Genomic DNA, 71480 nt, shown 5'->3' with positions numbered 1-71480 from the left:
CAAAAAATGACAAAGGCGGGGGTTGAGGTTGAGGTTGAGGAGCCTGTGGAGCCTAAGGAACCTGGGGAGGAGGCAGAGCAGTCGCGGCTTGGCGACCATCTGTTGTGGTAGCAGGAGAACGGCCCGGGTTTCGCCCCCTGCCAGCACCATATCTCCCTCCTCCTCTATTGCCTGAATCTCTACCACCTCCCGCCATGAGATTGACCACATAAGCGTAAGGGATCTTAACCGTCTTCCTCGACCAGTGATCGTGGGAGAAACTAAAGAACTTGGGGATGGGCAGGTGCTTGGAATCACGCACAACCACAGGGAAGCAGTCCGTAGCCGAAAAATCTCCTGAGGCAAACTTGTCTTTCCTAATCCAAACTAGGTTGGATCTGGGATTTCTCAGACGAACCCTAGCTGGATCTCTCTTTGTTACCCCAACCCGCAGGTCAGGGCGAGCACTGAGAGGTGGATTTTGAGAAGGCGCCACCACTTTAGTAGAGTAGCAGTCTTCTCCCCATCTGGACCGACCAACTGTCTCGGTTCTATCCTTTTCACCTAGGCCATGACCTGTGGGGCTTTCTGATCCGCAATCCTCCAGGGGCCTGAGTCCACACTCTCCCTCAAGCCGAAGTTCGCCGGCGGTGGCGAGGTTGATCTCCTCGAGCTCAAGCTGTTGCTCCTACTGGAACCAGAACTCGCCGAAGCTGACGAAGAGAATCCACCCTCAGAACTCGAGAATTGAGCAGATACCTGACGACCCCTCCTCAAACTCGGCTGGTCGCCGGCAGCAAGGACGAGAGCTGCAATGATGCACCCGACGGCAACACCCCCAGCATGCACTCCCACCTTAGCGCCCTCCGGGGATCCTCTGATTTTGCCTTTGCCCTCGCCCACAGCACGAATGCGGCCGACGCTGAGTGGGGAAAGGCGGGCATCCTTGCCCTTTCCTCCATCGTGGCCTCGTCGAATATCTTCCTCGCCAGGATCTTATGTTCCAAATCCGCCCTCCTTTGGCAAGTCCTCGCATATTTCAACGTCGCGGATCTCGTGCTCGGGTCTATCGCTGCCACCACCACCTGATCCGCCGCCTTCCATTCCATTCCCACACGCGCCGGATCCATGCCGCGGATCCTGGTCGCCCGCTCCACCCAACCCCGAGCCCCGGTCACCATGAGTCCCCCCTGCGGAACTGGTGAGATCAGTCTCACCATCTCCGGGAAGGCTTCGTAGATGGGGGGGGGGGAGGGGGGAGGGGGAGGGGGTGCGGGTGCGGTCGCGATCGGCGTGCGGGAGCTGTGGAGTCGCCGTGGCTGGGAGCGGGGAGCGGGGCTGACAAGTAAGTTTTGTGTTTTATCGACGTCAAATTAACGATGTAACAATGTAATTTTTTCTTATTTTTGAAATGCTTTGTACTTTTGATGAACTTTTTACCGTAGATCTGATCCTTTCCAGAAAAAAAAAGGACCTGCAAGGACAGCTGAAATAAAATCCAGAATTTGTTATCTTTCGCATCGAGTCTGGACTTGTCGTCTTTCGGAGTGAGGCGAGGAGACCCTGGTAGGACCCACGGCGCAGTGAGACAAAACTCCCAAAAGGCCTCCTCCTATGACAACAACAGCCGAACCCCACGGCCCAAACGATCCCATCGCCGCGACCGAGAAGATATGGCGGACGAGGGCCCAGCCCCAGCCCCCGCGGCGGCGGCGGCCGCCGCCGTCCCCGTCGGCGGAGCATCCGCCACCATACTCGACACTCTCGGCGAGGACATCACCCGCATCGTCGGCCCGGTCTCCGCCTGCATGCTCATCGTCGTCCTCCTCGTCTCCCTGCTCTCCTCCCCTTCGTCCCCGTCCCCGCTCACCGCCTCCATCGCCGCCGCCGGCGGCCCCGGCGGGGGCGGGGGCGACGACCTCGCGAGCGCCCTCGTCACCGCCGTCGTCTTCGTCGTCTTCGTCACGGCCGCCACCTTCCTCATGGCGCTGCTCTTCTACTTCCGCTGCACGCCTTGCCTCCGCGCCTACCTCGGCCTCTCCGCGATCTGGGTCCTCCTGCTCCTCGGCGGCCAGATGTGCCTCCTCCTCCTCTCCCGCCTCCGCCTCCCGCTCGACGTCGTCTCCTGCGCGCTGCTCCTCCCCAACGCAGCCGCGGCGCTCGCCGTCGCCGCGATCTCGCCGGCCTCCGTCCCCATCGCGCTCCACCAGGCCGCGCTCCTCGCCATCGCCGTGCTCACCGCCTTCTGGTTCACGCTGCTCCCCGAGTGGACCACCTGGGCGCTGCTCGTCGCCATGGCCGTCTACGACCTCGGCGCCGTCCTCATCCCCGGTGGCCCCCTGAGGGTTCTTCTCGAGCTGGCCATTGAGAGGAACGAGGAGATACCGGCGCTGGTCTACGGGGCAAGGCCGGTGGATCCCAGGCACGGCCAGAATTGGCGGCTTTGGAGGGAGAGGGCGCGGCAGCCCGCCGGGGATTTGGACCCCAGCTCCACAGTTGAGGTGATTGGTGAGGTGCTGGGGAGAAATCCTCTTCTCAATTCAGGTGGCAGTTCACCCAATTCGACGGCCCAAGCCGGGGAGCAGACGAACTTGACTGGTGCTGTTAGCAATTCAAGGCTCAGGGAGTCACCGGTGCCAGATTTGAGCTCTGGTTCTGCCAATGCACAAGCCAGAGAGGCGCTTGCATTGCCGGAGACTAGACTGGATATTGCTGAACTGAGGGTACCGTTGATCCAGCCACAGCCAGATAGAACCAGTGACGATGACGACGACGATGATGAAGATGGCATCGGGTTGGGCTCATCAGGGGCGATCAAGCTTGGGCTGGGGGACTTCATATTCTACAGCGTGCTCGTCGGGAGGGCGGCTATGTACGATTACATGACGGTCTACGCGTGCTACCTTGCCATCATTGCGGGGCTCGGCATCACCCTGCTATTGCTGGCATTCTACCGCAAGGCATTGCCCGCCCTACCGGTGTCCATCACCCTCGGCGTCCTGTTTTACGTGCTCACAAGAACATTGCTCGAGGCATTTGTTATGCAGTGCTCCACAAACATTCTGATGTTTTAGCATCCATGTTTGTATGTCATTATTATAGTTCACAATCAAGGCCTTCTCCAGTTGGTTAGGTTGTATTTTGGGAATTGTTCATCCTTGTCAGGCCATGTTTGTGAAACTGTTAATCTGATGGCTTACGTGACATGTTGATATACGGACCGGCTGTTTGCCATTACTGTCAAAAAAATTATGGTATTGATTCCTATGTTTGGAAGAAGTTGCTTTTGACATGAACCTGTCATTGCACAATCTGCAGTCTCGAATGCTTGCTTTGATTTCTCTGATATCGTATGGTATGCTCTTAAGTTCTCAGCCCGGAAAAACATACCAGACCGCAATAGAGAAGAATTAGTCTCGAAATTCCTTGGATTTTGAGGTTCGTCTGCCCTTTCGAAGGCGCTACGCTGAGTCCCTCGACAGGGAAGAACTTGTAAGATGATAGCACTTGATATTTTGTTGCTCAGGGCCACTCACTGTTAGAAAGTAAATTATGCTGTTCACCTTAATTTCCATATTATGATTTTCTTCAGGATTTAAAGAAAGGAAAGCAACTCTCACAGAACCCTAACCTTTGGAGCACTCGTAAAACAAAGCCATACTTTTTGCACACAACCACAACTACTGGAGCAACTGAATCGACTACATTCGCTCTCTCAACATCTGGACAACACCTAATGACCTCCAGAGTTGAAGAAATAGGAGCCTTCATCAGAAAAAATATATATATCAAGGGCTTAGGTAGGCCACTTTGAAACATGAGACTGCTCTAATGCTGATACGATATCGGAAAGCATTATCTGCATGATCCATTGACCATATTTGTTCATCAGAAAGGCGCTGCTGGATATAAGGAACAGACTACAAATCATTTGAACAGAAAGGTGCTGACTGGTATAAAGAGCAGACTACAAATCATTGATTGCATGAACTGGTTTTATCTGCAACAATGCATGCATGAAATTTCTGCAATTTGGTTTCAGTCCTGTGGAAACTATCAGTCTGACATGAAGAGAACACACAAGAAAGATCAAAACACATTCTGAATACCAGGAAACTGAAGCACTGAATCTTCACAGCCACATATGATACTACATACTGATCAAAGCTAAAACGGAGCGATAAGCTGCTTTGAAACACGATCAGGTGAACCAATTTGGAAGCCATATCAGGCCGAGCCAAAGCAAAAGTAGGAAATTACAATGAGCTGAACAAATTTGGAGATCATAAAAGTTGCCCGAGTCTAGGGGACAAAAAATAAAAATGAAATTGAATTGCTGCAACCTGGACGACACTGCTCTCTAATAGGGAATAGCCAATTTAGAACTAATGCCCTGCTTGTTAATGGGTACATTTCAATGTTTGGGAACCTAAAAAGGCAGTGCAACATGTAAGAACACTGCCAAATCCAAAAGACAGAGTTGTCGATAACGATTGTACAGAGTCTAGGGGACAAAAAATAAAAATGAAATTGAATTGCTGCAACCTGGACGACACTGCTCTCTAATAGGGAATAGCCAATCTAGAACTAATGCCCTGCTTGTTAATGGGTACATTTCAATGTTTGGGAACCTAAAAAGGCAGTGCAACATGTAAGAACACTGCCAAATCCAAAAGACAGAGTTGTCGATAACGATTGTACAGACTACAGAGATCATTCCTGGTATCATACTCTTTGGCTATCGACTGCTAGCAAAAAATGTGGATTAGCTACAAGATCTATGAAGAAACTGTAACCACTTTCAGATAACGCCCAGCATTCGTTCATCCCAAAGGCTGCTTGCGGCCAACAGTGGATTCGGTTCAGGCTTTGGTCTTGTGCTGCTGCAGTTCCATATGCTGGGAGCTGGTATGCTGAGAGCAAGCAACCGGCGATCCGGTGGAAGCAGCTCTTCACAAGGCTGAGTCGCTTCAGATTTGGGAACAGTTGGAACTCTACCATGATCAGCAAAACTGTGACGCTTTCTGTGGCCTCCCAATCCCTGACCAGACGCGAAGACCTGTCCACAAAGCTTGCACTCATAGGTAGCTGTTGCCCTCAACACCTTTGAAAGGCTGACAAACTTCCCTTCCTCATAAGAGCTACTAGAAGGCTCTGGCTCCATCAACTCATTATCTCCAACTCTGTCATCTCCATGATGATCAGAAGAACTCAGCCCCATCTCTGTCATGAGCGTGTCGAACGCCAATGCCGCGTTGACGTCCATCACACCACCTTCACCACAATCAACAGAAGCTGAGCACATGCCATTATCTCCTGAAAGCGACACAAGAATCCGTGCGGCATCGACCTCCTCCATCCCATATGACTTCATCACCGTGGAAGGAACAGTGTCCATAACCATCCTCCTCGACCTCTTCCTCTTCATCACCGGAGCAGCAGAGAGAGGAACATTGTGGTCACCATCGCCTACCGATGCCTGGTGCTCCACAGCCATCTTCCTGCGGCGCTTGTGCATCCTCATGTGCATCGACAGGGCATCAGGGGAGGCAAAGGACCTGAAGCACAACTGGCATTCAGTCTTGGGGAACAACGCCCACCGATCGTCGTCACTGGAAGCGGAATCCAGCAGCCACGACGTCTTCTGGCACCTCTCCCGGAGGCCGTACCTCTCGCCGGCGATGCTCGGGGCGCCGCTCGGTTGTTTCTTGCGCCGGCTCCTGTGGACCGCCATGTGGCCTCCGAGTGAGGCCCCGGAAGGGAAGCTCCTCTTGCAGTGCTTGCACCAGTGCTTCCTCCCCCTCGGCGGCATGTCTGGACACATAGCAGCAGTGGTTTAGTACCAAGGATTGACAGAAAAAGTTGATAGCAACAAGAAATCAGATGGCGGCTTGTAAAAGGGGGTTCTTTTATGGCGGCGGAAACAGAAGTTGGGACTTGGGAAAAACCCTTTCCTTTCCGTCCTGAAACTCAATTCGACCTTATCTTGCGGAATGGGCGGAAAAGATTGCCAGAAACCCCGGTTCCTCTGTTCCGCTGAGAACTGAAAAAAATGTTCGGATTCTTGAGGGGAAGACGATAATTAACTTGCCGCGTGGGAAAAATCAAGAACGCCAAATGGAGCGGTTTGGGAGGGGCGGAGTGCCGAATCATTCGTGAGAGCCTAAGAATTCAAACTTGATCCAAGAAGGCGGCTAGGGTTCCGCCAGATTCTTGACGGAAGCCAACAACTTTTACACGGAGCGGACGAATCAAGAACTCAAAAATCTACCAACTGATTCAAAAAAAAAAAGGAAGAAAGAAAGAAACCCACCTCTGGTATCCTGGATTGCAGGTTCTTGGGCGGTGGGGGAGGAAGATGAGGTTCTTGCTTGGCACGTTGGTGGGGGGGAAAGGGGGGGCAGCTTGCTGTCTGTGCGTGTAATGCGCCGCGGCGGTGTTCTTCCTGACGAGTTTTGCCGGTTTTGGGAGGGAGGAGAGGCGTGGGCCGAGGAGCCTGCCGCCGGGGCCTACGTTTTCTTTGCTTGTTTTGTTTGAGATGGGTGGGAGGAGGGAGGGGGCGATGGTGCTTTTCCTCTTTTCCTTTTCTTTTCCAGCTGGTAGAGCAGTCCTCGGGCAGGACCAAGTAGGCTTCACTGGTTGGACGTTTTATTGTTTCACATTTTGCTATTTTTCAGCGGTTTTGCTAAATCTCATGTGCCTGAATTATTTTTTTCTCGCGTCGGTAAATTTCTGCTTTGCACGAGGCCAAAGGCGGGGACGAGTGTCCACCACGCCGTGGCCGAGGCCAAGCCAGGACCTTGCCGGAGCCGGGGACAACTGCGAGCGGCAGTGAGCTGCGGTGTCCCCGGTGGAGGCGAGGAAGAAACTTCACTGGGGGAAGGGTGGTGGGGGGGGGGGGGGGGGGGGGGGGCGTTGCCAGGGTTCCTGTGGATTTGAGGGGTTTAGAGGGATGGCTGAGGGCACGCAGTGCGTGGGGTAGGCTGGGGGCATGCGTGGAAGAAAGAGGGGAAGAAGATGAACTGTGTTGATCTGTTTTGGGCCGTTGGATGAAGATGTGACGGTCCTGATGAAAAATGACCGATGCGGAACTTTTATTTTAGGTGCCGGACTAATATATTCTCCTATTTTTCAAATGCTTGACAAAACAAACAAATGAAACAAAACACTTGACAAAACAAACAAACGAAACAAAATGCTAAATCTACTGTTGTGTGAAAGTTTGCTTAACATAGTTGTAGAAAATGTGCAACCTGGGAAAGCTGCAAATTTTTGTGCCTAAAGTTGTGTGTAATCCGATAGTGTAGTGCCTAAACCACACAAGTGATGGGCTGTAAACGGCCCCGTCACTGGTTCCTTTGGGCCGTCCGTCCGGGCGGGCTGTACAACGGGTGACTGGAAACTGCCTATCAGTGGGTGATACTCCATCCGTCCGAATAAGCTTGTGTCAAGCTTATTCTTCAAATGAATGTATCTAGCACTAACTTAGTACTAGATGGATGAGGGACAAGCTTTTTCGGACAGAGAAAACAGATGTCAACGGTATTTCAGGCGACCAAACATTTCAACAAATCTAGTGTTTTGGCAGCAATTCATATCTAGGGTTTCAAATTTTGAAAACATTCAACATCCATATATTTGGAACATCACATCTGGAATATGAAATGCACAAAGGATGTATATATGTACTCTGTATTTCGGTAATAAATAACAAGTTGCAAGACTATAGCACAAAGCTTAGAAAACACAAGTGCACACGCTGAACGCCTCGATGGTTTGGTCGGCCATTGTGAGGCTCAGAGTTCCTCTGAACTAGTACGAACTACTCCCTCCGTCCCATAATATAAGACGTTTTTACAATTCAATTTGACTGTAAAAAGGTCTTATATTATAAAACAAAGGTAGTAATTCGCAATAAAAAGGGTACGAACTGGAAATGGTGTTTTCGACTAGAAAGTACAATTTCTTTAACACATAGTACTCCCTCCGTAAACTAATATAAGAATGTTTAGATCATTAAAATAGTGATCTAAACGCTTTTATATTAGTTTACAGAGGGAGTAATTTCTAGTGTTCTAAGCCACTTACAGGGGCACATAAGGGAGAGATGGAGCTACCTGCCCCGAATCCATGGCCTTATAACCATTACAGATTAAAAGACAAGCGAAAAAAGCATAAATTAAACAGTGCACTTTGTCGGAATTCAAACAGCGTTACAGCGGCCCATGAGCTAGTGAGGAGCGCTCGCTCTGAAATCGACGTCAAATACATCATCTGTACCAAGCAGTGTAGACGGTTGGATGCAAGATCGACGGCTGAGCTTGATTACAACAAGGCCAAACAATATCCTGTCAGTTGAAGAAATCGACACGTGCAGGAACTGAAGTTCAGAGATCCTGACAGGCAGCAACACCCCTGGGAACTGATTCTGATCTGTAACGGGCCCCTAATTCTGCTCAGGTGGTACACTGCGTCTGCATGCAGATGTGTTGATTGCTGCTAGCTAAGTAGCTATTGGTTTCGACTGAGGACTGAACCTCTTCTCCTTTGATGCAACACACCATGGAATGGAGAGCACCTCAAAAGCGCATCAATCTTTGGCCGGTAGCGTCGAGGACGACTTTGAGCTGCTGAGCTGCACTAATTATCCTTCATCTCCAAAGATGGCCAATACGGGCCATTGTATACTGTACCCCCACAGGAAAGAGCACCTCAAAAGCGCATCAATTCTGAGATGTGAAGCAACGAGGACAACATAATCAGTAAAACAATGGACTGTTACATGTTTATCCATAGCATATCTGCAGGAAAGAATTACCCCAGCCCATTTGACAGCAATCAGTGCATCAGATTTGCGACCCTCTGATTCAAAGATTCCTTTGAAATGATCTTACCTAAAATGAAGAAAGAATGGATCATAACGTATATTCATAGTCTGTCAAATAAGTAAACTGATAAGTAATACCAATTTGGGCGAGTAGTAACCAACACCCTTTTGGGTGAGGAACATGCAATTTTTAAAAACATCATTTCTCCTTGTAGATAAGAAGACCAATAGACCTCTATGGTAGCTTGAGAATTAAGGGGCAGTGAAATGGAATTTTGGTGCATAGTTAAAAATGAAGACTAATCATCAGATAGAAATTGCAGGCAACAAAAAAGCTGAAAGAGTGGCATTTCTTTTTTTTTTCCTGATCCAATTGCAGGCAACACATGAAACTGAAAGAGTGAAGTGCACTGTAGGTCCCTAAACTATTCGAGGGGTGTCAACCAGGTCCTCGAACTATGAAAATCGACATGTGGGTCCTCGAACTATTGTAAGTGTCTCAGTCACGTCCAAAACCTGCCCGACCCAGTCTGACCTACCGTTGACTGTTGCCACGTCGGACAGGGGTAACGGAGGTGGATGGATATTTACAAAAAACACCCCGAATCGTTTCAAATCTCCATTCCCCAGTCCTTGCCTCTTCGTCTCCTTCTCTCCCGATCTCTCTCACGGCGATTTGGGGGCGGCGGCGCCTTGGCGATTTGGTGTGGCCGCACGGAGACGGCGGCGCCTGCCTAGGCGTCGATGGCTCCGGTACGGCGGCTCCCTGGAGATCCTCCTCCACAGTACGGTATGTTCCTCTCTGTCCCCCAATCGATTTGTGACTAGGGTTAGGATTTGATCCGAATTGGTTAGGGTTAGGTTTGTGCGCAGCTTCCTGATGCTCGATTCCCTCTCTTTGCACGTAGGACCGAACGACGACCTCTTTTCAGTAGAGATTCATCACAGTGGGTTCTTTTGTGGTGACGGCCCAAACAAGACATATGTAGATGAGCGTATTGACACATTTGATTGTTGTGAAGTGGACACATGGTCTCTGCTTTGGATAGAAGATTTTGTTAGGCAGTGTGGCTATGCAGATGTCACAAGGTTGGAAGTGTATTGGTTGCTGCCAGGGAAATCATTGTTTGGTGGTCTGCGAGTGCTCGGGTGTGATGCTGACACAAATTATATGATGTCTGTGGTCAGCAAGATCAAAACTTTTGAGCTATATGTGAATGATAAAGATCTGGAGAGATCAATCTTCAGTGATAATGACATTCCAATGACTGGAGGCCCTGAGCTGCCTAAGGTTTTTACTCCTACAAAGAGAAAGCCACTGGATATTCCACCCTTCTATGATAATGTCATCAGCCCCAAACAGAGAGCAAACTTCAGAGAAATTTTGTCAGGAGAGAGGCTGAGGCATGGAATAGTAATGCAGGGCATCAGTTCACATATGAGAGGAGAAGCAATAGGAGGAGGGCTCAGTTTGAACCAGAAGTTGAAGAGGACAGTTCTGGGGGTGAAGACAGTAGTAGTGGATCAGAGTTTGTGGGCAATAGCAAGAAGCAACAATATGGCTACATGGAAAAAGAACATGGACAAGATGAAGGAGATGAATCTAGAAGCATGGGCATATTTGGATGGCCTTTCCCCTAACACATGGTGTAGGGCATTTTTTGAAGAATTACCTAAATGTGATCTACTCCTCAACAACAGTTGTGAGGTCTTCAACAAATGGATACTTGATGCAAGGGAGTTACCAATTCTGAGCATGTTGAGGAAGATCAAGGCGCAGTTGATGACAAGATGGTATACAAATAGAAAGCAATGTGAGGATGACTGGTCTCAACTACCATTATGCCCAAAGATCAAGAAAAAACTTGACAAAAACATTGAATGGGCAAAAATTTGCCATGAACGTCCTACTGGCAAAGGCGTGTTCAAGGTAATGAGCCGTGAAAATGAATATGTTGTTGATATTCTCAAGAACAAATGTAGTTGCAGAAGGTGGCAGCTGACAGGGATTCCTTGTAGCCATAGTATTGCTTGTTTGAGGTTTGAGAGAATTAAACCAGAGGACAAAGTGGCTGCTTGCTATAGTATTGAGGCATATAGGTTGGCATATGGACATGTCATCATGCCTTGCAGAGATCCAGCTGAGTGGCAGAAAACAAATGGTCCTCCGGTAGAACCTCCAAAGTATGAGAAGAAGGCAGGCAGGAAAAAGAAGAAGAGAATAGTTCACCCTTCAGAGAAGGATGAAGGCACTAGGTTTAGCAAGCATGGAGTAATAATGCATTGCAGTGTCTGCAACTCCACAGAACACAATAGAAGAAAATGCACTGTACTACATCCATCTGATAGAGTGCCTGCACTAGAAAAACTACCTGTGAGAAGAAATTTGCTTCAAGCACCTACTGCACAGGACTCCCAATGCACTGAGATGACCATCACACAGGTACTGAACTAACCATGCTTGAATGCCTACTTGTATTGTATCCAAATGCAATGAATTGACATGGTTTTACATTTGAAATTAGATACCTGGTGAGGATAGTTCACACACATGTTCGGTGCTGTCAACATTATTCCAAGAGGTTAGCATTTGTTCCAAGGAAATGTTGTTTACATATTTATCTGTCCGGAAATACTTGTCGCTCAAACGGATGTATCCGTGGTGTCAATTGTGTAGGTTGAAGCACCTCAAGTAACACCTGATGCACCACCAGGACCACTTCCTGAGTGCTCTTTCATTGCATCGAGGAGAGATGAGCTGCCAGTGCCCAGGGCTACAACCAGTGCACAATTTCTGAAGAAAAAGCTACAAACTAAGAAGAAAAAGACAACTCCTAAAGCGGCTGTTAGGCAAGCCTTTGTGCCTCCTAGAGCAGCCACTCAAGCCTCCCAAACAGATGCTGCTGTTGGTGTAACTGAAGCAGCAAAACAGGCCAGAAGAACAAAGGCAAAGAAAGTGCATAAAGATTAATGCATAGAGAGAAAAGCTCCTTGAGGTGTTGAAGGAAACCTGAGCTCATGCCCATGTCTTGGCTGTAGGTTTTGATCCACACCTTGTAATAGCGTATGGAGTGCATATGTGTCCTTTGTGAACAACCTGCTATGATAGATGCTACTGTCCCTCTCTTTTGGATGCACTCCTCTTTTGTGACAAAACTTGTTATGCATTCAGCTAATCAATGATGATTGATTTCATGCCAATTATGTATGTCTTTTGTGAACAACCTGTTATGATAGTGCTTGTTAAAAATGTGATGAAATGCTTGCCAAAATTTGTCATGCTTACACATTCTGGGAATATTGCAAAGCACATTCTGGAAATATTTCATAATGTCATCGCTACATGCACCATACATTGTTCACTGCCAATGTTTCTTGCACATTTGGCAACTAAAAACACATTTCAGCTCCTACTTCATTACAACAGCATACAAGTTCACGGCAAGAATCATGGTACAAACAAGCAGAATCTTCCAACCTATGCCTACAACAAGATCCAACTGAAGCTTGATATCTTCAGCAATCTGGCTCATCTGATTTCCAGGAATGTTGCTAATCTTCTTGACCACACTTTCTACCCTGCTATCTTTCTCTATGAAACTAGCACGAATGTTTGGCTTCGTTCCTTTGGTTGTCATCTCCCTGTCCAGATAGGGCTTGGAAATCATTGCAATGTACTCCACCTCCTCTTCAGGAATATTATAACCATGGCACAAAACAAGATCCAAATATTCATCTATCCAGTGATAGCAGTCACAAGATCCATGTGACCCTCTCTGCCAAAATAAAAAAAACAAAAAAAAACAAGCAAACAAAGAGCAGAAAATTTGAGAAATCTTATTGATTCGAAAGTGAAGACTAACTCAAACAACGAAAGTGACCTTGTGATTAGGGCATTTGAAGAAAACCCGTCCTGGATTCCTGTCAGATTTGGAAACCAGACGAATCACTTGCCTCCAGCCGCACGTGCAGCACTTAAGTAGAGGGAGAGATGCACCAGCCTCAGGGTCAGAGGAAGGCGGCCAGGAAGAGCTCGCTGACGCGCTCCAGCTCCGAACCATGGCGCCGCCGCCCCCAAATCGCCGTGAGAGAGATCGGGAGAGAAGGAGAAGAAGAGGCAAGGACTGGGGAATGGAGATCTGAAACGATTCGGGGTGTTTTTTTGTAAATATCCATCCACCTCCGTTACCCCTGTCCGACGTGGCAACAGTCAACGGTAGGTCAGACTAGGTCGGGCAGGTTTTGGACGTGACTGAGACACTTACAATAGTTCGAGGACCCACATGTCGATTTTCATAGTTCGAGGACCTGGTTGACACCCCTCGAATAGTTTAGGGACCTACAATGCACTTCACTCAAACTGAAAAGGCGGACAAAAATGCAAGTATTGAGATTTTTTTTCCTGATTCACCATTTCTGCAAAAAACATCACAAAGTGACAAAGTATTCTAATCTCTCTAAACACCATACAGAGATTCTTCCTGTCAAACTTAGCAAAGTTTGTCCAAGAGTACTTGCACATCCTGAGCAGATTCCCATGAACGGGATTGCAGAGAATGATGTCGTTTCAGGAACCATAGCAGCAGCTTGTGCCCTCTTAGCGACACTATGATGGATTGATTCCTTCTCCAACCACACAAGTCTTTTCGACAGTTGCGACCCTTGCATGTCTGAACACACAAAAGAAAGGTGTTTTCATGTCGAACAAATACAAAATTTACAAATATGTTTCTCAGTCACTACAATCAGAAATCCTAAACGATGAGCGCATGTGAATCAAAAAATGGTAAGATCAATGCACTAAGGATATAATTTCCAGTTCAGCTCCCAGGAGGCAAGATCTTTTTTTTGGCGAAAAAAGAGTTGAAAAGTGATTTCTTTGATTGATAACTGTTGTACAGATTACAAGAATATATAGAAGGGTGAGGAGAAGGAACCGCACGTCCTGCACTTGGGCACGCAGGACAGACGTGGTCCTGATCCTATAAACCCGGAACTACGGTACAATGTACGTAATATTACAAATGTAATCTAGCACCCCCCCCTAGCCGGAACACCGTTCGGTAGGATGTTCAAGCTAGATCAGAAATCGTTGAACACTGGAGACGGCAAGCCCTTGGTGAAAACATCGGCAAACTGAGAGCTGGAAGGAACATGGAAGACGCGGACCTCGCCAAGAGCCACCTTGTCCCGGACGAAGTGGAGGTCTATCTCAATGTGCTTAGTGCGCTGATGTTGTACTGGATTGCACGCAAGATACGAGGCGCTGGCGTTGTCACAGTACACAATGATGGCCCATGTGTGTGGGGGGGGGGGAAGCTTCAGCTCGAACAGAAGTTGTCTCAGCCAACATGATTCGGCCACACAGTTGGCTATGCCGCGGTATTCAGCTTCTGCACTTGGACATGAAATGGTTGGCTGCCTCTTTGATGACCAAGAAACAAGGTTGGAGCCAAGAAACACACAAAATCCCGAAGTAGATCTGCGTGTATCCGGGCACCCGTCCCAATCTGTATTGGTATATGCAATGAGATCCATAGAGGTGGACTTGTAGAGCTGAAGTCTATAGTGTGAGGTGCCTTGCAAGTACCGGAGAATCCGTTTAACAAGCTGCATGTGAGTGTCCCGAGGAGCATGCATGAACAAGCAAACCTGTTGAACGACATAGGCAATGTCGGGCCGAGTGAGGGTGAGATATTGAAGAGCGCTGGCCAAGCTGCGATAGTGGGTGGGATTGGAGAGGAGTTGGCCATCCTTAGAGGAGGACTTGGAGCTGGTGTCAATGGGAGTGGAGACCGGCTTACAATTAAGCATCTTGGCACTTGAGAACCTCAAGTGTGTATTGCTGTTGGCAAAGAAATATACCGGAGGAGTTTGTGGTGACGTTGATGCCCAAGAAATGATGAAGGGGGCCGAGATCAGTCATAGAGAACTCGGACTTGAGCGAGTGGATGATGGAGTTGAGGGTGGTGGTGGAGCTTGCCGTGACAATGATATCATCCACATAAACCAATAAGTAGGCGATGGAGGGACCGTGACGTAGAATGAACAAAGAGGAATCACTCTTGGATGCCCAAAATCCCAGTGACAAGAGGAATGCCTGAAACCGGAGAAACCAAGTCTTGGGGGCTTGCTTGATGCCATATAAAGACTTGCAAAGAAGGCAGACATGATCCGACCGGGAGGGATTGACAAAACCAGCCGGCTGGGAGCAATACACTGTCTCATTGAGATCTCCATGAAGAAATGCATTCTTGACATCAAGCTGGTGAATCGGCCATGACTGAGAGGTAGCAATGTCGAGCACCACACGAATAGTAGCCGGCTTCACAACGGGACTGAATGTTTCATCATAATCACCCGGGCTTGTTGAGTGACCCCCCGCACAACCCAGCGAGCTTTATAGCGTGCCAGGGAGCCATCCGTGTTGAACTTGTGACGAAATATCCACTTGCCCGTGACAATGTTGACACCTGCAGGCTTAGGCACCAAAGACCACGTGAAGTTATCCATTAAAGCATGATATTCATCTAACATAGCCTTGAGCCAATGAGGGTCTTTGAGAGCAGATTTGTAGGTGGGTGGAATGGGAGATATAGTATGAGAGTTGGCCTCCGCGAGGAATAAACGTTTGGGCATGAGATAACCAGTTTTGGCACATGTTGACATTTTGTGTGCATTTTGGGGTGGCTGTACTGGGATTGCATGGCGTGGAAGAGGTGGCGCGGGCGGAGTGGAGGGCGCGGAAGGCGAGGAGGATCCGGTGGGGCTTGCTGGGTCGCTGGCAGGGTGATCGGGCGTGGGATTCGAGGAGGATGCATCGCGGGCAGAGCGAACGGGAGGGGGATCCGAGAATGATGCGTCTGAGGTAGGTGTGGTAGTGGGCCGCGAGGTGGTTGGCTGGTAGTGGGGACAGATGGGGCCGGGGTGTGGATCGAGGAGGGGGTGGCGGGCGAGGCGGACGAGCCAGCTGGGGAGCGGCACGCATCCGCGCGAGATGGGGAGGAGGTTGGAGAGGTGGGTGGACGCGGCGAATCTGGTGAGGATGGGTGGGGCCCATACGAGGTAGGCAACGGTGTGGGATCCGAGAGATCCGGTCGGGGGAGGGAGGCTGCATGGGGATCTATTGTGGACGTGGGAGTGGTGTGGCCCGGGGTGGGTGGCTGATAAGGAAAAATTGTTTCGTCGAAAACAACGTGTTGGGAAACGATAATGCGACGTGTGGAAGGATCGCAGCACCTATATACTTTGTGTTCGAGGGGATAGCTGAGGAAAACACAAGGAGAGGAGCGAGGGGAGAGCTTGTGATCCATGGTGGCGTAGAGATTTGGATAGCAAAGACAACCAAACACCTGAAGGTGAGTGTAGTCGGGTTGAACATCGTGGAGAAGAAAGTATGGTGTGTGAGGCGTGATGGCATGTGAGGGACACCTGTTGAGGAGGTACGTGGCGGTATGGAGAGCTTCAACTCAAAATGGAGGTGTTAACTTGGCTTGGATGAGGAGAGTGCGCACTATGTCATTAGTGGTGCGAATGAGTCGTTCCGCCTTGCCATTCTGAGGGGATGTGTGGGGACATGAAAACCGATAATCAATGCCATTGGAAGAAAAGAAGGAGCGAAGGGAAGAGTTAATGAACTCGTCACCATTATCACATTGCATGCTTTTGATGATCACGTGGAATTGGGTGTGAACAAAAGTAAAAAAGCGTTGTAAGACAGTGGAAGTCTCAGACTTTTGGCGCAAGGGGAAGGTCCAGGAGTAGTGAGTGTAGTCATCCAATATAACTAAATAGTATTGAAAACCAGAAAAGCTTACAACAGGGTATGTCCACATATCACAATGGATTAAATCAAAGGGAGCATATGTTTTTCTAGAGGAAGAGGAAAAGGGGAGGCGTGGCTGATGCCCTAGTTGGCAAGCACTACATGGTACACACTACTAGGAAAACAATTTTTAACGACGACAAATGTGGTCGTGAAAGATTGAATTGTGGTTGTTAAAGGTCATTAACGACCACAATCTGCCGGTCGTTGTAGGCTCCCTCGTTAAAAGTATAACGACCACATACCTTTTGTGGTCGTTATTCTTCTGACGACGGAATGGTGTGTGGTCGTCAATCCCAAGGTAATAACGACCATAATTGTAGTATTAACAACCACTTTTGTCATCGTTAATAATGCTATTACCAACCACGCTCTCTTCACAATTTGATATTCTTCAGAACAACCTACATATAGTATAACTTTTCGTTCAACAATCACTTTATGTAGCATCCAACTTTTGAATATTAACATCCACATTAATATAGAAACAAAAGAACCTGAATTGAAAAGATCATAGCCACTTTTATTAATAGACATACCAATATTCCGACATACAATTCTGGAATTAAAATATCATTTAAGAAATGGAGTCAAAATCATTCCTTATATAACCAATGTACTTGATAATATCTATCTGGAAAATGAGACAACTAGAAAAGAAAAAAATATTAATCTTCACTTGAGGAACACCACCATTGTTTGAATGGATATCATTCTTCATCAGCTATCCCTCCTGTTGCTTCTACATATTATGGTGGACCATCAGTCCTACAAAATGTTGAGTAGTTTATGAAAGTCAGTCTTCTAAATAAATTGACACAAAGTATAATAGTATAATGAATGTATGAACTTCATCATATCATTTCCCATGTCATCGTCATTGCTGGCATCAACTTCATCATTCATAGTTGCAATATGTTATGAGTGACTAGAAGACAATAAAGCGTAGAAACAATTATTGGTAAAATACATAATTCTTAGAAACGCACTTTTGGAATCATCTGCATCCCATTTTGTACTAAACAAGATTGGTGTATTTGTTGGCGCATCATTTCCATCTATGAAAAAAAGCAACCACATTATATCATCCCGTAGAAGATACTTGAATAATATTTTTATGTTTGTGTAGTACCTTTTGTAGCTAACTTGTACTTCTTCCCGGGTTCCTCATATTGCTTATGAGGCCTGTGAGTAACCCTTTTCCTGTTGAAATCTGCTAATTTACTTGATTGCTCTGGCAAGGTCCACCTAGCAATACCTTGTATCAGTGCAGACTTGTTCAACTGTGAGTAGAAGGCATCTTTCCGGAGCTAATGCTGTCAAGTTTCCATACCTGTGATGACTCATCGTGATAACCTATACAGATATAGTTAGAAGTGTGCACAAAGGCTATACAAAGTACAATTAAATTAACTAAGTGAATGTTGATGTACTGAAAGTGAATAACTGAATGCTAAATCAAATAAAGTACGTACAGAAGTACTTGTGTCACTGTTTATTGATAAGGTAAAAACTAAAACATGAAGCAAATCGATTACTACAGATTAAGACTTGCATTAACTAGTGGCATCATGTTGTTAGTACGATGAGTCAGTCCTTCTTGTGAATTACAACAACCAAAAATTGTTGGCACCTATGTATATATGGCCAAAAAAAGGGTGCAGCACTGTTAATGTATTCCTTCTAATGAGCCACTTGATCAGGTGCTGTTAGCTCATACCCTCGTAGAGCTCAGGTTATATGCTTCCCGTAATCTTGCATGTGACCCTGTTGCATGCAGAACCAAATTAATGTATTAAGCAAACAGAACAAGTATGCTTCCCGTAATCAGCTCAGGTTGTTCTGAATATTTTATTGCCACAATTTAGCAATATGACATCTCACAGTTAACTTCTATTTATCGCTGCACATGATGAATCATTCAGATTGACAAAGCAGATAGCATTAGTAGTCATCAAAATGCAAGCATCTACAGTTTTTCAGACTGACTAAACACACAACAACACTGCAGCTTGCTGCTGCAACCTTTTGATATATTCCTTGATAGTCTCCCTAACATAGTAATAATTAAAGTCATTAGCAGATGGACTTATGAAGTTTCAGATTACGCGGCTGCACTCAAGGTATTATCTTCTTAATAATCTCTTGTGACGACTGTACGCTTACCTCTGAAAGAAAAAAGAAAAGAAAAAATAGACTCGCTAATGTCTCAGATCTCAAGCTAACCTCACCTGCGCCACCATCGATTTGCCGCCCTCCCATGTGCGCCCGTCGATTCATGGTCTCGCCCGCGCCTCCATCGCCCCTCACCATCGGTGTCTCTGGTTCTTTGAAAGGAAGATGCAGGTTGGCGGCTCAGAGGTAAGTAGAAATCTGCTAATTTTACTGGCCTGCGATGAAGGGGATGAACACAAGAGCACCAAGATGTCGAACCTGGTCGATTCCATTGCAGTAAGTTGGATGGATCTAATTTCTTTGGTCCGTTGCGGCTGTTGGCCTGTTGTGGCTGCCTCGTCGACCCGAGCCGCAAGTGCAGGCTTGAAGGCGCCTTCCACGCCGCCAATACGGCGATGAATGCCATGTATCCTCGGCCACAAGACAGGCAACTTCCAGATGTGAGGTCGATGCAGAGGAAAATCAAAATAAACAGAAAATTTGGGATAAACCTTCTATGAACTTAGGGAGAGGATCTTGTATATTGCTACGATGTTCCTCTGCTAGGCTGCCTCCAAGGCGAGATCAGGGTCACACTCCATGCCTACGATCTATGGGATGGGGTTGCGCCGCCTTGGTTCTCATGGACACGAGTCCTGGATAAGGAATAAACCTAACTTGTAGATTGACATATATCCTTCTTTCCCGAGATAAAAGATATAATCGTTAATTACTCCAAAAATAAGGTTACTAATCAACAACGACCACTGGGATACGTTAAAAATAACAACGGGCAGATCGCTGGTCGTCGTGAAGGTTGAGCAGACCAAAGTTGGACGTGTGGCTAGCCCATTGTACTGCTAACGACCAAGCATTATCTTTTGATGGTCGTTGATCGCCTAATTTTTAGTAGTGACATGAGGAGCCTTATTACAATTGCTAAGAAAATCACGAGAAATAGTGGAAAGAGTGTGAGCACCGGGGTGCCTGAGACGATGATGCCATAGATCCGAAGTGGTGGTGAGGAGTGTAGACGCCTTGGTTGAATTATTGCCATAGAAGGGGTAGAGGTCGCCGGTGCTAGCGGAGATCATGAGAACTTTCCGAGTGCGAAGATCCTTCACAAAAAACCACACAGATAAAATTCAACAGAACACGAGTTATCTTTGTTAAATTTGCGAACGGAAATGAGACTAGTAACAACATGTGGAGAGACAAGAATATCCGTGAGGCGAAAATCGTGAGGATGGAGTGTAGTGGAGCCAATGGCCGTGACAGGAATATGATGCCCATTGCCAACAAGTATGCTAGAAGGAACATGTTGTAATGAATTACTAGACAAGGTTAAGATACCTTGGGTGCCAGTGATGTGCGAAAAGGCGCCACTGTCCAAGTACCACTCAGGAGCGGGCTGGTTGGGGAGGCCGGAGTTGCTGTAGGCGGCGTGAAGCATAGCCAGGTGCTTCCAGGATGGCGGCGGGGGGGGGGGGGGGGGGGTAGTAAGGCGCCGGCGCCGGCGTGGCAATACATGGGGTATGCCTGCACATGGGCACAAGGGTGTGGACCGAGCACGCCGACGGCGTTAGGAGGAACCCAGCCGGGGCGCGGGGAGGGAACGCCATGCCGTACGGCGCAAAGTAGCTGGTGAACGGGGCGGGCAGGGGCTGGCCACGACCAGCGGAGTCGCCGCGCCCACGCCCACGTCCGCGGCCACGCCAACGACCGCGGTCACCATTGGCGGAGCGGTCACCGCGACCACGTCCAAAGGGATGCTGGTGTTGATGTGGAGAGCCCTGGGCGTGGTCGGAGGAGGAGCCACTGCTTTGGCCACGATCACCAGAGCCACGGGCGCCCGCCCCGGAGTTGCTGCCTTGGCTGCGGTCACCACCAGGGAAGGCAAACGCCGAGGCACTCTCCTCGGCGGCGCGTTGCGCCTGTGACTCCTCAGCCAGGACAACCTGGGAGAGAACCGTGTCGAAGGGGAGCCCTTGATCACCGAGAATGACGCGAATGGTGTCGAGACGCTTGTTAAGGCCATGAAGGAATTGGGTGGTGAGATCAGTCTCGGTGACGACATGTACGATGTCAGGGAGTGATAACCCACAAGTATAGGGGATCGCAACAGTTTTTGAGGGTAGAATATTCAACCCAAATTTATTGATTCGACACAAGGGGAGCCAAAGAATATTTTCAAGCATTAGCAGCTGAGTTGTCAATTCAACCACACCTGAAAACTTAATATCTGCAGCAAGGTATTTAGTAGCAAAGTAATATGATAGTAGTAATAACGGTAGTAAAAGGTAACAGTAGCAAAAGTAATTTTTTTGGTGATTTGCAGTGATGATAACAATAGCAACGAAAAAGTAAATAAGCGAAGAACAATATATGGAAAGCTCGTAGGCAATGGATCGGTGATAGAGAATTATGCCGGATGCGGTTCATCATGTAACAGTCATAACATAGGGTGATACAGAACTAGCTCCAATTCATCAATGTAATGTAGGCATGTATTCTGAATATAGTCATACATGCTTATGGAAAAGAACTTGCATGACATCTTTTGTCCTACCCTCCTGTAGCAGCGGGGTCCTATTGTAAACTAAGGGATATTAAGGCCTCCTTTTAATAGAGTACCGGAGCAAAGCATTAACACATAGTGAATACATGAACTCCTCAAACTACGATCATCATCGAGAGTGGTCCTAATTATTGTCACTTCGGGGTTGCCGGATCATAACACATAGTAGGTGACTATAGACTTGCAAGATAGGATCAAGAACTCTCATATATTGATGAAAACATAATAGGTTCAGATCTTGGCACTCGGGCCCTAGTGACAAGCATTAAGCATAGCAAAGTCATAGCAACATCTGTGACGCCCGGATAATTAAGCTACAGTAACCTCTGCTAATGATGCCATGTCACCTCGATTACTGTTGCTAAGTTCGTGTTAGTTCGAAACTGATTCAAATTCAAAATTTAAAATAGAGGCTAACATCAAAAGTTTCCAAATATTAAAACAAAAATGTTCAAAGTGTCGCAAACAATCCTTGAATAATTATCATAGTGGACCAACATTTTTATAAGGTGTTTAATTGCCCCAATGTAATAAACCAATGTCTATCATAATAATTTAAAATGCCTTTTTAAAACTGTATAAATTACAATCTATTTTAATTGGATGCCAACTTAATGTGGCAGTAGCTTGATTTATAATTCAATCTTAGTTGTAAGTTTCTTATTTTATGAAACTATTTTTGCCTTAGAAAAATAAAACAAAACTGAAACTAAATAAAAAGAAAAAGAAAGTAGAACTGTAAACGGAAAAAAGCCCCCCCCCCCCCCCCCCCCCCGCGCTGGGCCTCAGCCCAGCTGACCATCCAACCAGGCCGGCCCACCTAACCCCTCCATAACCCCCACCGACGGAAACCACAAACCCCCCATGCACCCACTCCCCCCCACGTCGCCCGCTCCTCTCCCCCCGATCTGGATCGAGATCGGGGGCAGGGACCAGCCGCGCTCGCCGTCGCCGCCGCCCATGACGCCACCGCCCGGAAACCCCCACCTCTTTGGACCTCCCCGACCGCCTCCGCCCCGCACCTCTACCTCGCCTCGCCCCTGCGCCCCGGCGCATGTCGCCGACCACCACTGCCCGAGGTCCTCGCCGGATCGCCCCACCGTCTTCGCCGTCGTCCATGTCCTCCCCCTCGACGGACTTCCCCGCGCCTCGTCGGCGAACCCCTACATCGGGGGTATGGAACCCATCTCCCACTGTTTCCTTTGTCCGTGTCGTGCACCGCCGGCCCCACCCCGCGCCTGCTCGCTCTGCCGCGCGCACCTCGGCCTGCCTTTGGTGGCGCCCGAGCCCGCACTGGCCAGCGCTCGCGCAATCCCGCGCGTGACCTCGCCACGACCCGCCGATGCCCTGCTCTGCACGCCGCCCACTCCGCCCACTCCTCCCACTCCCCGCCGCGGCCTCATCCCCTCACCGCTGGCCTGCGCCCCCTCTCGCGCCCGTCCCCTGCTGCGATGCCTCGCCGCTGGCCCCGTGCCTCCCCCACCCGGTGTTGGTCTGCTGCGGTGGATGATGCTGCGGCCGTTGCCGCCACCGTCCGCCCGTGCCCTCCATGGCCCACGGCCACTCCCGCCCCGCACTGGTCGCACCCATGTCACCCCACCTGTGCCTGGCCGCTCCTCCTATGCCTCCCCGTCTCAGGCCCACGCGGCCGCCGGCGCCCTGCTGGGCTATGGCCTCTGCAGGTCAACGGGCACCCGCACCTGCTAACCACCGCTCCATTAGCCCCCCTGTGATTCTGATAGTGGGGCCCAGCCCCAGGAACGAAATAACAAAAAGAAAAGAAAAGAGAAAATGTAAAAAAAGAATTTAAAATAATTAATTAATTAATCAATTAACTAATTAATTAATTAAGTTAAATAGATCTGTGTACTAAACTAATTACATTAGTTAACCTAATTAGGTAATTAAACTAATTAGCTAGGTTAAATAAAACTGTGGCAATGACAAATGGGTCCCACCTGCAGGGTTGACCTAGTCAACTTTTGGCCCTGCTGACATCATGCTGACATCATAATTGAATTTCTTTAATTAAACTAATCTATTAATTCTTGAAATGATTTAAATCTTTTAAAATCAATATAAAATAAATCGTTGCACGGATGGAAAAACTTTGGACATGAAAGTTGCTCAGAACAACGAGACGAACCCGGATACGCAGCCCGTTCGTCCGCCACGCATCCCTAGCATAGTGAACACGCAACTTTCCCCCTCCGGTTTGTCTGTCCGAAAACGCGAAACACGGGGGATAATTTCCTGGATGTTTCCCCCTTTCACCGGTATCACCTCGTACCGCGTCAGGTCACCCCTAGCACATAATGCCGCATCTTGCTTTTGTTACATTGATTGCTCTGTTATTTATTGTGTTCCCCCTTCGTTACTTCTTTCCGGTAGACCCCGAGACTGCCGGAGACCCCTACGACTACGGTGTTGACGACCCCTCTCTCTTGCTAGAGCAACCAGGCAAGCCCCCCCCCTTGATCACCAGATATCGCCTACTCTCCTGTATACTGCTTGCATTAGAGTAGTGTAGCATGTTACTGCTTTCCGTTAATCCTATTCTGATGCATAGCCTGTCATTGTTGCTCCAGCATCCTATATGATTAGTATAGGATGCTAGTTTACCATCAGTGGCCCTACATTTTTGTCTATCTGCCATGCTATACTATCGGGCCGTGATCACTCGGGAGTTGATCACGGGTATATACATATACATAATATATGATACTTGTGGTGACTAAAGACGGGTCGGCTCGTAGGAGTACCCGCGAGTGATTCACGGATTGGGTCCGAAAGGATGTTTGTCCCGACGGCCCTCTGAGTGGATCTTTGTGGCGAAGCGACAGGGTAGGTTGAGACCACCTAGGAGAGAGGTGGGCCTGACCCTGGTCGGCATTCGCGGTTATTTCAAGATAACACGTTTAACGAGATCTTGGTATTTGATCTGAGTCTGGCTACTGGCCTATACGCACTAACCATTTACGCGGGGACAGTTATGGGCACTCGACGTCGTGGTATCAGCCGAAGCCTTCGTGACGTCAGCGACTGAGCGGCGCGCGCCGGATTGGACTGGAACGCCTGCTAGGCTAGGTCTGCTTCCGGCCGCGTTCGCAACGTGCAGGTGTGCAAAGGGCGATGGGCCCAGACCCCTGCGCCATAGGATTTAGACCGGCGTGCTGACCTCTCTGTTGTGCCTAGGTAGGGCTGCGACGTGTTGATCTTCCGAGGCCGGGCATGACCCAGGAAAGTGTGTCCGGCCAAATGGGATTGAGCGTGTTGGGTTATGTGGTGAACCCCTGCAGGGAAGTTAATCTATTCGAATAGCCATGATCTTCGGTAACAGGACGACTTAGAGTTGTACCTTGACCTTATGACAACTAGAACCGGATACTTAATAAAACACACCCTTCCAAGTGCCAGATACAACCGGTGGTCGCTCTCTCACAGGGCGACGAGGGAAGGATCATCGGCTAGGATTATGCTATGCGATGCTACTTGGTGAACTTACCATCTACTCTCTTCTTCTGCTGCAAGATGGAGGTTACCAGAAGCGTAGTCTTGGAAAGGACTAGCTATCCCCCTTTTATTCTGGCATTCTGCAGTTCAGTCCACATATGATAGCCTTATTCCAGTTGATACCAATGCATACATATGTAGTGTAGCTCCTGGCTTGCGAGTACTTTGGATGAGTACTCACGGTTGCTTTTCTCCCCCTTTTCCCCTTTCCTATACCCGATTGCTGCGACCAGATGTTGGAGTCCAGGAGCCAGACGCCACTGTCGATGACGACTACTACTACTCGGGAGGTGCCTACTACTACGTGCAGCCCGCTGACGACGACCAGGAGTAGTTTAGGAGGATCCCAGGCAGGAGGCCTGCGCCTCTTTCGATCTGTATCCCAGTTTATGCTAGCCTTCTTAAGGCAAACTTGTTTAACTTATGTCTGTACTTAGATATTGTTGCTTCCGCTGACTCGTCTATGATCGAGTTCTTGTATTCGAGCCTTCGAGGCCCCTGGCTTGTAATATGATGCTTGTATGACTTATTTTATTTGTAGAGTTGTCTTGTGATATCTTCACGTGAGTCCCTGATCTTGATCGTACACGTTTGCGTGTATGATTAGTGTACGGTCAAATCGGGGGCGTCACAAGTTGGTATCAGAGCCGACTGCCTGTAGGAATCCCCCTTCCATGCTCCTTGGCCGAAGTTGAGTCTAGACATTACAAAAAACTTTTACTAACATGGCTGTGTGCCTTACGGGCCCACGTCGCCATCTGGGTGGTATTAGGATCTTTTACTCCTCGATCCTTACCCTGGGACTCTGATCTCTTTTCTATTCGGGTTAAATGATTTTGCTAAAATCTAACTCTAGGTTCTCGTTACCACTTCCTGCCGGAGAACCCTTTCATTACGGATAGTCGACTGCTTCAACAGAAGAGTCTGACAATACTCTCTGATATTTTCTTGAGACCTTGTGCCTGTTGCTTTTGCAATTCCCTACCACCGAAAAATCCCTATGGATAAATACTTACACCTGTTGTTCTTACTTTTATCCCAGTTGGTCTTGTTATTACAAGATACCCCGTAATACTCGTCGTTGTTTCGATAATCCTTTGGGCTTACTGCCTTGTTGTTCTTTGTCACCTGAATACCCCTACGGATAATTCTCGCACTTATCGAGTATCCGCTCATCCCCCAGTGGTTCATGTGTTTCACAATGGTCACCGAAATACCATTCGATCCTCCAAAATCCTTAGTACCTTATTGCTCTGCAATACTTGTCTGCTTGCATGGTGGATGCTTTCCATATGTCTGGCAATATTCGTTAGTATCCTTAAGCACCGTCATTTTTGATCCCTTTGATTCAACATGAGTGCGAATGCACGCAATCATCAGTTGATCCTTTTAAATTATCTTTCCGGCTCAGACTGAGCTGGTCCTCAACCAATCCAATTGCCGTCGATTGTACCCCTAAGGCTATTCAACTTATCCATCCCTAATCAGAACATTGCTTCTGATCCCTTGATTTGAAAATCACAATTCCTTTGCATTGAGCTTTGAATTAGTCAGTTGTTTCTATAATAAGATCTCCTTGCATTCTTTCTCCTTCTAGTTGAGTACCGATGCTCACATCAGATCCTTTATGGACCATCAGAACCTTGTTGGATTTTATCCGACAACGTCCTTCATATTCAATCACTTTGGAAGTTCTTTCCCTGATACATAATGCCTTTGGTAAATCATATTCCTTGATTTGGCCAACCATGCTCTGCTTTCGAGCTGGTGATATTTTCTATTAAAGCTTGTGGTATATGTTTCCACGATCCCCCGATGGGTTGAACCAACGCCTTCCCTAATCGATGTGAACCCGAAAGATTTCACGGGTCATACTTATCTGGTATTGCACCAGGTAAAACTTCCAACAACTAATGTCATTTTAGAAATACGAGGAGGTGAATGGAAGGTCATGCATTGAGGAAGTGGGAGTCGACCTTGAACCTTTGTGTTCATGCCCATGGACAGGATGTAGATCATATCATGGAAGCTTCTTGTAATAATAACTATTTCCTTGATATAATATCCTTGGTATCAGTGAATTGATCCTTTGCAATCGTGGTTCCGACCATATGTTCTTCTTTGATCCCATTTCTCGGGCAAGTTTAAGGACTTGTCTTCTGTGGATCAATATACCTGTCCAACCTTTACTTTGATCTTTCGTCGAGTATTACGCCCTGGTATCTTGAGATCATCACGGGATTGCATAACTTTTTATGAGTTCTTCATCAAGTACTACATTCTCACCGATTCCAATTTCCACGGGCTCTGAGTTATTAAACACTCAAAGACACCGATAACTAAACCGAGTCTGCACTACGGTTCAACAACTCTTAGTAATCTTCTTTATGTACGAGTTTGTACCCGATCATCCCTTCCTAGCCTGATCGGCTATATCATTATCGTGCAACTTTAACTATGCTATCTGGTCCTTCTTTCCGAAGCACAATTTTCGACGATGAGCTAAGCTTACGTCGACTTTCCTCGTCATATCATTTCGCCTTGAACAACAAGCTTGATTCCGAGTTTGTATCGTATCCGTGGTTTCAATAACTTCTCGCTTCATCATTCCGTTAACTTGATGTCATCGCCGATCGGTTACATCTTCCAGAAACCTCTCGACAAATGTGTTGTGATCATCATCAACATTTTGACCCCTTCCAAGATATCAATTGAATTCATGATGAGAAGTATCCTCCTTGCCCTTGATGATTTGTGTTATCATTGACCACTTTTGCCTTCCGTTCAACACAAACTTGTTCGTGTTTCTAGCAACCCTATTGCTTTCAAGTTAATGGTCGATAATTCATTCTTAGACTATTGCTTGTTGAATCACATTTCTAACATTGATCATGCTGCCTAAGACCATATTTTGGGTCCACTTTTCAACCAATGCTTAATTGTGTATGTTTACCTCGAGCATACATCCTTATATCATTTGATCTGACAAATGTTATCTCCTTGTTCACATAAGTGTGGAAATCCATCTTTTGAAAATCTCTATGAGTTGTCGCCAACTCCATCAGCCACCTCTTCATCCTCTCCTTGGTTAAATGATGAACTCTTGTTTTGGAACTCGCTTCCTGTAAGGGCATATTTATCCCTAAGTGTTTGGTGATTGATGACAATACTCGTGCAGACTAATCGTGTGCCTTGAGTCCCACAGATACTTCTTCATTAGGCACAAGATGATTCGGTGCCCCTCGAAGACTAGTGAAGCCGTCGTTGTTCTACGTTTCTCTTTGGTGGAGTTGAGTCGTAGGAGAGCCGTACTATTAAGAGGGGGTCCGCGTCGGAAAGGTAGGGTGGAATCACACGTACACTTGCCCCTCCTTTCCTTGCACTTTGGAGCTACCCATCGTTATCATTGTTGTGCGAAAAACTGACGACTACTGCTGTACTTGCGGTAGTACCGCAAGTACACGCGGTAGTACCACGACAGGTCACGGTAGTACCGCCCTCTGGCGCGGTAGTACCGCGGTACCTTGGCCTAGTGCCGCTCCAGTGCGGTAGTAGGGGCGGATGTAATTTTTTACATCCGCGCCCCTCACGGTAGTACCGCTCCTCTGGTGCGGTAGTACCGCCGCACTCTGGCCTAGTGCCGCTCCGGTGCGGTAGTAGGGGCGGATGTAATTTTTACATCCGCGCCACCCACGGTAGTACCGCTCGTCCTGCGCGGTAGTACCGCGGGCGCTCACGGTAGTACCGCTCCTTTGGAGTTGTAGTACCGTGGCCCTTCTGCCTAGTACCGTTGCGTCGCGGTAGTAGGCGCGGATGTAATTTTTTACATCCGTGCCTACCACGGTAGTACCGCGCCTTACAGGCGGTAGTACCGCGTCGGGTTTTTGCACCACCCTAGTTTCTGTGGAAGTTGACACGGATGAAATTTATTTCGTCCGCGCCCTTCCCAGGCCGTGACCCTCCTGCCTTGCGGTAGTACCGCAAGGGGGAGCGGTAGTACCGCACCAGCGGTAGTACTGCTTCTAGCTCAGGCTTGTTCCGGCCTGTGCAGCTGCCACGGTAGTACCGTGATCACCCACGGTAGTACCCGCGCGTCGTCGCGGTAGTACCGCTCCCTTAGAGCGGTAGTACCGTGAGTCGCGGGCAGAACTAGTGGATAACGGTTGGATCTTTTCCCCGACTATATAAGGGTTGTCTTCTACCTCTAGTGGTCCACCTCTTCCACCTCTAAGCTCCATTGTTGCTCCAAGCTCCATTTTCGCTCGATCTCTCTCCCTAGCCAATCAAACTTGTTGATTTGCTCGGGATTGGGTGACAAGGGCCCGATCTACACTTCCACCAAAGGATATTTGATTCCCCCACTTATCCCTTGCGGATCTTGTTACTCTTGGGTGTTGAGCACCCTAGACGGTTGAGGTCACCTCGAAGCCATACTCCATTGTGGTGAAGCTTCGTGGTGGTGTTGTTGTTGGGAGCCTCCGATTGTTGTGGAGATTGCCCCAACCTTGCTTGTAAAGGTTCGGTCGCCGCCTGTAGCAGCGGGGTCCTATTGTAAACTAAGGGATATTAAGGCCTCCTTTTAATAGAGTACCGGAGCAAAGCATTAACACATAGTGAATACATGAACTCCTCAAACTACGATCATCATCGAGAGTGGTCCCGATTATTGTCACTTCAGGGTTGCCGGATCATAACACATAGTAGGTGACTATAGACTTGCAAGATAGGATCAAGAACTCTCATATATTGATGAAAACATAATAGGTTCAGATCTTGGCACTCGGGCCCTAGTGACAAGCATTAAGCATAGCAAAGTCATAGCAACATCTGTGACGCCCGGATAATTAAGCTACAGTAACCTCTGCTAATGATGCCATGTCACCTCGATTACTGTTGCTAAGTTCGTGTTAGTTCGAAACTGATTCAAATTCAAAATTTAAAATAGAGGCTAACATCAAAAGTTTCCAAATATTAAAACAAAAATGTTCAAAGTGTCGCAAACAATCCTTGAATAATTATCATAGTGGACCAACATTTTTATAAGGTGTTTAATTGCCCCAATGTAATAAACCAATGTCTATCATAATAATTTAAAATGCCTTTTTAAAACTGTATAAATTACAATCTATTTTAATTGGATGCCAACTTAATGTGGCAGTAGCTTGATTTATAATTCAATCTTAGTTGTAAGTTTCTTATTTTATGAAACTATTTTTGCCTTAGAAAAATAAAACAAAACTGAAACTAAATAAAAAGAAAAAGAAAGTAGAACTGTAAACGGAAAAAAGCCCCCCCCCCCCCCGCGCTGGGCCTCAGCCCAGCTGACCATCCAACCAGGCCGGCCCACCTAACCCCTCCATAACCCCACCGACGGAAACCACAAACCCCCATGCACCCACTCCCCCCACGTCGCCCGCTCCTCTCCCCCCGATCTGGATCGAGATCGGGGGCAGGGACCAGCCGCGCTCGCCGTCGCCGCCGCCCATGACGCCACCGCCCGGAAACCCCCACCTCTTTGGACCTCCCCGACCGCCTCCGCCCCGCACCTCTACCTCGCCTCGCCCCTGCGCCCCGGCGCATGTCGCCGACCACCACTGCCCGAGGTCCTCGCCGGATCGCCCCACCGTCTTCGCCGTCGTCCATGTCCTCCCCCTCGACGGACTTCCCCGCGCCTCGTCGGCGAACCCCTACATCGGGGGTATGGAACCCCATCTCCCACTGTTTCCTTTGTCCGTGTCGTGCACCGCCGGCCCCACCCCGCGCCTGCTCGCTTTGCCGCGCGCACCTCGGCCTGCCTTTGGTGGCGCCCGAGCCCGCACTGGCCAGCGCTCGCGCAATCCCGCGCGTGACCTCGCCACGACCCGCCGATGCCCTGCTCTGCATGCCGCCCACTCCGCCCACTCCTCCCACTCCCCAGCGCGGCCTCATCCCCTCACCGCTGGCCTGCGCCCCCTCTCGCGCCCGTCCCCTGCTGCGATGCCTCGCCGCTGGCCCCGTGCCTCCCCCACCCGGTGTTGGTCTGCTGCGGTGGATGATGCTGCGGCCGTTGCCGCCACCGTCCGCCCGTGCCCTCCATGGCCCACGGCCACTCCCGCCCGCACTGGTCGCACCCATGTCACCCCACCTATGCCTGGCCGCTCCTCCTATGCCTCCCCGTCTCAGGCCCACGCGGCCGCCGGCGCCCTGCTGGGCTATGGCCTCTGCAGGTCAACGGGCACCCGCACCTGCTAACCACCGCTCCATTAGCCCCCCTGTGATTCTGATAGTGGGGCCCAGCCCCAGGAACGAAATAACAAAAAGAAAAGAAAAGAGAAAATGTAAAAAAAGAATTTAAAATAATTAATTAATTAATCAATTAACTAATTAATTAATTAAGTTAAATAGATCTGTGTACTAAACTAATTACATTAGTTAACCTAATTAGGTAATTAAACTAATTAGCTAGGTTAAATAAAACTGTGGCAATGACAAATGGGTCCCACCTGCAGGGTTGACCTAATCAACTTTTGGCCCTGCTGACATCATGCTGACATCATAATTGAATTTCTTTAATTAAACTAATCTATTAATTCTTGAAATGATTTAAATCTTTTAAAATCAATATAAAATAAATCGTTGCACGGATGGAAAAACTTTGGACATGAAAGTTGCTCAGAACAACGAGACGAACCCGGATACGCAGCCCGTTCGTCCGCCACACATCCCTAGCATAGTGAACACGCAACTTTCCCCCTCCGGTTTGTCTGTCCGAAAACGCGAAACACGGGGGATAATTTCCTGGATGTTTCCCCCTTCACCGGTATCACCTCGTACCGCGTCAGGTCACCCCTAGCACATAATGCCGCATCTTGCTTTTTTGTTACATTGATTGCTCTGTTATTTATTGTGTTCCCCCTTCGTTACTTCTTTCCGGTAGACCCCGAGACTGCCGGAGACCCCTACGACTACGGTGTTGACGACCCCTCTCTCTTGCTAGAGCAACCAGGCAAGCCCCCCCCCCTTGATCACCAGATATCGCCTACTCTCCTGTATACTGCTTGCATTAGAGTAGTGTAGCATGTTACTGCTTTCCGTTAATCCTATTCTGATGCATAGCCTGTCATTGTTGCTCCAGCATCCTATATGATTAGTATAGGATGCTAGTTTACCATCAGTGGCCCTACATTCTTGTCTATCTGCCATGCTATACTATCGGGCCGTGATCACTCGGGAGTTGATCACGGGTATATACATATACATAATATATGATACTTGTGGTGACTAAAGACGGGTCGGCTCGTAGGAGTACCCGCGAGTGATTCACGGATTGGGTCCGAAAGGATGTTTGTCCCGACGGCCCTCTGAGTGGATCTTTGTGGCGAAGCGACAGGGTAGGTTGAGACCACCTAGGAGAGAGGTGGGCCTGACCCTGGTCGGCATTCGCGGTTATTTCAAGATAACACGTTTAACGAGATCTTGGTATTTGATCTGAGTCTGGCTACTGGCCTATACGCACTAACCATTTACGCGGGGACAGTTATGGGCACTCGACGTCGTGGTATCAGCCGAAGCCTTCGTGACGTCAGCGACTGAGCGGCGCGCGCCGGATTGGACTGGAACGCCTGCTAGGCTAGGTCTGCTTCCGGCCGCGTTCGCAACGTGCAGGTGTGCAAAGGGCGATGGGCCCAGACCCCTGCGCCATAGGATTTAGACCGGCGTGCTGACCTCTCTGTTGTGCCTAGGTAGGGCTGCGACGTGTTGATCTTCCGAGGCCGGGCATGACCCAGGAAAGTGTGTCCGGCCAAATGGGATTGAGCGTGTTGGGTTATGTGGTGCACCCCTGCAGGGAAGTTAATCTATTCGAATAGCCATGATCTTCGGTAACAGGACGACTTAGAGTTGTACCTTGACCTTATGACAACTAGAACCGGATACTTAATAAAACACACCCTTCCAAGTGCCAGATACAACCGGTGGTCGCTCTCTCATAGGGCGACGAGGGAAGGATCATCGGCTAGGATTATGCTATGCGATGCTACTTGGTGAACTTACCATCTACTCTCTTCTTCTGCTGCAAGATGGAGGTTAACAGAAGCGTAGTCTTGGAAAGGACTAGCTATCCCCCTTTTATTCTGGCATTCTGCAGTTCAGTCCACATATGATAGCCTTATTCCAGTTGATACCAATGCATACATATGTAGTGTAGCTCCTGGCTTGCGAGTACTTTGGATGAGTACTCACAGTTGCTTTTCTCCCCCTTTTCCCCTTTCCTATACCCGATTGCTGCGACCAGATGTTGGAGTCCAGGAGCCAGACGCCACTGTCGATGACAACTACTACTACTCGGGAGGTGCCTACTACTACGTGCAGCCCGCTGACGACGACCAGGAGTAGTTTAGGAGGATCCCAGGCAGGAGGCCTGCGCCTCTTTCGATCTGTATCCCAGTTTATGCTAGCCTTCTTAAGGCAAACTTGTTTAACTTATGTCTGTACTTAGATATTGTTGCTTCCGCTGACTCGTCTATGATCGAGTTCTTGTATTCGAGCCTTCGAGGCCCCTGGCTTGTAATATGATGCTTGTATGACTTATTTTATTTGTAGAGTTGTCTTGTGATATCTTCCCGTGAGTCCCTGATCTTGATCGTACACGTTTGCGTGTATGATTAGTGTACGGTCAAATCGGGGGCGTCACAAGTTGGTATCAGAGCCGACTGCCTGTAGGAATCCCCCTTCCATGCTCCTTGGCCGAAGTTGAGTCTAGACATTACAAAAAACTTTTACTAACATGGCTGTGTGCCTTACGGGCCCACGTCGCCATCTGGGTGGTATTAGGATCTTTTACTCCTCGATCCTTACCCTGGGACTCTGATCTCTTTTCTATTCGGGTTAAATGATTTTGCTAAAATCTAACTCTAGGTTCTCGTTACCACTTCCTGCCGGAGAACCCTTTCATTACGGATAGTCGACTGCTTCAACAGAAGAGTCTGACAATACTCTCTGATATTTTCTTGAGACCTTGTGCCTGTTGCTTTTGCAATTCCCTACCACCGAAAAATCCCTATGGATAAATACTTACACCTGTTGTTCTTACTTTTATCCCCAGTTGGTCTTGTTATTACAAGATACCCCGTAATACTCGTCGTTGTTTCGATAATCCTTTGGGCTTACTGCCTTGTTGTTCTTTGTCACCTGAATACCCCTACGGATAATTCTCGCACTTATCGAGTATCCGCTCATCCCCCAGTGGTTCATGTGTTTCACAATGGTCACCGAAATACCATTCGATCCTCCAAAAATCCTTAGTACCTTATTGCTCTGCAATACTTGTCTGCTTGCATGGTGGATGCTTTCCATATGTCTGGCAATATTCGTTAGTATCCTTAAGCACCGTCATTTTGATCCCTTTGATTCAACATGAGTGCGAATGCACGCAATCATCAGTTGATCCTTTTAAATTATCTTTCCGGCTCAGACTGAGCTGGTCCTCAACCAATCCAATTGCCGTCGATTGTACCCCTAAGGCTATTCAACTTATCCATCCCTAATCAGAACATTGCTTCTGATCCCTTGATTTGAAAATCACAATTCCTTTGCATTGAGCTTTGAATTAGTCAGTTGTTTCTATAATAAGATCTCCTTGCATTCTTTCTCCTTCTAGTTGAGTACCGATGCTCACATCAGATCCTTTATGGACCATCAGAACCTTGTTGGATTTTATCCGACAACGTCCTTCATATTCAATCACTTTGGAAGTTCTTTCCCTGATACATAATGCCTTTGGTAAATCATATTCCTTGATTTGGCCAACCATGCTCTGCTTTCGAGCTGGTGATATTTTCTATTAAAGCTTGTGGTATATGTTTCCACGATCCCCCGATGGGTTGAACCAACGCCTTCCCTAATCGATGTGAACCCGAAAGATTTCACGGGTCATACTTATCTGGTATTGCACCAGGTAAAACTTCCAACAACTAATGTCATTTTAGAAATACGAGGAGGTGAATGGAAGGTCATGCATTGAGGAAGTGGGAGTCGACCTTGAACCTTTGTGTTCATGCCCATGGACAGGATGTAGATCATATCATGGAAGCTTCTTGTAATAATAACTATTTCCTTGATATAATATCCTTGGTATCAGTGAATTGATCCTTTGCAATCGTGGTTCCGACCATATGTTCTTCTTTGATCCCATTTCTCGGGCAAGTTTAAGGACTTGTCTTCTGTGGATCAATATACCTGTCCAACCTTTACTTTGATCTTTCGTCGAGTATTACGCCCTGGTATCTTGAGATCATCACGGGATTGCATAACTTTTTATGAGTTCTTCATCAAGTACTACATTCTCACCGATTCCAATTTCCACGGGCTCTGAGTTATTAAACACTCAAAGACACCGATAACTAAACCGAGTCTGCACTACGGTTCAACAACTCTTAGTAATCTTCTTTATGTACGAGTTTGTACCCGATCATCCCTTCCTAGCCTGATCGGCTATATCATTATCGTGCAACTTTAACTATGCTATCTGGTCCTTCTTTCCGAAGCACAATTTTCGACGATGAGCTAAGCTTACGTCGACTTTCCTCGTCATATCATTTCGCCTTGAACAACAAGCTTGATTCCGAGTTTGTATCGTATCCGTGGTTTCAATAACTTCTCGCTTCATCATTCCGTTAACTTGATGTCATCGCCGATCGGTTACATCTTCCAGAAACCTCTCGACAAATGTGTTGTGATCATCATCAACATTTTGACCCCTTCCAAGATATCAATTGAATTCATGATGAGAAGTATCCTCCTTGCCCTTGATGATTTGTGTTATCATTGACCACTTTTGCCTTCCGTTCAACACAAACTTGTTCGTGTTTCTAGCAACCCTATTGCTTTCAAGTTAATGGTCGATAATTCATTCTTAGACTATTGCTTGTTGAATCACATTTCTAACATTGATCATGCTGCCTAAGACCATATTTTGGGTCCACTTTTCAACCAATGCTTAATTGTGTATGTTTACCTCGAGCATACATCCTTATATCATTTGATCTGACAAATGTTATCTCCTTGTTCACATAAGTGTGGAAATCCATCTTTTGAAAATCTCTATGAGTTGTCGCCAACTCCATCAGCCACCTCTTCATCCTCTCCTTGGTTAAATGATGAACTCTTGTTTTGGAACTCGCTTCCTGTAAGGGCATATTTATCCCTAAGTGTTTTGGTGATTGATGACAATACTCGTGCAGACTAATCGTGTGCCTTGAGTCCCACAGATACTTCTTCATTAGGCACAAGATGATTCGGTGCCCCTCGAAGACTAGTGAAGCCGTCGTTGTTCTACGTTTCTCTTTGGTGGAGTTGAGTCGTAGGAGAGCCGTACTATTAAGAGGGGGTCCGCGTCGGAAAGGTAGGGTGGAATCACACGTACACTTGCCCCTCCTTTCCTTGCACTTTGGAGCTACCCATCGTTATCATTGTTGTGCGAAAAACTGACGACTACTGCTGTACTTGCGGTAGTACCGCAAGTACACGCGGTAGTACCGCGACAGGTCACGGTAGTACCGCCCCTCTGGCGCGGTAGTACCGCGGTACCTTGGCCTAGTGCCGCTCCAGTGCGGTAGTAGGGGCGGATGTAATTTTTTACATCCGCGCCCCTCACGGTAGTACCGCTCCTCTGGTGCGGTAGTACCGCCGCACTCTGGCCTAGTGCCGCTCCGGTGCGGTAGTAGGGGCGGATGTAATTTTTTACATCCGCGCCACCCACGGTAGTACCGCTCGTCCTGCGCGGTAGTACCGCGGGCGCTCACGGTAGTACCGCTCCTTTGGAGTTGTAGTACCGTGGCCCTTCTGCCTAGTACCGTTGCGTCGCGGTAGTAGGCGCGGATGTAATTTTTTACATCCGTGCCTACCACGGTAGTACCGCGCCTTACAGGCGGTAGTACCGCGTCGGGTTTTTGCACCACCCTAGTTTCTGCGGAAGTTGACACGGATGAAATTTATTTCGTCCGCGCCCTTCCCAGGCCGTGACCCTCCTGCCTTGCGGTAGTACCGCAAGGGGGAGCGGTAGTACCGCACCAGCGGTAGTACTGCTTCTAGCTCAGGCTTGTTCCGGCCTGTGCAGCTGCCACGGTAGTACCGTGATCACCCACGGTAGTACCGCGCGTCGTCGCGGTAGTACCGCTCCCTTAGAGCGGTAGTACCGTGAGTCGCGGGCAGAACTAGTGGATAACGGTTGGATCTTTTCCCCGACTATATAAGGGATGTCTTCTACCTCTAGTTGACTACCTCTTCCACCTCTAAGCTCCATTGTTGCTCCAAGCTCCATTTTCGCTCGATCTCTCTCCCTAGCCAATCAAACTTGTTGATTTGCTCGGGATTGGGTGACAAGGGCCCGATCTACACTTCCACCAAAGGATATTTGATTCCCCCACTTATCCCTTGCGGATCTTGTTACTCTTGGGTGTTGAGCACCCTAGACGGTTGAGGTCACCTCGAAGCCATACTCCATTGTGGTGAAGCTTCGTGGTGGTGTTGTTGTTGGGAGCCTCCGATTGTTGTGGAGATTGCCCCAACCTTGCTTGTAAAGGTTCGGTCGCCGCCTTCAACGGCACCAATAGTGGAATCACGGCATCTCGCATCGTGTGAGGGCGTGAGGAGAATACGGTGGCCCTAGTGGCTTCTTGGGGAGCATTGTGCCTCCACACCGCTCTAACGGAGACGTACTTCCCCTTAAAAGGAAGGAACTCCGGTAACACATCCTCGTCTTCACCGTCTCCACTCTTGGTTATTTCGTGCCTTTACTTTTGCAAGCTTACTTATTGTTACATCTCTTGCTTGCTTGTGTGCTAGTTGTTATTGCATCATATAGGTTGCTCACTTAGTTGCATATCTAGACAACCTATTTGTTGCGAAGTTTAATTTGGTAAAGAAAAGCTTAAAAATTGTTAGTTGCCTATTCACCCCCCCCTCTAGTCAACCATATCGTTCCTTTCAATTGGTATCAGAGCCTCGTCTCTTTATTAAGGACTTCACCGTCCGAAGAGTATGGTTGACACCCACGATGGTGTGGAGGAACACTCCGGTGTGAATCCTATCTCATCTTCGGCCGAAGGGGGAACCTCGGTCTCTCGTGAGGAGTTCAATGTGGCTTTGGACACATTGAAAACCTCCATGACGGCCGAGGTTAAAAGCATGTTTAATGATTTCTTAGAGGGACTTAAACTATCTACCGCACCTATGAAAGTGGGTGATCCCACTAACAAGGTGACGGATGCTTTCTCCGATAAGGGGGAAGCTAACAATGAAAAGAGTCCTTCTACTAGTGGTAGAAATGGCACCGGCATCTTTGCCCATGTGGAACCCCCGGTCTATGGAGGGCCTATCCCCTCCACTCATTTGAATCATGCCGGTCCACCTCCTAAGTATGAAAAAGGTGTAGATTTTGATAATTGGGTCTATCGCTTTAAGCGTCATTTGAAACATGTGAACACTAACCTTTGGAGAGTCATTGAAGAAGGTTTTTATCCTCATGACCCAAGCAACTTCACCCCTCGAGAAGCCGTGGACAATCAATTCAATGAGAGTGCTCTCTTCATCATTCAAGATGCAATTCTTCCCGAAGATCTCCCTCACCTTCGACCCCATGTCGTTGCTAAAGAAGCATGGAAATGTGTTGAGGGCCTCTATCGTGGAAGTGCTAGCATTCAACGGTCCAACTATGAAGTGGTGCAAGATGAAGCCGACGAGTTTGCAATGAAAGAAGATGAAGAACCTCGTGAGCTCTTTCGAAGAGTAACCAAACTCGCGGTGGCACTTCGAGATCATGGAAGCAAGGACACGGATGACAATTGGATCAAGCGAAAGTTCCTCAAGGCCATGATGCCCTACAACAAAGCCATGTCCTCCGTCATTCGTCAACGACCGGACTTCCACACCATGACCTCAAGTGAAGTGTTGGATGAGTTCGTTGCAATGAGCATCTTGGACAAGACCGCCGAAAATGCGGTGCTCCGTTCTCAAAGAGCTAAGAAGCCTAACCTTGCCTTGAAGGCCAAGGTCATTGTCGAAGAAGAGGAAGAAGTGGAAGATGAGGAAAGCAACCCCGAAGACACCAAGTTCGACTACCATGAGCACATGGCCCTTGCTTCAAGACAATTTTGGAGCAAGAAGAGCTCAAGACCCAACTTCAACAAGAATAACTCAAGTGGCGTCAAGGGCAAGCAACGAGTTAGAACTTGCTTCAACTGTGGCAATGTGAGCCATTTCGTTGCGGATTGTCCTTACGAGAAGAGGGAAGACAATGGTGGCAAGTTCATTCGGAAAGACAAAGCCAAGTCCGTCCCCAACAAGAACAACTTCGCCAAGAAGACTCCCACTCGTGGGTTGGTGGTTCAAGAAGAATACCAAGAGGATGACGATGATGATGAGAATGAAGAAGCAACGGCCATGGCATCCATTGCCATTGCTACTCCTCGGGTGTCTCTCTTCGAATCACCCAACGAAAACATCACCGCTAGATGCCTCATGGCGAAGGCTTCAAACAAGGTAACCCCCAACATCACAACCACCATCATTTCTAATCCCTCCATGGAGGATTGCATTGATGGACATGTTGAGTCTAATGAGGAAGTGAATGAATTAGAGTCCTTCATGAGTAAGCTAAAGGGAAAGTCCAAGAAGCACTTTGTTGCTCTCTTGGAACAACTTGGTGAGGCCAATGACATGATCGAGGCTCACGAAGAAACCATCTCCAAGATGGAAGGTCATAGTCGTGACTATGCCGATGAGATATCGGATCTCTCAAATGCTCTTGAGGAAGAGCGTGTGCATCATTTGACTCTTGAGGAGTCACACAATGATGCCCATGCTAAGTTAAAGAAAGATCTTGATCATGCTCTTGTCATGTCTCGTGTGCTAACCTCCGAGAAGGCTAAACTTGGGGTTGATCATGCTAGACTCAAAGAGGAGTTTGAGATACTTGACAAGGCCCACAAGGTCTTAAAGGGTACTCATGCTACCCTCAAAGAGTCTCATGCTCAAATCCAAGTTAAGCTAATCAAGGAAAAAGCCACCTTTCCTCATATGGTATTAATTGATAATGCATGTGCTACTAACCCTTGTTGTGAGCATGTGCATCTTATGGAGGAAAATGCTAAGTTGAAGGATCAACTTGAGAAGGGCCTTGTGACTTGCATTCAAGGTGAGAAAAACCTCAACGACCTTTTGAGCAATCAAAAGAAAGTTGTGGGCAAAGAAGGAATTGGGTTTGCACCCAAGTCCAAGAGCCAGAAGAAGAAGATCAACAAGGCCAACCGTCCTCCTCCCCTCAAACAAACTTTTGTGAAAGAGGGAGACGGAGCTTCCAAGAAGAAGAAGGAGAAAGTGAAGGAAGTTGATGTTCAAAAGGGCAAGAACGTTTCCTCAAACAAAGCCGGCGACTTTAACCCTTCATATGTGTTGTGCCGTGCTAGTGATGGACATGTTTATGCTAAATTTGTTGGTTCTCCTTATGAGTACATTGAATGGTCTATTTGGGTTCCCAAGGCCCTTGTTACTAACATCAAAGGACCCATTACTAAATGGGTACCTAAAACCAAGCATTGATCTCGTGTAGGTGTTTGCTTCCGGTGGGGGATCATGGTTGCTCGATAGTGGAGCAACAAATCATATGACCGGGAGCAAGGACTTGGTGGTGGATGTGCAAGAGACTCCATCTATGCCCACCAATGTCGAGTGGGGTGATGCATCACATTCTAAGGTATTGGGCCTCGGCAAGGTTGTCATTTCTCATGATCTAACGATCGAGAAAGTCATGCTTGTTGAGTCCCTTGCATTCAATTTACTTTCCGTTCGTCAACTTGCACTCATGGGTTTTGCCACATTCTTTGATATTGATACCGTGGCCCTCTTGTGGAGCAAGACTCTTAAAGTAGCCTTTGTTGGGCATGTCGAGAACGGTCTCTATGTGGTTAACTTTTCGGAGCAACCCACTAAGACCGCGACATGCCTAATGGCTAAAGTTGACGTGGGATGGCTTTGGCATCGCCGTTTGGCCCACGTCAATATGAGATCTTTGCAAAGTCTCCTCAAGGGGGACCATGTTCGTGGACTAACAAATGTGAGTTTTGCCAAAGATCGTGCGTGCAGTGCTTGTATCGAAGGAAAGCTTCATGAAAAGGCACACCCTCCCTCAACCATCATCTACTCGAAGAGACCCTTGGAGCTCCTTCACATGGATCTTTTTGGGCCTCCATCTTTTGATAGTCTTGGAGGAAGAAAGTATTGCTTGGTGATTGTGGATGATTACTCAAGATATACTTGGGTATACTTCTTCAAGAGGAAGAGTGAGACCCAACAAACCGTCATCAACTTTGCAAATGAAGCTCAACGTCAACATGATGCAAAGATCTTGACAATAAGAAGCGACAACGGCACCGAGTTCAAGAACTACACCTTGGATGAGTTTCTTAGTGACGAGGGGATCAAGCATCAATATGCGGCACCTTATACCCCTCAACAAAATGGTGTTGCGGAGAGGAAGAACCGGACGTTGATGGATGCGGCAAGGACCATGATGGCGGAGTTCAAGTCTCCATACAACTTTTGGGCCGAAGCCATCAACACAGCATGTCATGCATCCAATCGGCTCTATCTTCGCAAAGGCTTGAACAAGACTCCTTATGAGATCCTCACCGGCAACAAGCCCAACCTCAAGTACTTCCGGGTGTTCGGTTGTAAGTGTTTCATTCTCAAGAAAGGTGTTCGGTTGTCTAAATTTGAAGCTAGAGCTCATGAGGGCATATTTGTTGGTTATGCTACAAACTCTCATGCTTACCGTGTCCTCAACAAGTCCACCGGACTCATTGAGGAGACGTGTAACGTGGAGTTTGACGAAAATAACGGCTCCCAAGTGGAGCAAAGTGGTACTTGTGATATAGGTGATGAAATTCCTCCCCAAGCCATAAGAAGAATGGGTATTGGTCACATCCTACCCATTGAGGAACCCCTTGTGGCCGAAGGAGAAGGACAATGCTCTACTCAAGTAGAGCCATCACCTCATCAAGACCCACATGCTTCCGAAGAACAATGTGAAGGCCCTCAACCTCATGAACAAGACCAAGGGCAAGATCTACCTCAAGACCGTGATGAACCACTAAATGATGCCCAAGGTCAAGTTCTCCCCCTCGAGCTAGTTCAAGATCAAGATCAACCTCAAGATCAAGAACAAACTCAAGACGGCGCTCAAGATCATCAAGTCAACCCTCCTCCGTCCACACCCGAGGAGGAATTAGAGCGTCGTGCCGCGAAGATTGCTTCCAAGCTCACCAACCAAGGCCATCTCATGGAAAATGTGGTCGGAAGTCTTCGTAAAGGGGTAAGCACTCGTAGACAATTGGCAAACTATTGTGAACATCACGCGTTTGTCTCTTGTGTTGAACCCCAAAAGGTCTATGAGGCGCTCGAAGACCCGGATTGGCTCAATGCCATGCATGAAGAACTCAACAACTTCGAGTACAACAAGGTGTGGAGATTGGTGCCAAGACCATCCGGGAACCACAATGTCATTGGGACCAAGTGGATCTTCAAGAACAAGCAAGATGCCCATGGGAACATCATTCGCAACAAGGCAAGATTGGTAGCACAAGGCTACTCCCAAGTCGAGGGTATCGACTACGGTGAAACCTTCGCTCCTGTTGCTCGTCTTGAATCCATTCGTTTGTTGATTGCTTATGCTTCCCATCACAACTTTAAGTTGCAACAAATGGATGTGAAAAGTGCTTTTCTTAATGGTCCCATTAATGAGTTGGTCTATGTCAAGCAACCCCCCGGGTTCGAGGATCCCTACTTTCTGGATCACGTGTATCAACTCGATAAGGCACTCTATGGCCTTAAACAAGCCCCACGTGCGTGGTATGACCACCTTACCGAGTTGCTACAAGATCGTGGTTTTGAAGTAGGGCTAATCGACCCCACTCTTTTTACTAAGAAGGTCAACGGGGAGTTGTTTGTATGCCAACTATATGTTGATGATATTATCTTTGGTTCCCCTAACAAAGCTTTCAATGAAGAATTTGCCGCTCTCATGACCTCCAAGTTTAAGATGTCTTCGATGGGAGAGTTGAAGTTCTTCCTTGGTTTCGACATCAAGCAAAGAAGAGAAGGAACCTTCATCAACCAAGCCAAATATACTCAAGACATGCTTAAAAGATTCAAGCTAAGTGATGTCAAGCCGGCTACTACACCAATGCCTACCAAGTGCCAACTTGACATTGATCCCAATGGTAAAGCGGTGGATCAAAAGGTATATCGCTCCATGATTGGATCCTTGCTTTACCTTTGTGCATCTAGACCGGATATCATGTTGAGTGTGGGGATGTGTGCACGTTTTCAAGCCGCACCAAAGGAAAGTCACTTTGTGGCGGTCAAACGAATCTTTCGATATTTGGCTTATACCCCAAACTTTGGCTTATGGTACCCAAGAGGAGCAAACTTCAAGCTTGAAGGTTTCACGGATTCCGATTGGGCGGGAGACAAAGTGGATAGGAAGTCCACTTCCGGAGGGTGTCAATTTCTTGGCTGCTCTTTGGTAAGTTGGTCTTCCAAGAAACAAAGTTGTGTGTCTCTCTCGTCCACCGAAGCGGAGTATGTGGCGGCCGGTAGTTGTTGTGCTCAACTCCTATGGATGAGGCAAACTTTAAAGGAGTACGGTGTCACTTGTGATAAAGTGCCTCTTTGGTGTGATAATGAAAGTGCCATCAAGATTTCCCTCAACCCGGTGCAACACTTCAAGACGAAGCACATTGAGATTCGGTATCACTTCATTCGGGATCACATTCGGCGAGGGGAGATCGAGCTCAAGTATGTCAACACTCATGATAACCTTGCAGATATTTTCGCGAAGCCATTGGATGAAGCAAGATTTCGCGAGTTAAGGCATGAGCTAAATATCATTGATTTGAGCAATGTGACTTGAACCCGTGCACCCCCCACCACACTCAACTTGTTGTCTAGTTTAGATGTAGGCATGGACATAGGGGGAGTGTTGTTCTCTCAATGAACTCTCCCTCCCCCCATTATGCCTAAATAGATCACCTCTTTCACATTAGCCATTTTTGATGGTACTTGTGCTTCAAAGACGAGTTTTGGTCATGGGCCCAAGGATAATTCTCCGCGGTGCCATACCATCCAACTCAAACATAGGTGGCTTCGGCCACCGCCCTCTCTCTCCTCGAGAGACCTTGTTACTTAGGGTTTTACTGTTGTTCCTTTGCTTTTGTGCTGCTTTGGGTTGTGTCTGTTTTTCGATGCAAAGGCGTGTTTTTCTCTCTTGTTCGAAACCCTTGGTGGCATGAGCTCACGGTACTACCGCGGTCGGCCACGGTACTACCGCGGCCAATCACGGTACTACCGCTGATGGGAGCACGGTACTACCGCTCTAAGCGGCATGAGCTCACGCCTGATGGAGCGGTACTACCGCCACGGCGCGGTACTTCCGCCCAGGCGGTACTACCGCGATGACCCGCGGTACTACCGCGCCGGTTCGGGCTCGCGGGGATAGGGTCGGGGAGGGGGAGTTCTAACTCCCCCATACCCATTCGTCCCTTTCTCTCCTCATAGCCCGTTCCTCTCTCGTGCTCACGAACGGAGCCGGCGTTCGTCGCCGGATCTCCTCCACCGGCTGCCCTCCCGTGATTCCGTCCGGTGGGATCGTTCCCCACCTCGTGCTCTTGCTATGGACCAAGGTGGTGGCTCTCGCCGGGCCAATCCCGTCCGTGACACTGGTTCCAAGCGTCTGCGCAACCCAGGCGAAGTTCCCGAGGGATCATCTGCGTCGAAGCGCAATGTCAAGTCCATCGCCAGCAAGCACAAGGAGCCCGCCAGGGGCATGGATGAGATAGGCGCTCGAGAGTATGTCCGTATCAGGCAGCTTCACCCATATGCAACCCCACGCTCCACTATCAGAGGATGTGAACTGTTCTGGAACAAGACTCAAACCCAGATCTACTTGGATGTCATCAAGAACAAGCAGAATACCTATGTAGAGGTGAAGTGGATTGAGATGCACCACATGAGGAAGGACAAGTTTCGTGACTACTTTGGGGAGGCTCTGGACTTGGTGGAGCAGTTTGGCATTGAGCATGTGATCTCGTTCCACATGGACTATGACCCTGAGATCATTTGTCAGTTCTTTGCCTCAGTGTACTTCCACAACAATGATGAGAGGAGGATGACGTGGATGACCAATGGCCGCCAGCTGTCTGCTACCTGGAAGGAGTTCATGGAGTTACTTCAAGTTGCTGATGATGGACTTGACACTCCTGTTGGTGTTCGCCCTCACGGCAATACTGACTCTGCTGACAAGGACAAGCTCACTCCGTTCATGGTTGAGAAGAAGCTCGCCACTGGCAAGATAGTCTCGGTTCTCAACCCGTTTCTGGATATCATGTACCGCATCTTCCGCAACTCTCTGTTCCCACGCATCGGTGATAAAGACAAGGTTCATGCCTACATGGTGGACATGATGCTTCTGTGCGAGGAGGCTCGCTCATCTCAGACTCAGCCACTTGATGTCTCTCACATCATGTGGTGCGAGCTTCGGTTTGCTGTGTTCAACCGCAAGGTGCCTATTTATGGACCCTACTTGTTTCTGCTGATTTCGAAGACTTGGGAGAAGATGTACCCCACGGAGGAGTTCCTGGCTCCAGACTGGATTCGCCATGAGCCCATTTGTCTGAGGGTCAAACCCAACTGGGCCAACACTGCTACTCGTGCTGAGGCGTCTGCTGCTAGGGCTGCTGCTGTTGATGAGGATGCTGCTGGAGCTGAGGATGTTGCTGGGGGCCGTTCTGCTAGGCCTACTCAGAGTGACTCTAGGCCATCTTGGGCCAAGAGGTTGACGGATAAGATGAAGTCACTTTTCTGCATGCAAGCCAAGGGACAGTACAGGGCTCATGTGGAGTCCAAGGAGAGTCGTCGCCGGCACAACAAGATCTTGAAGCTCTATGGCGAGGATGTGTCTGCCGGGTCTGAGGAGCACATCACTCCTGAGACCGAGTGGATGGAGAAGCAAGGATTCAAGTGGACTGATTCTGAGGAGGAGGCCGAGGAGTCCATTCCAGCTGCGGAGGAGTCTGATGCAGAGGAGTGGGACAGTTTCTCTGCTTGAGCCACCTCTTGTGTGTTTAGGTGTCCTCTCTGCCTTTTTGGCGTCTCGATGCCAAAGGGGGAGAGAGCGTAGGGATTTGGTTTTGCGAGTTTGTGTGTTTGCCAGTTGAGCTCTTTGCTGCTTTTATCGTTTGAACCTTGGTTATCTTATCTCATATGGTGTAAGACATATGCACTCTATCTATCCTAGCTAGCTTGTGTTTTTTTTGTGCTTCTTTCATGCTATGCTAGGCTTATTATCATGTCTTGGTCTCTAAAATATAGGGGGAGTGTTGATCCTAGTTTGTGTGCCATGCAGTCCAAAGCATTCATATATAGTGCACATATCTAGGGGGAGCCCCATCTATATTTTAGAGGAGTGGGGTTTGCCACTGCTTTAAACATATCTTATCTATGTGCAAATCCCGTGTTGTCATCAATTCACCAAAAAGGGGGAGATTGTAAGGGCATATTTATCCCTAAGTGTTTTGGTGATTGATGACAATACTCGTGCAGACTAATCGTGTGCCTTGAGTCCCACAGATACTTCTTCATTAGGCACAAGATGATTCGGTGCCCCTCGAAGACTAGTGAAGCCGTCGTTGTTCTACGTTTCTCTTTGGTGGAGTTGAGTCGTAGGAGAGCCGTACTATTAAGAGGGGGTCCGCGTCGGAAAGGTAGGGTGGAATCACACGTACACTTGCCCCTCCTTTCCTTGCACTTTGGAGCTACCCATCGTTATCATTGTTGTGCGAAAAACTGACGACTACTGCTGTACTTGCGGTAGTACCGCAAGTACACGCGGTAGTACCGCGACAGGTCACGGTAGTACCGCCCCTCTGGCGCGGTAGTACCGCGGTACCTTGGCCTAGTGCCGCTCCAGTGCGGTAGTAGGGGCGGATGTAATTTTTTACATCCGCGCCCCTCACGGTAGTACCGCTCCTCTGGTGCGGTAGTACCGCCGCACTCTGGCCTAGTGCCGCTCCAGTGCGGTAGTAGGGGCGGATGTAATTTTTTACATCCGCGCCACCCACGGTAGTACCGCTCGCCCTGCGCGGTAGTACCGCGGGCGCTCACGGTAGTACCGCTCCTTTGGAGTTGTAGTACCGTGGCCCTTCTGCCTAGTACCATTGCGTCGCGGTAGTAGGCGCGGATGTAATTTTTTACATCCGTGCCTACCACGGTAGTACCGCGCCTTACAGGCGGTAGTACCGCGTCGGGTTTTTGCACCACCCTAGTTTCTGCGGAAGTTGACACGGATGAAATTTATTTCGTCCGCGCCCTTCCCAGGCCGTGACCCTCCTGCCTTGCGGTAGTACCGCAAGGGGGAGCGGTAGTACCGCACCAGCGGTAGTACTGCTTCTAGCTCAGGCTTGTTCCGGCCTGTGCAGCTGCCACGGTAGTACCGTGATCACCCACGGTAGTACCGCGCGTCGTCGCGGTAGTACCGCTCCCTTAGAGCGGTAGTACCGTGAGTCGCGGGCAGAACTAGTGGATAACGGTTGGATCTTTTCCCCGACTATATAAGGGTTGTCTTCTACCTCTAGTAGTCCACCTCTTCCACCTCTAAGCTCCATTGTTGCTCCAAGCTCCATTTTCGCTCGATCTCTCTCCCTAGCCAATCAAACTTGTTGATTTGCTCGGGATTGGGTGACAAGGGCCCGATCTACACTTCCACCAAAGGATATTTGATTCCCCCACTTATCCCTTGCGGATCTTGTTACTCTTGGGTGTTGAGCACCCTAGACGGTTGAGGTCACCTCGAAGCCATACTCCATTGTGGTGAAGCTTCGTGGTGGTGTTGTTGTTGGGAGCCTCCGATTGTTGTGGAGATTGCCCCAACCTTGCTTGTAAAGGTTCGGTCGCCGCCTGTAGCAGCGGGGTCCTATTGTAAACTAAGGGATATTAAGGCCTCCTTTTAATAGAGTACCGGAGCAAAGCATTAACACATAGTGAATACATGAACTCCTCAAACTACGATCATCATCGAGAGTGGTCCCGATTATTGTCACTTCGGGGTTGCCGGATCATAACACATAGTAGGTGACTATAGACTTGCAAGATAGGATCAAGAACTCTCATATATTGATGAAAACATAATAGGTTCAGATCTTGGCACTCGGGCCCTAGTGACAAGCATTAAGCATAGCAAAGTCATAGCAACATCTGTGACACCCGGATAATTAAGCTACAGTAACCTCTGCTAATGATGCCATGTCACCTCGATTACTGTTGCTAAGTTCGTGTTAGTTCGAAACTGATTCAAATTCAAAATTTAAAATAGAGGCTAACATCAAAAGTTTCCAAATATTAAAACAAAAATGTTCAAAGTGTCGCAAACAATCCTTGAATAATTATCATAGTGGACCAACATTTTTATAAGGTGTTTAATTGCCCCAATGTAATAAACCAATGTCTATCATAATAATTTAAAATGCCTTTTTAAAACTGTATAAATTACAATCTATTTTAATTGGATGCCAACTTAATGTGGCAGTAGCTTGATTTATAATTCAATCTTAGTTGTAAGTTTCTTATTTTATGAAACTATTTTTGCCTTAGAAAAATAAAACAAAACTGAAACTAAATAAAAAGAAAAAGAAAGTAGAACTGTAAACGGAAAAAAGCCCCCCCCCCCCGCGCTGGGCCTCAGCCCAGCTGACCATCCAACCAGGCCGGCCCACCTAACCCCTCCATAACCCCCACCGACGGAAACCACAAACCCCCCATGCACCCACTCCCCCCCACGTCGCCCGCTCCTCTCCCCCCGATCTGGATCGAGATCGGGGGCAGGGACCAGCCGCGCTCGCCGTCGCCGCCGCCCATGACGCCACCGCCCGGAAACCCCCACCTCTTTGGACCTCCCCGACCGCCTCCGCCCCGCACCTCTACCTCGCCTCGCCCCTGCGCCCCGGCGCATGTCGCCGACCACCACTGCCCGAGGTCCTCGCCGGATCGCCCCACCGTCTTCGCCGTCGTCCATGTCCTCCCCCTCGACGGACTTCCCCGCGCCTCGTCGGCGAACCCCTACATCGGGGGTATGGAACCCCATCTCCCACTGTTTCCTTTGTCCATGTCGTGCACCGCCGGCCCCACCCCGCGCCTGCTCGCTCTGCCGCGCGCACCTCGGCCTGCCTTTGGTGGCGCCCGAGCCCGCACTGGCCAGCGCTCGCGCAATCCCGCGCGTGACCTCGCCACGACCCGCCGATGCCCTGCTCTGCACGCCGCCCACTCCGCCCACTCCTCCCACTCCCCGCCGCGGCCTCATCCCCTCACCGCTGGCCTGCGCCCCCTCTCGCGCCCGTCCCCTGCTGCGATGCCTCGCCGCTGGCCCCGTGCCTCCCCCACCCGGTGTTGGTCTGCTGCGGTGGATGATGCTGCGGCCGTTGCCGCCACCGTCCGCCCGTGCCCTCCATGGCCCACGGCCACTCCCGCCCGCACTGGTCGCACCCATGTCACCCCACCTGTGCCTGGCCGCTCCTCCTATGCCTCCCCGTCTCAGGCCCACGCGGCCGCCGGCGCCCTGCTGGGCTATGGCCTCTGCAGGTCAACGGGCACCCGCACCTGCTAACCACCGCTCCATTAGCCCCCTGTGATTCTGATAGTGGGGCCCAGCCCCAGGAACGGAATAACAAAAAGAAAAGAAAAGAGAAAATGTAAAAAAAGAATTTAAAATAATTAATTAATTAATCAATTAACTAATTAATTAATTAAGCTAAATAGATCTGTGTACTAAACTAATTACATTAGTTAACCTAATTAGGTAATTAAACTAATTAGCTAGGTTAAATAAAACTGTGGCAATGACAAATGGGTCCCACCTGCAGGGTTGACCTAGTCAACTTTTGGCCCTGCTGACATCATGCTGACATCATAATTGAATTTCTTTAATTAAACTAATCTATTAATTCTTGAAATGATTTAAATCTTTTAAAATCAATATAAAATAAATCGTTGCACGGATGGAAAAACTTTGGACATGAAAGTTGCTCAGAACAACGAGACGAACCCGGATACGCAGCCCGTTCGTCCGCCACGCATCCCTAGCATAGTGAACACGCAACTTTCCCCCTCCGGTTTGTCTGTCCGAAAACGCGAAACACGGGGGATAATTTCCTGGATGTTTCCCCCCTTCACCGGTATCACCTCGTACCGCGTCAGGTCACCCCTAGCACATAATGCCGCATCTTGCTTTTTGTTACATTGATTGCTCTGTTATTTATTGTGTTCCCCCTTCGTTACTTCTTTCCGGTAGACCCCGAGACTGCCGGAGACCCCTACGACTACGGTGTTGACGACCCCTCTCTCTTGCTAGAGCAACCAGGCAAGCCCCCCCCCTTGATCACCAGATATCGCCTACTCTCCTGTATACTGCTTGCATTAGAGTAGTGTAGCATGTTACTGCTTTCCGTTAATCCTATTCTGATGCATAGCCTGTCATTGTTGCTCCAGCATCCTATATGATTAGTATAGGATGCTAGTTTACCATCAGTGGCCCTACATTTTTGTCTATCTGCCATGCTATACTATCGGGCCGTGATCACTCGGGAGTTGATCACGGGTATATACATATACATAATATATGATACTTGTGGTGACTAAAGACGGGTCGGCTCGTAGGAGTACCCGCGAGTGATTCACGGATTGGGTCCGAAAGGATGTTTGTCCCGACGGCCCTCTGAGTGGATCTTTGTGGCGAAGCGACAGGGTAGGTTGAGACCACCTAGGAGAGAGGTGGGCCTGACCCTGGTCGGCATTCGCGGTTATTTCAAGATAACACGTTTAACGAGATCTTGGTATTTGATCTGAGTCTGGCTACTGGCCTATACGCACTAACCATTTACGCGGGGACAGTTATGGGCACTCGACGTCGTGGTATCAGCCGAAGCCTTCGTGACGTCAGCGACTAAGCGGCGCGCGCCGGATTGGACTGGAACGCCTGCTAGGCTAGGTCTGCTTCCGGCCGCGTTCGCAACGTGCAGGTGTGCAAAGGGCGATGGGCCCAGACCCCTGCGCCATAGGATTTAGACCGGCGTGCTGACCTCTCTGTTGTGCCTAGGTAGGGCTGCGACGTGTTGATCTTCCGAGGCCGGGCATGACCCAGGAAAGTGTGTCCGGCCAAATGGGATTGAGCGTGTTGGGTTATGTGGTGCACCCCTGCAGGGAAGTTAATCTATTCGAATAGCCATGATCTTCGGTAACAGGACGACTTAGAGTTGTACCTTGACCTTATGACAACTAGAACCGGATACTTAATAAAACACACCCTTCCAAGTGCCGGATACAACCGGTGGTCGCTCTCTCACAGGGCGACGAGGGAAGGATCATCGGCTAGGATTATGCTATGCGATGCTACTTGGTGAACTTACCATCTACTCTCTTCTTCTGCTGCAAGATGGAGGTTACCAGAAGCGTAGTCTTGGAAAGGACTAGCTATCCCCCTTTTATTCTGGCATTCTGCAGTTCAGTCCACATATGATAGCCTTATTCCAGTTGATACCAATGCATACATATGTAGTGTAGCTCCTGGCTTGCGAGTACTTTGGATGAGTACTCACGGTTGCTTTTCTCCCCCTTTTCCCCTTTCCTATACCCGATTGCTGCGACCAGATGTTGGAGTCCAGGAGCCAGACGCCACTGTCGATGACGACTACTACTACTCGGGAGGTGCCTACTACTACGTGCAGCCCGCTGACGACGACCAGGAGTAGTTTAGGAGGATCCCAGGCAGGAGGCCTGCGCCTCTTTCGATCTGTATCCCAGTTTATGCTAGCCTTCTTAAGGCAAACTTGTTTAACTTATGTCTGTACTTAGATATTGTTGCTTCCGCTGACTCGTCTATGATCGAGTTCTTGTATTCGAGCCTTCGAGGCCCCTGGCTTGTAATATGATGCTTGTATGACTTATTTTATTTGTAGAGTTGTCTTGTGATATCTTCCCGTGAGTCCCTGATCTTGATCGTACACGTTTGCGTGTATGATTAGTGTACGGTCAAATCGGGGGCGTCACAAGTTGGTATCAGAGCCGACTGCCTGTAGGAATCCCCCTTCCATGCTCCTTGGCCGAAGTTGAGTCTGGACATTACAAAAAACTTTTACTAACATGGCTGTGTGCCTTACGGGCCCACGTTGCCATCTGGGTGGTATTAGGATCTTTTACTCCTCGATCCTTACCCTGGGACTCTGATCTCTTTTCTATTCGGGTTAAATGATTTTGCTAAAATCTAACTCTAGGTTCTCGTTACCACTTCCTGCCGGAGAACGCTTTCATTACGGATAGTCGACTGCTTCAACAGAAGAGTCTGACAATACTCTCTGATATTTTCTTGAGACCTTGTGCCTGTTGCTTTTGCAATTCCCTACCACCGAAAAATCCCTATGGATAAATACTTACACCTGTTGTTCTTACTTTTATCCCCAGTTGGTCTTGTTATTACAAGATACCCGTAATACTCGTCGTTGTTTCGATAATCCTTTGGGCTTACTGCCTTGTTGTTCTTTGTCACCTGAATACCCCTACGGATAATTCTCGCACTTATCGAGTATCCGCTCATCCCCCAGTGGTTCATGTGTTTCACAATGGTCACCGAAATACCATTCGATCCTCCAAAAATCCTTAGTACCTTATTGCTCTGCAATACTTGTCTGCTTGCATGGTGGATGCTTTCCATATGTCTGGCAATATTCGTTAGTATCCTTAAGCACCGTCATTTTGATCCCTTTGATTCAACATGAGTGCGAATGCACGCAATCATCAGTTGATCCTTTTAAATTATCTTTCCGGCTCAGACTGAGCTGGTCCTCAACCAATCCAATTGCCGTCGATTGTACCCCTAAGGCTATTCAACTTATCCATCCCTAATCAGAACATTGCTTCTGATCCCTTGATTTGAAAATCACAATTCCTTTGCATTGAGCTTTGAATTAGTCAGTTGTTTCTATAATAAGATCTCCTTGCATTCTTTCTCCTTCTAGTTGAGTACCGATGCTCACATCAGATCCTTTATGGACCATCAGAACCTTGTTGGATTTTATCCGACAACGTCCTTCATATTCAATCACTTTGGAAGTTCTTTCCCTGATACATAATGCCTTTGGTAAATCATATTCCTTGATTTGGCCAACCATGCTCTGCTTTCGAGCTGGTGATATTTTCTATTAAAGCTTGTGGTATATGTTTCCACGATCCCCCGATGGGTTGAACCAACGCCTTCCCTAATCGATGTGAACCCGAAAGATTTCACGGGTCATACTTATCTGGTATTGCACCAGGTAAAACTTCCAACAACTAATGTCATTTTAGAAATACGAGGAGGTGAATGGAAGGTCATGCATTGAGGAAGTGGGAGTCGACCTTGAACCTTTGTGTTCATGCCCATGGACAGGATGTAGATCATATCATGGAAGCTTCTTGTAATAATAACTATTTCCTTGATATAATATCCTTGGTATCAGTGAATTGATCCTTTGCAATCGTGGTTCCGACCATATGTTCTTCTTTGATCCCATTTCTCGGGCAAGTTTAAGGACTTGTCTTCTGTGGATCAATATACCTGTCCAACCTTTACTTTGATCTTTCGTCGAGTATTACGCCCTGGTATCTTGAGATCATCACGGGATTGCATAACTTTTTATGAGTTCTTCATCAAGTACTACATTCTCACCGATTCCAATTTCCACGGGCTCTGAGTTATTAAACACTCAAAGACACCGATAACTAAACCAAGTCCGCACTACGGTTCAACAACTCTTAGTAATCTTCTTTATGTACGAGTTTGTACCCGATCATCCCTTCCTAGCCTGATCGGCTATATCATTATCGTGCAACTTTAACTATGCTATCTGGTCCTTCTTTCCGAAGCACAATTTTCGACGATGAGCTAAGCTTACGTCGACTTTCCTCGTCATATCATTTCGCCTTGAACAACAAGCTTGATTCCGAGTTTGTATCGTATCCGTGGTTTCAATAACTTCTCGCTTCATCATTCCGTTAACTTGATGTCATCGCCGATCGGTTACATCTTCCAGAAACCTCTCGACAAATGTGTTGTGATCATCATCAACATTTTGACCCCTTCCAAGATATCAATTGAATTCATGATGAGAAGTATCCTCCTTGCCCTTGATGATTTGTGTTATCATTGACCACTTTTGCCTTCCGTTCAACACAAACTTGTTCGTGTTTCTAGCAACCCTATTGCTTTCAAGTTAATGGTCGATAATTCATTCTTAGACTATTGCTTGTTGAATCACATTTCTAACATTGATCATGCTGCCTAAGACCATATTTTGGGTCCACTTTTCAACCAATGCTTAATTGTGTATGTTTACCTCGAGCATACATCCTTATATCATTTGATCTGACAAATGTTATCTCCTTGTTCACATAAGTGTGGAAATCCATCTTTTGAAAATCTCTATGAGTTGTCGCCAACTCCATCAGCCACCTCTTCATCCTCTCCTTGGTTAAATGATGAACTCTTGTTTTGGAACTCGCTTCCTGTAAGGGCATATTTATCCCTAAGTGTTTTGGTGATTGATGACAATACTCGTGCAGACTAATCGTGTGCCTTGAGTCCCACAGATACTTCTTCATTAGGCACAAGATGATTCGGTGCCCCTCGAAGACTAGTGAAGCCGTCATTGTTCTACGTTTCTCTTTGGTGGAGTTGAGTCGTAGGAGAGCCGTACTATTAAGAGGGGGTCCGCGTCGGAAAGGTAGGGTGGAATCACACGTACACTTGCCCCTCCTTTCCTTGCACTTTGGAGCTACCCATCGTTATCATTGTTGTACGAAAAACTGACGACTACTGCTGTACTTGCGGTAGTACCGCAAGTACACGCGGTAGTACCGCGACAGGTCACGGTAGTACCGCCCCTCTGGCGCGGTAGTACCGCGGTACCTTGGCCTAGTGCCGCTCCAGTGCGGTAGTAGGGGCGGATGTAATTTTTTACATCCGCGCCCCTCACGGTAGTACCGCTCCTCTGGTGCGGTAGTACCGCCGCACTCTGGCCTAGTGCCGCTCCGGTGCGGTAGTAGGGGCGGATGTAATTTTTTACATCCGCGCCACCCACGGTAGTACCGCTCGTCCTGCGCGGTAGTACCGCGGGCGCTCACGGTAGTACCGCTCCTTTGGAGTTGTAGTACCGTGGCCCTTCTGCCTAGTACCGTTGCGTCGCGGTAGTAGGCGCGGATGTAATTTTTTACATCCGTGCCTACCACGGTAGTACCGCGCCTTACAGGCGGTAGTACCGCGTCGGGTTTTTGCACCACCCTAGTTTCTGCGGAAGTTGACACGGATGAAATTTATTTCGTCCACGCCCTTCCCAGGCCGTGACCCTCCTGCCTTGCGGTAGTACCGCAAGGGGGAGCGGTAGTACCGCACCAGCGGTAGTACTGCTTCTAGCTCAGGCTTGTTCCGGCCTGTGCAGCTGCCACGGTAGTACCGTGATCACCCACGGTAGTACCGCGCGTCGTCGCGGTAGTACCGCTCCCTTAGAGCGGTAGTACCGTGAGTCGCGGGCAGAAATAGTGGATAACGGTTGGATCTTTTCCCCGACTATATAAGGGTTGTCTTCTACCTCTAGTGGTCCACCTCTTCCACCTCTAAGCTCCATTGTTGCTCCAAGCTCCATTTTCGCTCGATCTCTCTCCCTAGCCAATCAAACTTGTTGATTTGCTCGGGATTGGGTGACAAGGGCCCGATCTACACTTCCACCAAAGGATATTTGATTCCCCCACTTATCCCTTGCGGATCTTGTTACTCTTGGGTGTTGAGCACCCTAGACGGTTGAGGTCACCTCGAAGCCATACTCCATTGTGGTGAAGCTTCGTGGTGGTGTTGTTGTTGGGAGCCTCCGATTGTTGTGGAGATTGCCCCAACCTTGCTTGTAAAGGTTCGGTCGCCGCCTTCAACGGCACCAATAGTGGAATCACGGCATCTCGCATCGTGTGAGGGCGTGAGGAGAATACGGTGGCCCTAGTGGCTTCTTGGGGAGCATTGTGCCTCCACACCGCTCTAACGGAGACATACTTCCCTTTAAAAGGAAGGAACTCCGGTAACACATCCTCGGCTTCACCGTCTCCACTCTTGGTTATTTCGTGCCTTTACTTTTGCAAGCTTACTTATTGTTACATCTCTTGCTTGCTTGTGTGCTAGTTGTTATTGCATCATATAGGTTGCTCACTTAGTTGCATATCTAGACAACCTATTTGTTGCGAAGTTTAATTTGGTAAAGAAAAGCTTAAAAATTGTTAGTTGCCTATTCACCCCCCCTCTAGTCAACCATATCGTTCCTTTCAATTGGTATTAGAGCCTCGTCTCTTTATTAAGGACTTCACCGTCCGAAGAGTATGGTTGACACCCACGATGGTGTGGAGGAACACTCCGGTGTGAATCCTATCTCATCTTCGGCCGAAGGGGGAACCTCGGTCTCTCGTGAGGAGTTCAATGTGGCTTTGGACACATTGAAAACCTCCATGACGGCCGAGGTTAAAAGCATGTTTAATGATTTCTTAGAGGGACTTAAACTATCTACCGCACCTATGAAAGTGGGTGATCCCACTAACAAGGTGACGGATGCTTTCTCCGATAAGGGGGAAGCTAACAATGAAAAGAGTCCTTCTACTAGTGGTAGAAATGGCACCGGCATCTTTGCCCATGTGGAACCCCCGGTCTATGGAGGGCCTATCCCCTCCACTCATTTGAATCATGCCGGTCCACCTCCTAAGTATGAAAAAGGTGTAGATTTTGATAATTGGGTCTATCGCTTTAAGCGTCATTTGAAACATGTGAACACTAACCTTTGGAGAGTCATTGAAGAAGGTTTTTATCCTCATGACCCAAGCAACTTCACCCCTCGAGAAGCCGTGGACAATCAATTCAATGAGAGTGCTCTCTTCATCATTCAAGATGCAATTCTTCCCGAAGATCTCCCTCACCTTCGACCCCATGTCGTTGCTAAAGAAGCATGGAAATGTGTTGAGGGCCTCTATCGTGGAAGTGCTAGCATTCAACGGTCCAACTATGAAGTGGTGCAAGATGAAGCCGACGAGTTTGCAATGAAAGAAGATGAAGAACCTCGTGAGCTCTTTCGAAGAGTAACCAAACTCGCGGTGGCACTTCGAGATCATGGAAGCAAGGACACGGATGAGAATTGGATCAAGCGAAAGTTCCTCAAGGCCATGATGCCCTACAACAAAGCCATGTCCTCCGTCATTCGTCAACGACCGGACTTCCACACCATGACCTCAAGTGAAGTGTTGGATGAGTTCGTTGCAATGAGCATCTTGGACAAGACCGCCGAAAATGCGGTGCTCCGTTCTCAAAGAGCTAAGAAGCCTAACCTTGCCTTGAAGGCCAAGGTCATTGTCGAAGAAGAGGAAGAAGTGGAAGATGAGGAAAGCAACCCCGAAGACACCAAGTTCGACTACCATGAGCACATGGCCCTTGCTTCAAGACAATTTTGGAGCAAGAAGAGCTCAAGACCCAACTTCAACAAGAATAACTCAAGTGGCGTCAAGGGCAAGCAACGAGTTAGAACTTGCTTCAACTGTGGCAATGTGAGCCATTTTGTTGCGGATTGTCCTTACGAGAAGAGGGAAGACAATGGTGGCAAGTTCATTCGAAAAGACAAAGCCAAGTCCGTCCCCAATAAGAACAACTTCGCCAAGAAGACTCCCACTTGTGGGTTGGTGGTTCAAGAAGAATACCAAGAGGATGACGATGATGATGAGAATGAAGAAGCAACGGCCATGGCATCCATTGCCATTGCTACTCCTTGGGTGTCTCTCTTCGAATCACCCAACGAAAACATCACTGCTAGATGCCTCATGGCGAAGGCTTCAAACAAGGTAACCCCCAACATCACAACCACCATCATTTCTAATCCCTCCGTGGAGGATTGCATTGATGGACATGTTGAGTCTAATGAGGAAGTGAATGAATTAGAGTCCTTCATGAGTAAGCTCAAGGGAAAGTCCAAGAAGCACTTTGTTGCTCTCTTGGAACAACTTGGTGAGGCCAATGACATGATCGAGGCTCACAAAGAAACCATCTACAAGATGGAAGGTCATAGTCGTGACTATGCCGATGAGATATCGGATCTCTCAAATGCTCTTGAGGAAGAGCGTGTGCATCATTTGACTCTCGAGGAGTCACACAATGATGCCCATGCTAAGTTAAAGAAAGATCTTGATCATGCTCTTGTCATGTCTCGTGTGCTAACCTCCGAGAAGGCTAAACTTGGGGTTGATCATGCTAGACTCAAAGAGGAGTTTGAGATACTTGACAAGGCCCACAAGGTCTTAAAGGGTACTCATGCTACCCTCAAAGAGTCTCATGCTCAAATCCAAGTTAAGCTAATCAAGGAAAAAGCCACCTTTCCTCATATGGTATTAATTGATAATGCATGTGCTACTAACCCTTGTTGTGAGCATGTGCATCTTATGGAGGAAAATGCTAAGTTGAAGGATCAACTTGAGAAGGGCCTTGTGACTTGCATTCAAGGTGAGAAAAACCTCAACGACCTTTTGAGCAATCAAAAGAAAGTTGTGGGCAAAGAAGGAATTGGGTTTGCACCCAAGTCCAAGAGCCAGAAGAAGAAGATCAACAAGGCCAACCGTCCTCCTCCCCTCAAACAAACTTTTGTGAAAGAGGGAGACGGAGCTTCCAAGAAGAAGAAGGAGAAAGTGAAGGAAGTTGATGTTCAAAAGGGCAAGAACGTTTCCTCAAACAAAGCCGGCGACTTTAACCCTTCATATGTGTTGTGCCGTGCTAGTGATGGACATGTTTATGCTAAATTTGTTGGTTCTCCTTATGAGTACATTGAATGGTCTATTTGGGTTCCCAAGGCCCTTGTTACTAACATCAAAGGACCCATTACTAAATGGGTACCTAAAACCAAGCATTGATCTCGTGTAGGTGTTTGCTTCCGGTGGGGGATCATGGTTGCTCGATAGTGGAGCAACAAATCATATGACCGGGAGCAAGGACTTGGTGGTGGATGTGCAAGAGACTCCATCTATGCCCACCAATGTCGAGTGGGGTGATGCATCACATTCTAAGGTATTGGGCCTCGGCAAGGTTGTCATTTCTCATGATCTAACGATCGAGAAAGTCATGCTTGTTGAGTCCCTTGCATTCAATTTACTTTCCGTTCGTCAACTTGCACTCATGGGTTTTGCCACATTCTTTGATATTGATACCGTGGCCCTCTTGTGGAGCAAGACTCTTAAAGTAGCCTTTGTTGGGCATGTCGAGAACGGTCTCTATGTGGTTAACTTTTCGGAGCAACCCACTAAGACCGCGACATGCCTAATGGCTAAAGTTGACGTGGGATGGCTTTGGCATCGCCGTTTGGCCCACGTCAATATGAGATCTTTGCAAAGTCTCCTCAAGGGGGACCATGTTCGTGGACTAACAAATGTGAGTTTTGCCAAAGATCGTGCGTGCAGTGCTTGTATCGAAGGAAAGCTTCATGAAAAGGCACACCCTCCCTCAACCATCATCTACTCGAAGAGACCCTTGGAGCTCCTTCACATGGATCTTTTGGGCCTCCATCTTTTGATAGTCTTGGAGGAAGAAAGTATTGCTTGGTGATTGTGGATGATTACTCAAGATATACTTGGGTATACTTCTTCAAGAGGAAGAGTGAGACCCAACAAACCGTCATCAACTTTGCAAATGAAGCTCAACGTCAACATGATGCAAAGATCTTGACAATAAGAAGCGACAACGGCACCGAGTTCAAGAACTACACCTTGGATGAGTTTCTTAGTGACGAGGGGATCAAGCATCAATATGCGGCACCTTATACCCCTCAACAAAATGGTGTTGCGGAGAGGAAGAACCGGACGTTGATGGATGCGGCAAGGATCATGATGGCGGAGTTCAAGTCTCCATACAACTTTTGGGCCGAAGCCATCAACACAGCATGTCATGCATCCAATCGGCTCTATCTTCGCAAAGGCTTGAACAAGACTCCTTATGAGATCCTCACCGGCAACAAGCCCAACCTCAAGTACTTCCGGGTGTTCGGTTGTAAGTGTTTCATTCTCAAGAAAGGTGTTCGGTTGTCTAAATTTGAAGCTAGAGCTCATGAGGGCATATTTGTTGGTTATGCTACAAACTCTCATGCTTACCGTGTCCTCAACAAGTCCACCGGACTCATTGAGGAGACGTGTAACGTGGAGTTTGACGAAAATAACGGCTCCCAAGTGGAGCAAAGTGGTACTTGTGATATAGGTGATGAAATTCCTCCCCAAGCCATAAGAAGAATGGGTATTGGTCACATCCTACCCATTGAGGAACCCCTTGTGGCCGAAGGAGAAGGACAATGCTCTACTCAAGTAGAGCCATCACCTCATCAAGACCCACATGCTTCCGAAGAACAATGTGAAGGCCCTCAACCTCATGAACAAGACCAAGGGCAAGATCTACCTCAAGACCGTGATGAACCACTAAATGATGCCCAAGGTCAAGTTCTCCCCCTCGAGCTAGTTCAAGATCAAGATCAACCTCAAGATCAAGAACAAACTCAAGACGGCGCTCAAGATCATCAAGTCAACCCTCCTCCGTCCACACCCGAGGAGGAATTAGAGCGTCGTGCCGCGAAGATTGCTTCCAAGCTCACCAACCAAGGCCATCTCATGGAAAATGTGGTCGGAAGTCTTCGTAAAGGGGTAAGCACTCGTAGACAATTGGCAAACTATTGTGAACATCACGCGTTTGTCTCTTGTGTTGAACCCCAAAAGGTCTATGAGGCGCTCGAAGACCCGGATTGGCTCAATGCCATGCATGAAGAACTCAACAACTTCGAGTACAACAAGGTGTGGAGATTGGTGCCAAGACCATCCGGGAACCACAATGTCATTGGGACCAAGTGGATCTTCAAGAACAAGCAAGATGCCCATGGGAACATCATTCGCAACAAGGCAAGATTGGTAGCACAAGGCTACTCCCAAGTCGAGGGTATCGACTACGGTGAAACCTTCGCTCCTGTTGCTCGTCTTGAATCCATTCGTTTGTTGATTGCTTATGCTTCCCATCACAACTTTAAGTTGCAACAAATGGATGTGAAAAGTGCTTTTCTTAATGGTCCCATTAATGAGTTGGTCTATGTCAAGCAACCCCCCGGGTTCGAGGATCCCTACTTTCTGGATCACGTGTATCAACTCGATAAGGCACTCTATGGCCTTAAACAAGCCCCACGTGCGTGGTATGACCACCTTACCGAGTTGCTACAAGATCGTGGTTTTGAAGTAGGGCTAATCGACCCCACTCTTTTTACTAAGAAGGTCAACGGGGAGTTGTTTGTATGCCAACTATATGTTGATGATATTATCTTTGGTTCCCCTAACAAAGCTTTCAATGAAGAATTTGCCGCTCTCATGACCTCCAAGTTTAAGATGTCTTCGATGGGAGAGTTGAAGTTCTTCCTTGGTTTCGACATCAAGCAAAGAAGAGAAGGAACCTTCATCAACCAAGCCAAATATACTCAAGACATGCTTAAAAGATTCAAGCTAAGTGATGTCAAGCCGGCTACTACACCAATGCCTACCAAGTGCCAACTTGACATTGATCCCAATGGTAAAGCGGTGGATCAAAAGGTATATCGCTCCATGATTGGATCCTTGCTTTACCTTTGTGCATCTAGACCGGATATCATGTTGAGTGTGGGGATGTGTGCACGTTTTCAAGCCGCACCAAAGGAAAGTCACTTTGTGGCGGTCAAACGAATCTTTCGATATTTGGCTTATACCCCAAACTTTGGCTTATGGTACCCAAGAGGAGCAAACTTCAAGCTTGAAGGTTTCACGGATTCCGATTGGGCGGGAGACAAAGTGGATAGGAAGTCCACTTCCGGAGGGTGTCAATTTCTTGGCTGCTCTTTGGTAAGTTGGTCTTCCAAGAAACAAAGTTGTGTGTCTCTCTCGTCCACCGAAGCGGAGTATGTGGCGGCCGGTAGTTGTTGTGCTCAACTCCTATGGATGAGGCAAACTTTAAAGGAGTACGGTGTCACTTGTGACAAAGTGCCTCTTTGGTGTGATAATGAAAGTGCCATCAAGATTTCCCTCAACCCGGTGCAACACTTCAAGACGAAGCACATTGAGTTCGGTATCACTTCATTCGGGATCACATTCGGCGAGGGGAGATCGAGCTCAAGTATGTCAACACTCATGATAACCTTGCAGATATTTTCACGAAGCCATTGGATGAAGCAAGATTTCGCGAGTTAAGGCATGAGCTAAATATCATTGATTTGAGCAATGTGACTTGAACCCGTGCACCCCCCACCACACTCAACTTGTTGTCTAGTTTAGATGTAGGCATGGACATAGGGGGAGTGTTGTTCTCTCAATGAACTCTCCCTCCCCCCATTATGCCTAAATAGATCACCTCTTTCACATTAGCCATTTTTGATGGTACTTGTGCTTCAAAGACGAGTTTTCGTCATGGGCCCAAGGATAATTCTTCGCGGTGCCATACCATCCAACTCAAACATAGGTGGCTTCGGCCACCGCCCTCTCTCTCCTCGAGAGACCTTGTTACTTAGGGTTTTACTGTTGTTCCTTTGCTTTTGTGCTGCTTTGGGTTGTGTCTGTTTTTCGATGCAAAGGCGTGTTTTTCTCTCTTGTTCGAAACCCTTGGTGGCATGAGCTCACGGTACTACCGCGGTCGGCCACGGTACTACCGCGGCCAATCACGGTACTACCGCTGATGGGAGCACGGTACTACCGCTCTAAGCGGCATGAGCTCACGCCTGATGGAGCGGTACTACCGCCACGGCGCGGTACTTCCGCCCAGGCGGTACTACCGCGATGACCCGCGGTACTACCGCGCCGGTTCGGGCTCGCGGGGATAGGGTCGGGGAGGGGGAGTTCTAACTCCCCCATACCCATTCGTCCCTTTCTCTCCTCATAGCCCGTTCCTCTCTCGTGCTCACGAACGGAGCCGGCGTTCGTCGCCGGATCTCCTCCACCGGCTGCCCTCCCGTGATTCCGTCCGGTGGGATCGTTCCCCACCTCGTGCTCTTGCTATGGACCAAGGTGGTGGCTCTCGCCGGGCCAATCCCGTCCGTGACACTGGTTCCAAGCGTCTGCGCAACCCAGGCGAAGTTCCCGAGGGATCATCTGCGTCGAAGCGCAATGTCAAGTCCATCGCCAGCAAGCACAAGGAGCCCGCCAGGGGCATGGATGAGATAGGCGCTCGAGAGTATGTCCGTATCAGGCAGCTTCACCCATATGCAACCCCACGCTCCACTATCAGAGGATGTGAACTGTTCTGGAACAAGACTCAAACCCAGATCTACTTGGATGTCATCAAGAACAAGCAGAATACCTATGTAGAGGTGAAGTGGATTGAGATGCACCACATGAGGAAGGACAAGTTTCGTGACTACTTTGGGGAGGCTCTGGACTTGGTGGAGCAGTTTGGCATTGAGCATGTGATCTCGTTCCACATGGACTATGACCCTGAGATCATTTGTCAGTTCTTTGCCTCAGTGTACTTCCACAACAATGATGAGAGGAGGATGACGTGGATGACCAATGGCCGCCAGCTGTCTGCTACCTGGAAGGAGTTCATGGAGTTACTTCAAGTTGCTGATGATGGACTTGACACTCCTGTTGGTGTTCGCCCTCACGGCAATACTGACTCTGCTGACAAGGACAAGCTCACTCCGTTCATGGTTGAGAAGAAGCTCGCCACTGGCAAGATAGTCTCGGTTCTCAACCCGTTTCTGGATATCATGTACCGCATCTTCCGCAACTCTCTGTTCCCACGCATCGGTGATAAAGACAAGGTTCATGCCTACATGGTGGACATGATGCTTCTGTGCGAGGAGGCTCGCTCATCTCAGACTCAGCCACTTGATGTCTCTCACATCATGTGGTGCGAGCTTCGGTTTGCTGTGTTCAACCGCAAGGTGCCTATTTATGGACCCTACTTGTTTCTGCTGATTTCGAAGACTTGGGAGAAGATGTACCCCACGGAGGAGTTCCTGGCTCCAGACTGGATTCGCCATGAGCCCATTTGTCTGAGGGTCAAACCCAACTGGGCCAACACTGCTACTCGTGCTGAGGCGTCTGCTGCTAGGGCTGCTGCTGTTGATGAGGATGCTGCTGGAGCTGAGGATGTTGCTGGGGGCCGTTCTGCTAGGCCTACTCAGAGTGACTCTAGGCCATCTTGGGCCAAGAGGTTGACGGATAAGATGAAGTCACTTTTCTGCATGCAAGCCAAGGGACAGTACAGGGCTCATGTGGAGTCCAAGGAGAGTCGTCGCCGGCACAACAAGATCTTGAAGCTCTATGGCGAGGATGTGTCTGCCGGGTCTGAGGAGCACATCACTCCTGAGACCGAGTGGATGGAGAAGCAAGGATTCAAGTGGACTGATTCTGAGGAGGAGGCCGAGGAGTCCATTCCAGCTGCGGAGGAGTCTGATGCAGAGGAGTGGGACAGTTTCTCTGCTTGAGCCACCTCTTGTGTGTTTAGGTGTCCTCTCTGCCTTTTTGGCGTCTCGATGCCAAAGGGGGAGAGAGCGTAGGGATTTGGTTTTGCGAGTTTGTGTGTTTGCCAGTTGAGCTCTTTGCTACTTTTATCGTTTGAACCTTGGTTATCTTATCTCATATGGTGTAAGACATATGCACTCTATCTATCCTAGCTAGCTTGTGTTTTTTTTGTGCTTCTTTCATGCTATGCTAGGCTTATTATCATGTCTTGGTCTCTAAAATATAGGGGGAGTGTTGATCCTAGTTTGTGTGCCATGCAGTCCAAAGCATTCATATATAGTGCACATATCTAGGGGGAGCCCCATCTATATTTTAGAGGAGTGGGGTTTGCCACTGCTTTAAACATATCTTATCTATGTGCAAATCCCGTGTTGTCATCAATTCACCAAAAAGGGGGAGATTGTAAGGGCATATTTATCCCTAAGTGTTTTGGTGATTGATGACAATACTCGTGCAGACTAATCGTGTGCCTTGAGTCCCACAGATACTTCTTCATTAGGCACAAGATGATTCGGTGCCCCTCGAAGACTAGTGAAGCCGTCGTTGTTCTACGTTTCTCTTTGGTGGAGTTGAGTCGTAGGAGAGCCGTACTATTAAGAGGGGGTCCGCGTCGGAAAGGTAGGGTGGAATCACACGTACACTTGCCCCTCCTTTCCTTGCACTTTGGAGCTACCCATCGTTATCATTGTTGTGCGAAAAACTGACGACTACTGCTGTACTTGCGGTAGTACCGCAAGTACACGCGGTAGTACCGCGACAGGTCACGGTAGTACCGCCCCTCTGGCGCGGTAGTACCGCGGTACCTTGGCCTAGTGCCGCTCCAGTGCGGTAGTAGGGGCGGATGTAATTTTTTACATCCGCGCCCCTCACGGTAGTACCGCTCCTCTGGTGCGGTAGTACCGCCGCACTCTGGCCTAGTGCCGCTCCGGTGCGGTAGTAGGGGCGGATGTAATTTTTTACATCCGCGCCACCCACGGTAGTACCGCTCGTCCTGCGCGGTAGTACCGCGGGCGCTCACGGTAGTACCACTCCTTTGGAGTTGTAGTACCGTGGCCCTTCTGCCTAGTACCGTTGCGTCGCGGTAGTAGGCGCGGATGTAATTTTTTACATCCGTGCCTACCACGGTAGTACCGCGCCTTACAGGCGGTAGTACCGCGTCGGGTTTTTGCACCACCCTAGTTTCTGCGGAAGTTGACACGGATGAAATTTATTTCGTCCGCGCCCTTCCCAGGCCGTGACCCTCCTGCCTTGCGGTAGTACCGCAAGGGGGAGCGGTAGTACCGCACCAGCGGTAGTACTGCTTCTAGCTCAGGCTTGTTCCGGCCTGTGCAGCTGCCACGGTAGTACCGTGATCACCCACGGTAGTACCGCGCGTCGTCGCGGTAGTACCGCTCCCTTAGAGCGGTAGTACCGTGAGTCGTGGGCAGAACTAGTGGATAACGGTTGGATCTTTTCCCCGACTATATAAGGGTTGTCTTCTACCTCTAGTGGTCCACCTCTTCCACCTCTAAGCTCCATTGTTGCTCCAAGCTCCATTTTCGCTCGATCTCTCTCCCTAGCCAATCAAACTTGTTGATTTGCTCGGGATTGGGTGACAAGGGCCCGATCTACACTTCCACCAAAGGATATTTGATTCCCCCACTTATCCCTTGCGGATCTTGTTACTCTTGGGTGTTGAGCACCCTAGACGGTTGAGGTCACCTCGAAGCCATACTCCATTGTGGTGAAGCTTCGTGGTGGTGTTGTTGTTGGGAGCCTCCGATTGTTGTGGAGATTGCCCCAACCTTGCTTGTAAAGGTTCGGTCGCCGCCTTCAACGGCACCAATAGTGGAATCACGGCATCTCGCATCGTGTGAGGGCGTGAGGAGAATACGGTGGCCCTAGTGGCTTCTTGGGGAGCATTGTGCCTCCACACCGCTCTAACGGAGACGTACTTCCCTTTAAAAGGAAGGAACTCCGGTAACACATCCTCGTCTTCACCGTCTCCACTCTTGGTTATTTCGTGCCTTTACTTTTGCAAGCTTACTTATTGTTACATCTCTTGCTTGCTTGTGTGCTAGTTGTTATTGCATCATATAGGTTGCTCACTTAGTTGCATATCTAGACAACCTATTTGTTGCGAAGTTTAATTTGGTAAAGAAAAGCTTAAAAATTGTTAGTTGCCTATTCACCCCCCCCCCTCTAGTCAACCATATCGTTCCTTTCACTTCCATAGTTCATTTCCAAGAATCTTACATTATCATCTTGTCAATGTGTGTTACACCTTTTCTTCTCAGGCACCCTGAGTCTGAGGTATCCTAACACCGACCAGATCTGAATCCCGGTCACATATGATGGTTGGAATATATTTCCAAGGGTAATAACAATGTTCTTTTATGACCCGAAGGTGATGTCGTGCCCAGCACACCTGGCCGGAGGACCTACTATTATAGATTCCTTTTTACTAAGGTTATCCATTCTTCCGTGAGGAAATTGAAAGACTTATTATATGACTTGTTCCTGATGGATCCTTTGTGTTTCCAAAGTCTGACCTTTGCCTGAAGATCATGTCAATGCTATCTCAAAGCATATATATGTACTCCAATTTTCAACAAGAACATTTAAAGCCTAATGTATAATGTTTCCTACTCAATTATCCAAACACCGTTGTATGGGTAATGTCATGAAATTTCTCTCACCTTACCTAAAGAGTTTTCTACATTATATCCTGTCATGGATATCATGCTCTGCTTGTCCTTGGGAAGGATATACCCCTGAAATATGTGTTTAAACACATTTTCCTTTCCATTGTTCTGTTTAATCTGATAACCATATTTTCCTTTCCATTGGTTGGTTTAATGTTTCTTGTGATCTATATGATCTAAGCAGTAATACGTCACTATTTTTATAAGCACCTCAGTGTACAACCTTGTCAGTAAGACCCTGTTACTATTGTTGACGGCATTCCAGTAACCACCGATGGACGAGAACTTTGCCTATTGGTCCGCCTCGTTCAACGAGCAGGAAGCTAGTTCTCTTCGTCCCTCGCCCGTGGTACCGACATTGTTGCCGACATAACCAACATGCTATCCTCTGATATGTCTTGCTTACATGATTGTGCAAGATGTCACCGCCTTTCCTACTTTTAACCCACATGGTGGGCCCATAACCCACAGTTCCACAGGATCGAAACATGACTCTCCTGTACACCCCCGGTTTCCAAAGTTATTCCTCGCGCGTGGCCTCGTATATAATTCATGAGCCACATCCCGGAGGGTCATCAATAATGGTATCAGACACAATGTTTATTCCCGGTTGCTCTGAACCCCATTCACACTCTCGGTTGGGCGTTAAATGATTACCCACCTGCTTAAAACTTCTCACGCCTTCTTTTATCTCTCTCGATGATTTCCCTGAGTTTCAATTCGAGAGGTACTTTCTACCACATTTCCTGAGTTATCAATCAGTTAATCAACCTTGTAGAGGACGTTCTTCCAAAGTTACCCCTTATCATTTTTGTAAGTACGTTGGAGTTTCCGAAGAAAGGATGACGACTTCATCGAGAAGAGCAGCCAAGAAATGGAGACATCAATGAAAGGGATCACCTTCTTTGATAAGAGCAGCCAAGAACAAGTACACTCATTAGAATTTCGTAACCAACTCTTCCCCCTTACCCCCCTCTTAAATCACGGGACGAGATTTCTTGTAGTGGAGGAGAATTGTGACACCCGGATAATTAAGCAACAGTAACCTCTACTAATGATGCCATGTCACCTCGATTACTGTTGCTAAGTTCGCGTTAGTTCGAAACTGATTCAAATTCAAAATTCAAAATAGAGGCCAACATCAAAAGTTTTCAAATATTAAAACAAAAATGTTCAAAGTGTTGCAAACAATCCTTGAATAATTATCATAGTGGACCAACATTTTTATAAGGTGTTTAATTGCCCCAATGTAATAAACCAATGTCTATTATAATAATTTAAAATGCCTTTTTAAATCTGTATAAATTACAATCTATTTTAATTGGATGCAAACTTAATGTGGCAGTAGCTTGATTTATAATTCAATCTTAGTTGTAAGTTTCTTATTTTATGAAACTATTTTTGCCTTAGAAAAATAAAACAAAAATGAAGCTAAATAAAAAGAAAAAGAAAGTAGAACTGTAAACGGAAAAAGGCCCCCCCCCCCCCCCCCCGCGCTGGGCCTCAGCCCAGCTGGCCATCCAACCAGGCTGGCCCACCTAACCCCTCCATAACCCTCACCGACGGAAACCACAAACCCCCCACGCACCCACTCCCCCCCACGTCGCCCGCTCCTCTCCCCCCGATCTGGATCGAGATCGGGGGCAGGGACCAGCCGCGCTCGCCGTCGCCGCCGCCCATGACGCCACCGCCCGGAAACCCCGCACCTCATCGGACCTCCCCGACCGCCTCCGCCCCGCACCTCTACCTCGCCTCGCCCCTGCGCCCCTCCCCGGCGCCCCGGCGCATGTCGCCGACCACCACTGCCCGAGGTCCTCGCCGGATCGCCCCACCGTCTTCGCCGTCGTCCATGTCCTCCCCCTCGACGGACTTCCCCGCGCCTCGTCGGCGAACCCCTACATCGGGGGTATGGAACCCCATCTCCCCCTGTTTCCTCTGTCCATGTCGCGCACCACCGGCTCCGCCCCGCGCCTGCTCGCTCTGCCGCGCGCACCTCGGCCTACCTTTGGTCGCGCCCAAGCCCGCACTGGCCAGCGCTCGCGCAATCCCGCGCATGACCTCGCCACGACCCGCCGATGCTCTGCTCTGCACGCCGCCCACTCCGCCCACTCCCCGCCGCGGCCTCATCCCCTGCGCCCCCTCTCGCGCCCGTCCCCTGCTGCGATGCCTCGCCGCTGGCCCCGTGCCTCCCCCACCCGGTGTTGGTCTGCTGCGGTGGATGATGCTGCGGCCGTTGCCGCCACCGTCCGCCCGTGCCCTCCATGGCCCATGGCCACTCCCGCCCGCACTGGTCGCACCCATGTCACCCCACCTGTGCCTGGCCGCTCCTCCTATGCCTCCCCGCCTCAGGCCCGCGCGGCAGCCGGCGCCCTGCCGGGCTATGGCCTGTGCAGGTCAACGGGCACCCGCACCCGCTAACCACCGCTTCATTAGCCCCCCTGTGATTCTGATAGTGGGGCCCAGCCCCAGGAACGAAATAACAAAAAGAAAAGAAAAGAGAAAATGTAAAAATTAAAATAACTAATTAATTAATCAATTAACTAATTAATTAATTAAGTTAAATAGATCTGTGTACTAAACTAATTACATTAGTAACCTAATTAGCTAATTAAACTAATTAGCTAGGTTAAATAAAACTGTGGCAATGACAAAAGGGTCCCACCTGCAGGGTTGACCTAGTCAACTTTTGGCCCTGCTGACATCATGCTAACATCATAATTGCATTTCTTTAATTAAACTAATCTATTAATTCCTGAAATGATTTAACTCTTTTAAAATCAATATAAAATAAATCGTAGCACGGATGGAAAATCTTTGGACATGAAAGTTGCTCAGAACGACGAGACGAACCCGGATACGCAGCCTGTTCGTCCGCCACGCATCCCTAGCATAGTGAACACGCAACTTTTTCCCTCCGGTTCGTTTGTCCGAAAACGCGAAACATGGGGGATAATTTTCCGGATGTTTTCCCCCTTCACCGGTATCACGTCGTACCGCGTCAGGTCACCCCTAGCACAACGTAATACCGCATCTTGCTTTTTGTTACATTGATTACTCTGTTATTTATTGTGTTCCCCCTCCGTTACTTCTTTCCGGTAGACCCCCAGACTGCCGGAGACCCCCAGTACGAATACGGAGTTGACGACCCCTCTTTCTTGCCAGAGCAACCAGGCAAGCCCCCCCTTGATCACCAGATATCGCCTACTCTCCTGTATACTGCTTGCATTAGAGTAGTGTAGCATGTTACTGCTTTCCGTTAATCCTATTCTGATGCATAGCCTGTCATTGTTGCTCCAGCTGTTGATACCTTACCTGCAATCCTATATGCTTAGTATAGGATGCTAGTTTACCATCAGTGGCCCTACATTCTTGTCTGTCTGCCATGCTATACTATCGGGCCGTGATCACTCGGGAGTTGATCACGGGTATATACATATACATAATATATGATACTTGTGGTGACTAAAGACGGGTCGGCTCGTAGGAGTACCCGCGAGTGATTCACGGATTGGGTCCGAAAGGACGTTTGTCCCGACGGCCCTCTGAGTGGATCTTTGTGGCGAAGCGACAGGGTAGGTTGAGACCACCTAGGAGAGAGGTGGGCCTGGCCCTGGTCGGCATTCGCAGTTATTTCAAGATAACATGTTTAACGAGATCTTGGTATTTGATCCGAGTCTGGCTACTGGCCTATACGCACTAACCATCTACGCGGGGACAGTTATGGGCACTCGACGTCGTGGTATCAGCCGAAGCCTTCGTGACGTCAGCGACTGAGCGGCGCGCGCCGGATTGGACTGGAACGCCTGCTAGGCTAGGTCTGCTTCCGGCCGCGTTCGCAACGTGCAGGTGTGCAAAGGTCGATGGGCCTAGACCCCTGCGCCATAGGATTTAGACCGGCGTGCTGACCTCTCTGTTGTGCCTAGGTAGGGCTGCGACGTGTTGATCTTCCGAGGCCGGGCATGACCCAGGAAAGTGTGTCCGGCCAAACAAGGGGAAAAGTGTTTGGAGAAGTAGATATGACGGAGACGTATCAACTCTCCCAAGCTTAAACCTTTGCTTGTCCTCAAGCAATTCAGTTGATAAACTGAAAGTGATAAAAAACTTTTACAAACTCTGTTTGCTCTTGTTGTTATAAATATGTAAAGCCAGCATTCAAGTTTTCAGCTAAGATTATGAACTAACCATATTCATAATAACACTTAGGTCTCATGTTTACTCATATCAATGGCATAATCAACTAGCGAGCAATAATAATAAATCTCGGATGACTACACTTTCTCAAAACAATCATGA

At 48.4% G+C, this 71480-nt stretch overlaps 3 protein-coding genes across 8 annotated transcripts; 1 reads left to right on the top strand and 2 right to left on the bottom strand.

Moving 5' to 3' along the window:
- Positions 1-1594: 1594 nt before the first annotated feature.
- Positions 1595-3269, top strand: LOC123086863 (presenilin-like protein At2g29900). Its single transcript, XM_044508677.1, has one exon. It carries the CDS (start codon positions 1653-1655, stop codon positions 3051-3053), a length of 1401 nt encoding a protein of 466 aa, XP_044364612.1. The 5' UTR covers positions 1595-1652; the 3' UTR covers positions 3054-3269.
- A 981-nt stretch (positions 3270-4250) lies between these two features.
- LOC123082268 (zinc finger protein ZAT9) lies at positions 4251-6522 on the bottom strand. The gene is made up of 2 exons (XM_044504641.1): positions 6293-6522; positions 4251-5793 (listed from the first exon to the last, which is right to left on the bottom strand). Exon 2 carries the CDS (start codon positions 5789-5791, stop codon positions 4781-4783), a length of 1011 nt encoding a protein of 336 aa, XP_044360576.1. The 5' UTR covers positions 5792-5793; positions 6293-6522; the 3' UTR covers positions 4251-4780.
- A 10617-nt stretch (positions 6523-17139) lies between these two features.
- LOC123082267 (uncharacterized) lies at positions 17140-19557 on the bottom strand. 6 transcript variants are annotated; one of them, XR_006438988.1, is made up of 7 exons: positions 19065-19557; positions 18863-18958; positions 18352-18398; positions 17965-17987; positions 17764-17889; positions 17621-17689; positions 17140-17399 (listed from the first exon to the last, which is right to left on the bottom strand). XR_006438988.1 is itself a non-coding variant. In XM_044504637.1 (7 exons), the coding sequence occupies exons 1-7, from the start codon at positions 19210-19212 to the stop codon at positions 17374-17376; spliced, it is 525 nt and encodes a 174-aa protein (XP_044360572.1). In that variant the 5' UTR covers positions 19213-19554; the 3' UTR covers positions 17140-17373. The 6 variants fall into 6 exon arrangements, 3 of the variants coding, with proteins under 3 accessions (XP_044360572.1, XP_044360575.1, XP_044360574.1); XM_044504637.1 differs by having other exon boundaries at positions 17764-17879; positions 19065-19554; XR_006438989.1 differs by lacking the exon at positions 18352-18398.
- Positions 19558-71480: the final 51923 nt, after the last annotated feature.

This window comes from Triticum aestivum, chromosome 4A, assembly GCF_018294505.1.
Source record: "Triticum aestivum cultivar Chinese Spring chromosome 4A, IWGSC CS RefSeq v2.1, whole genome shotgun sequence".
Classification (NCBI taxonomy): domain Eukaryota; kingdom Viridiplantae; phylum Streptophyta; class Magnoliopsida; order Poales; family Poaceae; genus Triticum; species Triticum aestivum.
The sequence above is the reverse complement of the archived record's forward strand: the minus strand, read 5'-3'. Positions and strand labels throughout refer to the sequence as shown.

Bases quoted from the DNA above. Each gene is read 5' to 3' on its own strand.
- LOC123082267 (XM_044504637.1), bottom strand. From the start codon at position 19,212: ATGGCATTCATCGCCGTATTGGCGGCGTGGAAGGCGCCTTCAAGCCTG. The intron at 18,959-19,064 runs GTTCGACATCTT...TTCCTTTCAAAG, and splicing joins ACTGCAATGGAATCGACCAG to AACCAGAGACACCGATGGTG. The intron at 18,399-18,862 runs GTGAGGTTAGCT...TGCATGCAACAG, and splicing joins GCAAATCGATGGTGGCGCAG to GGTCACATGCAAGATTACGG.
- LOC123082268 (XM_044504641.1), bottom strand. From the start codon at position 5,791: ATGCCGCCGAGGGGGAGGAAGCACTGGTGCAAGCACTGCAAGAGGAGC.
- LOC123086863 (XM_044508677.1), top strand. From the start codon at position 1,653: ATGGCGGACGAGGGCCCAGCCCCAGCCCCCGCGGCGGCGGCGGCCGCC.